The 53,064-nt window shown below is 41.2% G+C and overlaps 1 protein-coding gene and 1 pseudogene across 2 annotated transcripts; one reads left to right on the top strand and one right to left on the bottom strand.

Moving 5' to 3' along the window:
• The first annotated feature begins 312 nt into the window (after window positions 1-312).
• On the top strand, window positions 313-49,468 carry dqx1 (DEAQ box RNA-dependent ATPase 1). 2 transcript variants are annotated; one of them, XM_084686681.1, is made up of 12 exons: window positions 313-642; window positions 9,682-10,040; window positions 19,438-19,631; window positions 20,761-21,199; window positions 25,129-25,434; window positions 25,612-25,711; window positions 39,079-39,237; window positions 39,421-39,612; window positions 45,533-45,658; window positions 47,649-47,839; window positions 47,964-48,154; window positions 48,360-49,468. In XM_084686681.1, the coding sequence occupies exons 2-12, from the start codon at window positions 9,723-9,725 to the stop codon at window positions 48,574-48,576; spliced, it is 2,433 nt and encodes an 810-aa protein (XP_084542807.1). In that variant the 5' UTR covers window positions 313-642; window positions 9,682-9,722; the 3' UTR covers window positions 48,577-49,468. The 2 variants fall into 2 exon arrangements, with proteins under 2 accessions (XP_084542807.1, XP_084542808.1); XM_084686682.1 differs by lacking the exon at window positions 9,682-10,040 and having other exon boundaries at window positions 314-642.
• Window positions 44,436-45,421, bottom strand: LOC146235934 (uncharacterized; annotated as a pseudogene).
• Window positions 49,469-53,064: the final 3,596 nt, after the last annotated feature.

Below are 53,064 nucleotides of genomic sequence, written 5' to 3'. Positions count from 1 at the left end.
TCACCTGGCCCATTTTTAAATTTTAATTATTTGTGTTGTAATACAATCGCTAGGCTACACCGTATGATAATGTAGGCTATTTGCTATTTAGAGCTATGGAAGATGGGCATACACTTCAGGTGCATTACGTTAGTTATTTAGTACATTTACTTTAAGTTGCTATAGTCGGTTTATTGCTACAAACACGCTAGTAGCTAGTTTTTTCTTTCTCCTGTCCTCAGCATTTTTTTTGTCAGCCGTCACTGATACGCATAGGCCTAGACTATATTACTTTTTTTTGTCAGCCAGCAGATTACAACTCCGCCCCTTTGACTAGACTCCACCTGCGCACGGTGAGACTGTCAAACATGGCGGCGAATTAACAGATCAACGACTAGCTTTTTCTATCCGTGTCATCAGTCACAGATAGCCTATAAGCCAGGGACCTGGTAAACCTAAGGAATGAGCATTTATGATTTAGCAAATTGAAATAACCCTCTCGATTGTTCTTTCGGTGTCCGTTCTGAGACATTTAAGTGGACTCTAGCGTGCAACAGTAAACAGTGGACTATAGCCTTGTGCATTCCACTGACATCGGAGAATATTTATCGAAATCCGGGAGTCCTGCTTTCGCTTTGGCGAAATAGCAGTGATGTATTAGAGGTAAGATGTACGTTTTTCATAATTATATTTAAATGCTAATGGTTATTGCTTTTGAGTGTGTGACTGTCAGCTGACACCTCGCCCCTGGCAGGTCGATTCTATCTTGACACGAGAAACCAAAGAGAGAGAGAGTAATAAGGAGGGAGAGAACAAGAAAGCAGGAAGAGTTGCGTAGCCTACAGGTGGCGTCATCCTTGGTCTTTCGTCAACAGGAGCCAAGTTTCAATATCATCCTTTTGTCCTCTTAACAGTTTCTCACATCCCCTCTCACAGTATCGCATGGTGGTTAATGAGCATCATAAGATAATAATGGACCTTCCTTCCATTCGCTAGTAATAGAGTTGTCAAAAATAGATCAATGTAGGCCTATATCCCTAAAACAAACGTTCTAACAATTTAGTATACATATCACCATGCATAATTGTAGGCCTAGTGCCCTTTGTTGATGTTTATGCTATAATCCTCCAAATTAATGTTAGACTTCTCCCATGGGAGGGGGAGGGGGAGGGGGGTTCTGATTGGCTAGTAGGTGGCATGAAACTGTATAACTCAGACAGCTATATCAACTTGAGCACCTTTCAAAATAAAAGTGCACCATCGGAAGCTAGGTTACTAATAAAAACTAGTGCACAGTGCCTGTGATGCAGTCGATGTTTAAGATGTCAATGAAACACACAAATACAGATTACTTGAACTATTGATAGTAGTGCTCACGATGATGTCGGTGACACACAGATTTCTGGAATTATAGATATAGTGCAGTGCCCATGATGCAGCTAGTGATGACAGTTCTTCTCAGTGGTTTTGGTACCTATATTTCTCAGATCAAAATGGAAATTCTCTGTCATCTCTGAAGTACTTGTTCAACCTCCACATCATCTATTGTAGTCAAATTGCAAATGCTGTGGTAGGCTACATTCATGCAAATGATTATGTAGCCTTCATTTGTCTGCTGTTTCCTATGTCATCAATGACTTATGTTATGTTGATCAACATTTATTATATTGGTTCTCTGTTAAATTGTCTTACCACCACAAACATCTAGACATTTAGTTCATAACATCAGTCATTACATGCACAATGGTTGAGCCAGTTGTCATAATTCACCATGCAGTGCTTTGCATGTACATTTGCAATCTGCAGGCAGTTTTGACATCAGTAAACACATTACCGTAATTTTCGGACTATGAGGTGCATCTGAATATAAGCCGCAGCAGCTAAATTGAATGATGTACATATTTAAGCCGCACTGGACTATAAGCCGCCGTGTTTTAATGTTTAATTACCATATGTAAGGGTTCGAGATGGCTGCTTGAGGAAGCTCCTAGGGCTGCACGATTAATCGAATTTTAATCACGGTCTAGATTTTGGCTTCCCACGATCAAATTTGTGTGATCGAGCGATATTTAAAATGCGTCATTCCGTTCATAGAACGCTCCTTATCAATTTTTTTTTTTTGCAAAGCCAATCTAGCGTTCCGTAAACCAATAGGTGCGTTCGACATCAGCTGTGGCTGCATGAAAGGACCAGCGAGAGTTGCCGCTTGCTGTCGGGGAGGAGTTATAAACGTCTCCTTAAGTCGGAAAATTTGTCATTTTATGTATTGGGCTATATGGTAAACTTTTTCTCCAATCTGCAGGCTGCAGCCGGCTGCGGCGCTGCATGGAGTCGAATACACCTAAAGTCTGATCACGTGCCTCCATGAGCCAGTCAGAGTTGTTCCGTGCACCATGCAGCTCAGTTTCTAGATGTAGACGGTTACAGAGAAGAGTAACCTGATAGCAGTCGTTCATAAGGCTGCTATCTTAACAAAGAAAACAAAAAAAACTACTTGTGACCTGCCTTCGCTAATCCCTAAAGCCTTATTTTAGATACAGTGTGAGTTTAGATAGCTTGCAAATACAGAGGATAGATTGAAGTTGAGTTAGCCAATGTCATTAGCGATGCTAGCTAACGTTAGTTTGCTAGCTGTATCCACCTGTTTCTCCAGCAACCAATGGGTACTGAACTACTTCCGCTTTCCGGTTTTGTGTTTCCTGTTCAGCGTCTAACCTCTACTAGCGTACCATGATATCGACAGAGAAGGCAACATTAGCCTACATTGATTAGAATAAGTTGTGTTTAATTAAATGTTGTTAACATGAGTTCAGGTTACACTTGTGCCCTTGTCGGTTGCCATATCAATTCAAGAAAATTGAAGATTTTCGTCGGAAACGTCTTGCTTCGAACATCAACAACTTCAAGGAAATTGTCAGTGTCCATCGCCCGCTTGCACTCCATGCCAGGGAATAAGGAATGCAAAACAGCGTGGTTTGCAGCTTTGAAACTAAAACACCCTCCAAAGAAAGTGTATGTTTGCTCTGTGTGTATGTTCCATTTCTTAAAAAAAAAGCCAACCGAACTGTATCCTGATCCGGAGCTTCATCTAGGCTACGCAATAATGCAATAATGGCATCACTATCAATATTGTAGGTGGATAAATAAATACAATAAGCATGAACATATTAAATTACAAGTGTAAAAGTACATTTTGTCAAGTGCTGGGCATATTTAGTATTATATTTTTACTTTACACAGAATAGCTGCTGCATGGCTACATGACTTCCCTAACCCGGCTGCCGTCTCAATGTATTGTAGCTAATGTATTGTAACTTGCTGAACTACATACTCTTATGGTTCTTCCCTTTGGCACTTATTTTGGTTGTTCACAATGTGCTTCATGTTTTGGCTACCCGCAATGTTGTTGGGGCTTGTTGTTATTATCAGTGACCAATGCACTTTGCAAAGCTGTCTCAATGGAAGTCGCTTTGGATGAAAGCGTCTGCTAAATTAGTAAATGTCATTGACTCCACTTTCCCTCAGCGTTAGCGTAAGGGGTCCCATTATCGTCCACCTAGCTCTCGACGCTCGTTAGAAATGTTACCAAAATGTTGTTATATTACAAATTAAAAACGTTATGTCACAGCTTTGTACTTTAATATATAGATACACACCTATATTATAACATTCCGGTTTTGAAATCCAATCAGGATATGCCTAGAAATGTTACTCTCCTGTTAGGGTTAGGCTATTTCCTATTTACATACTCAAATCTCAAAGTAAGAAGCTGTAATTTGGTGTGCAGCAATATAAGATGTGTACATATCGATGAGTTACTTTCTTTCGTTGGTGCTGCATATCTTCTTTAAGAAATTAACGGAAGAAACGGTTGTGGACGATAATGGGGCCCCGAACGTTTTAGATTTAGAGTGGACGATAATGGGGCCGCTCACTCTTGACTTTGAGATTTGAGTATGTAAATACGCTCTCAAACCGTATGTGTAGCATCTGCCTTCCGCAGCGTCAAACTGACATTTCTCCATTGAAAGTGGATGGGTGGACAATAATGGGACCCCCTGGCTAACTGCTAAAATCAGGAGAGTAACATTTCTAGGCATATCCTGATTGGATTTCAAAACCGTAATGTTATAATATAGGTGTGTATCTATATATTAAAGTACAAAGCTGTGACATAACGTTTTTAATTTGTAATATAACGACATTTTGGTAACATTTCCAACGAGCGTCGAGAGCTATGTGGACGATAATGGGACCCCTTACGCTACCCATGCTGTATGTTTAGCTTTATTGACACTGACTGGGCTCTACTGCTGCCTTCAAAAATATAAAGCTGCTGTCTTTCTTCAACAATACTGTAGGCTACCTATTTTGTTACTATGCAAGTATAGTAAGTATATGCTACTGTGCTTGTGTAATTACGCAACTCTTCGCCATCAACACCTTCAGAAAATAAAAGGTAATTAACAACGTCGATGTAGGCTAGCTAACATTGGGTCATTGCTTCATGTCATCTAGCCACTCCGTCAGACGGGATGGATGAGAGACTGTACGGTACTGTCGTCACGACTTGTTAAAACATCCATGGTGTGTATCCACCTCCGTTTTTTGTCCATTTGTGCTTCATCCATGGAGAAACACCGTCTTTCACAGCAAACAAGATAGCAGTCTACGGTCTAACAAACGTACACAAGCTTCGAACCGGAAAACGAAAACCGGCTTCCGGTTGAAACCCGCTATGAATCATGGGTAAATTTGCTAACCAGGAAAAAGGTGGATAACATTTAACTGGGTCTTGCAGCGCTGCTTGATTTACTGAAATTATTCTGAAATGTTATGTTCTACTAGTCATTAGCCTACTTGAGCTAGGCACAGTTTTCCAATTCCTCTTTCAAGTAATAAGCCCCCGTTCAATTGTTGAGCATTAAATTAGCTGCAAGGTCTGTAGAGATCTTGGGACTAAGCCACTCGAGCAAACACAGATCTGTGTTTTGCTAATGCAGAATTCGGTCAAATAAAATCGGTAGAATAAACATAACATAAAGTAACGTGGCATTTTATTTTGTGTGAGTTTTAAATTGTCCAGTGGGACAAGTGAATTTCTCTTCCACTTTCCCTACAAAAAAATCCACTTGTCCCGGACAAGCGAACAAGCCTTAATGTCGAGCCCTATGTATTTGTTTTTTATTGATGGTATATTTTGAGTTTTATTCACATCCATTATGCAGGTACAATGCATTGTGACAATAACATTTGATTAGGTTAAAATCAACAAATAATCGTGATAATTAATCGTGATCTCAATATTGATCAAAATAATCGTGATTATCATTTTGGCCATAATCGTGCAGCCCTAGAAACTCCCATTTATTAATATTTCAACAAACAAGTTGCATATTTGCATAACGTATTCAAGTGTTACCATTTAGTGCAATAGTAGCTACAGAACATATACTGTGCTGTGTAAACTGTACTGTATCACAAAGCGTTTCAGACACACAAACCTTTCAACTTTCAAACTTAAACGGTGCGCTCCCAGCGCACATAGTGTAAGAGGCCCCATTATTGTCCACTCTAAATCTCCAACGTTCGGGGCCCCATTATCGTCCATAACCGTTTCTTCCGTTAATTTCTTGAAGATATGCAGCAGCAACGAAAGAAAGTAACTTATCGATATGTACAGATCTTATATTGCTTCACACCAAATTACAGCTTCTTACTTAAAGATTTGAGTATCTAAATATGCTCTCAAACCGTATGTGTAGCATCTGCCTTCTTCAGCGTCAATCTTGACGTTCCTCCATTAAAAGTGGTTGGGTGTACGATAATGGGACCCCCTGGCTAACTGCTAAAATCAGGGAAGTAACATTTCTAGGCATATCCTGATTGGATTTCAAAACCGGAATGTTATAATACAGGTGTGTATCTATATAATAAAGTACAATGCAATGACATAACATTTTTAATTTGTACTATAAAGACATTTTGGTAACATTTCTAACAAGTGTTGAGAGCTAGGTGGACGATAATGGGACCTCTTACGCTACCGGCAGTGGTCTACAGCAGTGGTTTTCAACAAGTGGAGGGAGTGCTAGGGGTTCCCCTGCAAAATTAGTTAATAGCGTCACAATTATTTAACCACTTAACTTTGGCTACTTTTGAAAAACCTTGAAAATGTGTGCACATCTTTTAATATTTATTTATTTTTAAGCGATAATGTACTGATATCTTAGCTGCAAAGATCCATAGATCTTTACACCGTTATATAAGGGAGTCAGATGGCTGAGGGAGTCGGGCTAGTAATCTGAAGGTTGCCAGTTTGATTCACAGCCATGCCAAATGATCTTGTGTCCTTGGGCAAGGCACTTCACCCTACTTGCTTCGGGGGGAATGTCCCTGTACTTCCTGTAAGTCGCTCTGGATAAGAGCTAAATGACTAAATGTGAACTAAAATGGGAGAAAAGGCGCGGCTTATAGTCCGAAAGTTACGGTAATTTATCTCTCTATGAATTCCAGAATTTATTTGTGTGTGTCCCATTTTAGTTTCTCACGATTATCTGGAGAACCGGGCACTTTGCAAAGTTCAAAATGTCGCAGGTGTCCTCCTGGAAAACACTGGCTGCGAAGCGCCACGATCATCTACGTATGGCCGAAGGCTGTTCACACTAGACATGCATTTCTCTGCGCCGGTCACCAAGCCTTTCACCAAGCCTTTCACCTCCTCAGAGCTTTCCTATTTCACACAGCCAACAGCCAACTGGACAGCCAACACCATCATCAATCAGGTTGTTTTTTTTTGTGTTATGATTTTTAAAATTGATCAGAGTTTTTATCGGGGTAAACGCATGGTTTGCCGTTTGTTACCAACGTAGTGAAGTTGGGTGTTAAGTGATAGGTTATAGCCTACAACCAACATAATAAAATGTAAATAACATGTTTGTTTATCCAAATATACACTGCCTGGCCCCCAAAAAAGTCATACACTCTAATATTTTGTTGGACCACCTTTAGCTTTGATTACGGCACGCATTCGCTGTTGCATCGTTTTGATAAGCTTCTGCTATGTCACAATATTTATTTTTGTCCAGAGCTGCATTCATTTTTTGCCAGGATGTTGTATTGATGATGGGAGAGTGGGACCACTGCCAAGTCTTCTCCAGCACATCCCAAAGATTCTCAATGGGGCTAAGGTCTGGATTATGTGGTGGCCAATCCATGTGTGAAAATGTCTCATGGTCCCTGAGACACTCTTTCACAATTTGAACCCAATGAATTCTGGCATTGTCATCTTGGAATATGGCTGTGCCATCAGGGAAGAAAAAATCCATTGATGGAATAACCTGGTCATTCAGTATATTCAGGTAGTCAGCAGACCTCATTCTTTGGGTGCATAACGTTTCTGAACCTAGACCTGACCAACTACAGCAACCCCAGATCATTGCAATGCCCCCACAGTCTTGTATGGTAGGCACAAGGCATGATGGGTGCATCACTTCAGCCGCCTCTCTTCTTACCCTGATGCGCCCATCACCCTGGAACAGGGTAAATCTGGACTCATCAGACCACATGACCTTCTTCCATTGCTCCAGAGTCCAATCCGTTGGACAGTTCTTATCCCAATTTTAGTAGTTTCAGCAATCTACTTAGATGTTTTCTTTGCTTGATGCATGCCAATAATTTGACCCTTCTGAAAGAGGTTAACATCCAGGGTTTCCCGCAGCACTTTGCAGTTAAGGCAGCCACCTTAACAACACACGCCTGTCACCTTGACTACGTTGTCCAAAAATAAAATAAAAATTAGCGATATTGCAGTGTTTCTGCCAGTTTTCTCCCTTTCATTCAAATGGCAGTCTCCCTTCTGTAGAGAACGTTTTTTGCTAGGCAATAGGAAAGTGTAATCTGTCCTTGTTGATGAATACTACAAAGCCTACCCTGATGCTTTTAAAATCAATCTGATATTCTACCTTATGTAATGTTTTGACATCAGTTACCCTACTGACCCTACCTTACCCTACACAGACTACCACTGGGCTATTTGGGTCCTGCCATTAATGTGTATTTAAATCAATTTTGTACAATTTGCCTATCGAGTTAAGTAATTTTTGACTGTATCCATGAATCTCTAGCTTCAGTCATTTATTGACAAAGGCAGTTAGGCAAACTGGTGTTCTATGTATTGCATTATTGAGTTGTCTCTTTGCCCTTACTCCATTTACGTTTTTTAGGCGTGTCAGTAAGGATAGTACTCAGGTGTTAGTGTGTGATAAATATAAGTGACCATGTTTCATTTGTTCCAGTGTAGTAATTGTCATGTGTTTACCTTGGGTGCGGTACTGTTTTTATATGTTGTATGTGTCAGTGAATTAATGTCTGTGAGTGATTGGTTGGGTACATCAAACTGTGTTTGTTGTGGTCTAGTGTACATGCCTACAAGGCAAATGCAGACATTCCAGGGAAAGATGGAATAGCACAGGCTTTTAGCTGCTGAAGAGAGAAACCACTCACTCTTCACTAAGCTGTCTGATTGCACAGGCCTTATAACAAGACAAACCTGTGTGTACATGCACAACTACTGTATCACTGCTGTTTAAAACTCCATAACATAGAATTATGGAGTTAGATTAGTTTCATAATTCACAAACGTAATTCATGATTCAAAAATAAATGTAACACGATTCACAAATGTATTTCATGATTCACAAATAAATGTGATGCGATTCACAAATGTATTTTGTGATTCACAAATGTAACGCAATTCACAAATAAATTACCCTATTACATTTGTTTGCAACCTGACGAACACGAGTTACAAATCTTAAAGCACAAGTAAAAAATCTGAGAACACGAGTTACAAATAGGACAAACGAGTTAAAAATCCCTGAATTTGTGTGTGGATTTTTGGAACTTTCCTGACGTGCTTAGATTCACTTTTTTCATTTTTTCTAAAATATATTTTCTGTAGCAGAAAGATTGTCTCTTCCAATTTAACCGATCACATTAACGTGTCTATGTGGACTTCAACAACCTGCATAATATATAAACCTGCCATAACAGACACTGTCTCCTTCAGATCACGAGCAATGTTGCCTGGTAGCATGCAGGTGAAATATTGCTTGTTAATCTTATGAAGCTGATTATCATACGTGATTGAATATTCTTGAGAATGGCAGAATCCATGTTTAGTAATTTTAAGTGTTTCCTAGGCTAACGTTTAAAGCTAGCTAAGCAAGTGTGAGCTGTGAAATTGGAAGAGACATCTGATAGGCTGCAGAGGATATATTTTATAAAAAATGCATTTGTGAATCTAAGCACGTCAGGAAAGTTCCAAAAATCCACACACAAATGCAGGGATTTGTAACTCGTGTTCTCCGATTTGTAACTTGTGTTCGTCAGGTTGCAAACAAATGTAATGGGGTCATTTATTTGTGAATCACATTACATTTGTGTATCGCGTTACATTTATTTGTGAATCATGAAATACGTTTGTGAATCGTATTACGTTTGTTTGTGAATTATGAAACTAATGTAACTCCCTATAGAATTGCTCCTTCACTATGTATTCACATGGGTTTTTAGGAGTATCATTGTGCATTAGGGTATATCAGTGAGGTGGGGCTATAGACTTAAATAGCCTGTTAATCAAAAAAAAATAAAATCTCACTCCATTTTTTTTTTCATCCCTTCTCTTCTGTCCACGAATAGGCAAATACCCCCCCGCCCCACAAACACACACACTCCCTGCAATGTCAGTACCCAACGCCACCTTCTCGACGTCCCCCACTTCAACCTTGCGCCCCCCTTCAGCCCTAGACTCCCTCTCTGTCTCCTCTCTCCTGTCTGGGGACCTTGATGATGACGTAGGAAGCACAGAAGATGTGGGGCTAGGGGATCTGGAGGTGAACCCATATGACGGACTGCCCTTCTCCTCTCGGTACTACTCTCTGCTGGAGGAGAGGAGGAGCCTGCCCATGTGGAGGATGAAGTACAGCCTGCTGGAACACCTAGAGAGCCACAGCATGGTGGTAGTCAGTGCCCGGAGTGGGACAGGCAAGAGCACACAGGTGAGGGGGAAGGCAAATGACAAAACTTAATGAATGGGGCATTCACACACACAGCAGCGCTGCAACAAATTGCAATACATTTTCAATGAAAATCGGGATTGGCAAGGCGTGTCTAGCTAGAACAAACGCTATATTAGATTACATTTGCAAAACTAGATTTTAAAATGGTTACTATTTACTAGGATGATTAGGCCGACTTCTAATATTATCTTAATAGTAGCTAGCTGTTACCATCACCAACAAATTTAACTAACCGCTGCGCTTTAAATTAAGCTAGATAGAACTAGAAGTACCGTAACGTAAAGTTGTCAACTGTATATGATGCTCTATCTAGCCACTACTTCTAGATAATATTAGCAGTAATCATTAATTAGTAAGAAATCATCATCAAGAGGTAGACGCGAATAGTGCAAATTTGCGTGTTTGCATTGACTTTACATGTAATCTTGACGCGCAGATAATTTGCTTTGCGTTTGGTGTGAACACAGCATTAAGGTTGACGCAATATATAACCATGCAATATCGCAACTTTTTGCGAGATTTCATAGTCATTAGCGACTTTTGGTGAGTTTTTTTCTATATTGTAGAGCACTGCCCCATAGGGGGGTTCTGCTCAAAGTGGTTTACTATGGTGGCCCTGAAGTGCAAAACACACCCACTAATACGAGTACATCAGCCAAATGAAAACACTCCATCCAAATACGAGTCAACTCCCCCCAAATAGGATGTCTTGCTCACCTTCCCCAGAATACAAAGACACGCTCCCCCAAATGGAAACAAAATTACATTAACTCAAAATGGAAAGGGTAGGTACAACACTTTTGTCGCTGATTAGATGCACACTAACAGGAAATAAGAAATTGATCGACAGAAGTACGAAAGATGGACCAGGATCGTTGTTTGGTTATCGATGTTTATGATTAACACGCAATTTATACTTTTGCATAAGTAATTGCTACATGCTTCGATAGCCCAACAACTGTCCTGGTGCACATAACTCTCATTATTGCATTTTGTTCTTCTGTCAATCAATGTTGTTAGTTACTGTTAGTTACTGTGCATCCAATCAGTGATCTGTTTTGAGTTACTGTAATTTATTTTCCCATTTGGGGGAGCGTGTCTTTGTATTGGGGGGGAGGTGAGCAAGTCACAAACAAAGTGAGAGAGATGGAGAGAGATAGACATTCATAGTGAGTGGACATACTTCATATCAGTAGCAAACTGTGACTCTTAAACCATGGCCCTCTGACCCCAATCACTCGTTGAAAAAAACCACGATACAGTGTGCACACAGCATTGCTACATTTCAACTGCTGGAGTTGAAATGCCTCTCAAAAGCTTTGGTTTTCTGCAGAAAATTAACTTCTGGTGTAGATCTTCCTTTGATGATTAACTCCAACAAAATGGCGCATATAACAAATGTGAAACAAATTCCTCCTCACCAGGGCGATTCTAGGATCAGACCTTTAGGGGGGCTCACCCCCTAATGAGAATGTAATTTGTGTTCTTAATCTGCATCATGAAGTTAACTACCTACTTATTCTCCTTTGGTTTTACTAGCAGACTACCAATGTTAAAGGACCATGGTGACACTGGATATTAAACATGTTTAAAGCCCTTTGAACCTGTAATTGTTTGTCATCACAACCATCAACAACCAACAAGAGCAACAAGACTCAATAAGAGTCTTTGTGATCCTGAAACATTGAGTCCAGCCAATCATTCCTAAGTGCCGTTGTACTCCCGGAACAGTGCTTCTTGAGCCTATTCTTGAAGGTGGGGAGACAGTCAGTGTCTCTGATGGAGGTGGGGAGTTGAATCCACCATTGGGGGGCTAGGCAGGAGAAGAGCTTGTGTTGGGACCGGGCGCTCTTGAGCAGTGGGACCACCAGACTGTTGTAGAAGAAAAAGACCGCAAGTGGCGGGTAAGGCTGGAGGAGAGACTTGATGTAGTCGGGTGCAGTCCCGTTCACTGCTTGGAAGGTCAGTACCAGGGTCTTGAATCTGATACAGGGCCGTGATGGGAAGCCAGTGGAGGGAGATGAGGAGCGGGGTAACATGGGAGTGTCTGGGTAGATTGAAGACCAGACGGGCTGCCGTGTTCTGAATCCTCTGGAGAGGGTGGGTGCGCATGCTGGGAGACCGACGAGCAGCGAGTTGTAGTAGTCCGATTTTGAGAGGACAAGTGCATGGACTAGCAGCTGGGTGGAATGCTCATACTGGTGTCTCCTGATCTTCCGGATGTTGTAGAGGGTGAATCTACACGACCGGGAGACCGCAGCAATGTGGGCTGTGAGGGTTCCATGGTCACCCCGAGGTTCCTGGCAGAGGATGAAGGGGTCACCGTCGCAGATCCCAGGGTAATTGAGAGATTGTGGGAGATGGACGGTTTGGACGGGATGATGAGGAGTTCTGTTTTGGCGAGGTTCAGCTGGAGGTGGTGCTCGGTCATCCAGGTGGAGATGTCTGTGAGGCAGACCTCAATCCTAGCTGAGATCCCCGGATCAGTCAGGGGGAACGACAACTACAGCTGCGTGTTGTCAGCGTAGCAGTGGTAGGAGAAGCCACGGGAGGTGATGATTGGTCCAAGCGGGGTGGTGTACAGGGAGAAGAGGAGGGGTCCAAGGACGGAGCCCTGTGGGACACTAGTGGAGAGCTGGCGGGGGCCCGACACTTTGCCTTCCCAGGAGACCTGGTAGGATCTTCCCGACAGGTAGGATGAGATCCACCGGAATGCAGTGCCAGTGATGCCCATCTCAGAAAATCTGGCGTGCAGGATCTAATGGTTAACCGTATCAAATGCTGCAGAAAGGTCCAGCAGAATGATGACGGATGACCTCGAAGCTGCTCTGGCAGACTGGAGGGCAGTGGTGACTGACAGGAGGGCAGTTTCTGTGGAGTGGCCAGTCTTGAAGCCCGATTGGTTGGGGTCAAGCAGGTTGTTCTGAGAGAGAAAGTTTGACAGTTGGTTAGATACAGCGCGTTCAGTTGTTTTAGAAAAGAAGGGTAGCAGTGATACCGGTCTGTAGTTCTGGAGGACGGCTGGGTTAAGGGAGGGTTTTTGAGTAGAGGGCTAACTCTGGCCTGTTTGAAGGCAGAGGGGAAAGTGCCGGAAGTAAAAGAAGAGTTAAGGACATGGAGAAGAAAAGTTATGATGGAGGGAGAGAAGATCAAGGGGACAGGAGGTGGGGCGATGAGAGAGAATTAGGTCAGATATCTCTGCCTCGGACAGGGGAGAGAAAGAGTTTAGCCATTTAGAGTTTAGCCACCCTCATAGAGGGTGAGTGAATAGGAAAGGCGAACGGTTCTGGGAACCGACTGCTAATGTCATCTACTTTTCTCAAAGGAGGAGAAGTCGTCTGCTGACAGGGTGGAGGGGGGGGGTTTGGGAGGTGGGTTAAGAAGGGTGGAGAAGGTAGAGAAAAGTTTGTGAGGGTTTGAGGCAGAGTTCATTTTGTTCAGGAAGTAGTGGGTTTTAGCATTAGTTTTGCGGGCAGAGAAGGATTTGAGGGAGTGATACTTATCAAGGTCCAGACCACCTTTGGACTTGCGCCATCTCCTCTCAGCTGCCTGAAGGATGGAACGTTCTCCACGAACATCATCCGTGAGCCATGGGCAGGAGGGAGAAGCTCGCGCAGGGGACAGACAGTGTCGATTGATGCAGTTAATGTGGATAACAGGGTGTTGGTGGCAGTGTCAGTGGGGTGGGACATGAACTCATTAATGGGAAGGAGGAAGGATGTTACAATGGAGGAGAAATGGGAGGTTGATAGGTAGCGGAGGTTGCGGCGGAAAGTTACGAGGGGAGGGGAGGTAGGAGGAGTTGGAGGGAGAGATACAGATAATTGGATAAAGGAGTGATCAGAGATGTGTAGTGAGGTTACAGAGGTTAAGTCAGTGATAGTTACGTGTCAGGATGAGGTCGAGCTGTTTTCCTTCCTTGTGGGTCGCCAGTGTGTTCAGCAGTGTCAGGTTGAAGGAAGTCAGAAGAGACTAGGAAGTCAATTTAATATGTGGGAAAGAAGCAAACCTGTGTCCACCACCTTTCCCCGGTTGAGCAGGGTGAGTGAGAGAACGAGTGGTTGACGGAGAGAGCAGCTGGAGTTGCAGTGTTCTCTGGGCGGATCCATGTCTTTGTCAGCGCAAGGGCGTGAAGAGAAGCCTGGGATGCAAATGCCGGGATGAAGTCTGCCTTGTTCACAGCAGATTGGCAGTTCCAGAGCCCTATAGAAAGAGAGAGGGCAGGTGGAGAAGATCTGGATAGGTAGCTAACATTAGAAGTGGACCGTATATACTTTGTGACATATCTACGTCTTCGTCTGCGAGTGGTGTAATGAACGGGAATGCTGAAGAAACACATGCTAGCTATGAGTATGTTCGAGATGGATTAGACTACAAATAGGTTGATACTTATCAAAAGAGGTGATCCGCCTCATTGGCCATCCTCGGTGGAGTCCTGCAGGTAGACTCCCTGTCTTTGTTCAACCGAGTCTTCGTGCGCCGAGACTGCCAGATGAGGCTGCCTCTGCAGTGCTAGTCGCCTTACATATGCTAAGGCACAGCTGACGATGGCCCTAGCTAATTATAATGAAAACGTTTTAATGAAGCGTGGCTGCAACTACCCTGAAACACGATCTCTAGCTAGTTACCATAGACCAATCTAGCTGCTAAACTTTAAAGCTCTGCCTGTGGGACTAGTCTAACGTTAGCTAGTTTTTTAGCTTGTGATCGCGTTCCGCACAGCGAGCGGAACTTGTCATAAAGTTAGCGATAACAAAGCCCACCCATTTAGAGGGAATATACAATTGGTCAATTTTACCATCAATGGAAATTTGTCTTTCATTGAATTACTATTATTTGGCCCTAAATTCATAGCTGGACCACCAATCACAGAGCTGCATAGCATTTTCCTCCCAACAACAGAGGCAGCAAAATTCTGATAGGGTGACAAAAGGGTACTTTTTCCCTCAACTCGTCACATTTCAACACAAACTTAATAGGCAGGATTGAAGGGTTTGACCCTCCCGTGAATGCATATGCATGACACGCAAAAGTGCAATTTGCCATTTTCAGTTCCCGCGACAGGCAGTCTGCGCTTTTACCTCAGTGCGGCATGTTTTTACATACCTCGCCATGTTTTTATGCGCACATTGCGCGCACTTCCCTCAGTGTAGAGAAAGGCATGCAGAATTTCCTTCAGCAAGTCTTTAGCAGTGTTGGGAGATTATAGTAATGAATTGCTTTTTGCTGTAACTCAGTAACGCGCGTTACAACGTATTTTACTACTATATTAGGTGTTGTTTTATTTTTTAAGAATACACCAACACCACAAAAATTTCGGCACCAGAGAAAAAGATAATCTGTAAGCAAAAGAGTAATACTATTTCCTTTTGAAATAGAGACTGAAGAGACTGATTCTATATTTGCGAGATGGACTCCCATAATTTTCAGTTAATCAGAGACAAGGATAAGAACATTATAGTCCAATTGATGTGCGACACCAAGGGAACGCTCTACTGGATGTATAATGATCTGCAATAAACTCAATTTAGCATTTTGGAATACTTTTGCAGTTATTTTGGTGAAAGTAACGCAACAGTAGTGTAAAGCAGTGGTTCTCAACCAGGGGTACGCATACCCCTGGGCAGTGGCGCCTTAATGCACGGGCTTACCTGGGCTTAAGCCCGGGGCCTCAACAAATCAGGGGCCTCGTAATAATAATACAAAACAATAATGATGATAAATGTCATTACTCTGCTCTACAGCGCATCTGGTGGTCGATGTGGAGGGAGGCCCCCCCCTACCCCTTATCTAAACAAAATGTAACAAAAACAAGAGACGGTACAATTTTGGGGTGCTTGCTTGCGTTGGTTGCAGATGGGTCCATTTAATATGAAACAAGCTGAACCCCCTTTGAGACAAGCTATTCTAACGTTGTCACCGGCAGTATAGTTTTCAGATGTAATCGCGATTCAAACAGTAGCTACCATCTGCTAACTGAAAATATGCCCAAAACTTTTTGGTCTCAATCAAGAGCCCTGCGTGGAGAAGCCAGCCTAGTTGCTGTTGCTAGCTAAATTACACGGAAGGGATTGTTTGAATGCGCAATAAATGAAAAACGTTTCTTTTGACATACATTTTAGGCTGTGGCATTGAAGATAGCGACGCACCACACAAGCTTGAGTTTAAATACATTATTTAATGTGACATTACTTACTGTACAAGCAAGTCTTGAATTGCTTAAATGTATAGCGTTAATGATGTTAGTACACCATGGCACAATACGATACTTGCTCTGCAGCAATGTCCGTTGTATCCATGCAACGTTGCTAACACCAGCTGACGGTGTGATGTTTGGCACACAAAGTTCCTTTCGTTGACACAAGGCACTTTTTGCCACAAAAAACTGAATTTCAGCCTAAACCGTGCTACGGAACATAAATAAAAATACAAGCAACTCAATTGCTACCAAGACAAAACTTTTGACATTTGCGATTAGCAGGAGGGGGGCCTCAAAAAATGAACAAAAAGTCCATAGCCCAGGGGCCTCAAGTGATATTAAGACGCCCCTGCCCCTGGGGGTACGTGAAGGCAGTCCAGGGGGTACGTGAGATTTTTTAAGATTAGCATCCATTAGCATCCATTCAAAAATCCTTTAAAAATATTATACAGCTCTTCAGAATGTTCCAAAAAGTTCTGTTGATTTGTATGGGCCATATGTAGATTAAATGTCTGCATTCGCAGGTCTGTAATTTCTTGATATTCATCGCTTCGAAAAGTTTATGACCGCTGTCATTGGCAACGGGTTTTGTGCTTCTAATTCACATCTTTCATATCATTCTGCAAGTAGTCCGGTCATTTAACGTAACGGAAAGTCATTGAAACTTTAAGTCAGAAGGTGGGTTGCTACGCACAAAGTTTTACCAATTGAAAAACGGCTTCGTTTATTTCACACAAAGCTCAAAAAATATGTTGCGCTCAAATAAAGGCCAAAAAAATGGGATTACGTGCTTCGCGTGCTCGCATTAACTATTGATCTTCCAAACTAGCATCACATTTAACTCAGAGTGTGCATGCATTAGCAGGGCAGGGCAGCTGTGGTGGCGTATACGGGGGCCGGTTCTGGTGGGCGGGTCTGGTTCAAAGTCCAGGGCCTATTTTTACTCGCATATATATGTAAACCAACTCTGTGGATGCGGGGGTCGCGAGTCACTGGCACCATTATTTTAGGGGTCGTGATGTTAACATTAATTTACTAAAGGTTTTCTGGTCAAATTTGAATAGCTCTTGGCTAGTAGTGTGCATTGAATATGTGATGTAATGTTGAATGAACACTACATTTTGTATTGCTTTAGGGAAGCTGAGGTGCAAAGAGAGAGAAAATAAGATGGCAATTTGTTGTTTCATTGTCTTCTGCAGGAGCAAATAAATCTAAAAACCCACCCATGAGTTGTGCCTGTTTATGCCCTGAACACATCAGTTACAATGGCATAGTGCTGGGTATTACATCTTTTTGTCAATCAAAAATGCTCTGCGCTGGTTAGGGGGTACTTGGCTGAGAAAAAAAAATCACAAGGGGTACATCACTGAAAAAAAGTTGAGAACCACTAGTGTAAAGCATTACAATTCAGAAACAGTAATATTGTAATATAACTAACTAGAGAGGGTACAATTTCTGGGGAAATTGTAGGGTGTGCTTGCTTACTTGCGTTGGTTGCAGGGGTCCGTATTTAAATTACATTTCTGTATATTTTATATTAAAATGCATAGCTTACTTACTATTTATAAAGATTACATAGATTTAAAAGCATATTTTTTTTCTGCTCATTTACAACTCAAAATACTAAGAGTGAAGAGTAGAATAAAATAGTTGTCTTCTCATTTCCCCTGCCAGAGGGAATGGTGATCAGAAACCTCATAGTTGAATCAAAACGAATACATTTGGCAGACCGGTGTTCAAATAGTATCATCTGCTAACTGAAAATATGCCCCCAAAAACGTAAATAAGCTTGACATTTATTTAGGGGAAAATCACTCATTCATAAGAATGTCAGTGGTAGCGATCATTGTCAGTAACAAGGCAAAATGCGATATAGCCCTGCTGTGTGGAGAAGCTGCCCCGGTAAATTGTAGGCTACAACTACTACTACTAGACTGTCTTGGTAGTGATTGCGTTGGTTGAATTCGATTTAACGTTACTTCCGTTGTACGGTCTAGGCTGAAATGAATTATTTTCATGAACAGATTGAAGTTTAGGCAGTGGCAATGGAGTTCAGGTTTGTAGTCACTAACATGTGCCGCCGTTTGACTTCCTCCGTAGGCTACTGTAAACAGTTGTGATGTTTTTTTTAGCTACTAGACTACTGTAGGCTACAGTACAGCGTTGCAGTGAGCTACACTGGTTTGAAACCACAGGTAATTTTAATTTCACCAACAAATCGTTTACTTGTAATCTAATGTCAAAATAAATCCTACAACAAAAATGTATTTGTGAGGAATGTTTATTTTAACGATTGAAAACAAATGCATCATAGACCGTAGTATGTGTTGCCCGAGCAACAGAGGCTAATGTCATGATGCTAATGCTTCAGTGAAATAGTAGACTACTGTTTTGGAGAGTAGATTTGTAACTACTTCCTTATATCAGCTTATATTGTACATTACACTTCACAATTGTGTTTCATATCACAAAGTAAAATGGGTAAATAGTTACCACCCTGGCCTCTTTGCTTGTGGCGTTTCTGCAGCTCCCTTGCAGTAAAGCAGTTAGCCGAGCTATCTCCCAGAAGAACGAGCTGCTAAACAAATGTTCTGCTAGAGGTAGTCACGCGATATTTCGTGACGTTAGTGACGTCAGTAGCGTCAGTGACTGTGGCTAGCAAGTTAGCCACCGTTAGCTTCACTTTTGCCACAAAAACGTAATAAAAACCTAAACCGTGCAACGGAACATAAATCCCAATAAATCCGACGCAATCGCGACTAAGACGAACCTTTTGACATCGACATTGTCTATGTAGTCCAAATATTGACTGAGCCTTAGGGTCGCGAAAATAAACAATAAATAATAATAAATATATATGTGAGATAACAATGGTTTGTGCTCGCCGAAGTCAAGCACACCCCAATTACTCTGAAATGACAGTAACTAGTAATCATTTTGAAAGTAACTTTCCCAACACAGTTCTTTAGCACATGAGAAGAGGGGGCAGAGCATCATCCAGTCTACAAACAGATGCATACAGTATATATGCTCTCTTACACTACTCATGGTCAGCACAGGACAGAAAGACAACAAATATAATCCTTAACATCCTTCCTCTTTATTGCACTTACATTCCTTCAGTAACCCCTCTCCTTTCCGTCCCTCTGTCTCCCTCACCTATCCCTCTTTCCCCAGGTACCCCAGTGGTGTGTGGAATACGCCCTCTCACATGGATTTTCCCAAGGTTTGGTGTGCTGTTCCCAGCCACATTCCGTAGCAGCTGCGAGCTTGGCTCTTAGGGTGGCTGACGAGATGGACCTGAGTCTAGGCCTGGAGGTGGGCTACAGGGTCCCCCACGACAATGGTTGCACACCAGATACGCTGCTCAGGTAAGGAGGGGAAGATAATCACACGCACACAAATGTACATGTAGAGAATACGTGTCAAACTCAAGGCCCGCGGGACACATCCGGCCTGACGTACATTTATATTAGGTCCGCAAGATCATTTTATACATCTTTTTTTTTTGGCACGGCGATATGAAGCACCAATAACACACAAACTTCAAATCCCGCAATGCAGCACAACTGCCTTATGATGCGCGCTGGGCACGCTCACATCAACTGTGGAAGTCACTATCACATCAAACCCAGGATACGTCCTAAATTTGGGCTATTCCCCGAATGTTTACAATGTCTGGCTCTGTGCCTGATTAACACATTGGATTGATAAGCAGTCTTGAAAATTGTATCAATATAACAAACAATACGATCCCTTTCCGTAATCATGATACCCCCCCCCAAAAAAACACTTCTCCCCCATTCAAAGCAGGCTGCAAATGGCCCTGGATGGAAAGCAGTTTCAAGAAAGTTGGGAAAGCGAATACATGTTTTCAAGGAGAACATTTTTAATGTATTTTGTGTTATGAGGCAATGTCGGTCGTTAAAGAGTACAATCTACATCTGCATTTTGACACCAAACACGGAGATAAATATGCCAAATTTGTGCCTGCAAGAAAAACAGCAGATTGTCCAAGAACTAAAAAGGCGGACTGCATCGCAGCAGAATGTTTACAACAGGTACAGCTAAAAACAATGTTTTTACATCGTAAACATCGTTACATCGTAGGTACAACTGGCCCTTTGAGGGCAACCATAATACTGATGTGGCCCTCGGTGAAAATGAGTTTGTCACCCCTGATCTAGAGGAACATACTGTAAACACACACACACACACACAGGCATGCACATACAGTACAGCAGCACATCCTATAAAGACATGTCCCCATCCCCCCACACATATTACAAGTAATCTCAACTCCCATTTGACAGGGATTTCCACCTTTACCCCTCAAGCATGAAATAAAATACTGATTTTTATATGTCCTTGTGTGTATCAGTACAATGGTGCTTTGTGTACGGTGTGTTGGGGAAAAGAGTCTAAATGAAAAGAAAAACATACAGCGATGTATTTTTCTATATCCTTCTTTATCTATCCATCCCTCGGTTTCTCCTTTAGATTTGTCAGTGACTCCCTACTGTTAGAAGAAATTATGTCGGACCCGCTACTGCACCACTATGGTATCCTGATCCTTGATGAGCTCCAGGAGCGTACCGTGCCCACTGACGTCCTCCTTGGCCTCCTCCTCGACCTTTGCCGCCAGCGCCACAACCTCCGCGTGGTCCTACTCACTGTCCCATCTCTTGCCCCGCGCCTAGTCACCTTCCTTGGCCCCAAGGTTCCACTCCTCACTCTGGACACACTTCTCACACATCAACCTGCCAGGGGTCAGGAGGAAAGTATGGTTGAGGATACCCTGCCATTGGCTGCTGTGGAAACGGTGTACCGGGAGCTCCCCATGGGGCGCGAGCCCGCTGTAGCAGCATGTCACATGGTATTGGACCTACATCGCCGAGGGGAGGACGGAAATGTGATGGTGTTCCTGTCTAGTGGCCAGGTAAAAATACATACTTAAGTAAACGGCATAGAGATTTACATTTATATTCATTCAGCAGACACTTTTATCTAAAGCAACATATAAATTCATATTGTAAATGCACCAGATTGTCAAGGGCTAGAGGTAAAGCACAGTATTACAGTGATTATTGTCAATGAGTAGTCTGTGTTGCAATACATAGAACAACAACATAGTGTCTCAAATACATCACAGAAAGGTGAATTTCGCAGACACCACAAGTACATGAGTAATGTACAGATAAGTGCTGCATACAGTACTCTGATAAAGTAATCAGTCCAGGTAGAATCTAAAGAGATGTGCTTTCAGACCTTGTGGAAAGGAGGGCAGTGACAGAGGTGCTTTGCCGAACGAGGAGTTCATTCCACCACTGGGGAGTAAGGATGGTGATGCTAAATGACAAGATATTACATGATCAGAATCGGGGGCGAATGTAGGTTCCCATTTTTGGAGGGGCTAAGCCCCTAGATAAAACCTATTATTTTTCCTGTGACCCAGCAAAACTAGGAAATTTTTGAAAATATCCTTTGAAATAGTTTCCTCTAGTGGGTTTAGGAAGATAAATTAACAAATTTAGATTTAAAATATGAATGTATATAATTTTTTTGGGGGGGAGCTAATGAAACTTTTGGGGGGCCCCCCCAAAATAGGGCTAGATACGCCCATGATCAGAATTAACTATAGACGCGATATTGTAAGTTGGAGCAGGCTAGGCTGCACCATTCTCTGAGTTGAGATAAACTAATCTCTGAATAACAATCTATAGTCTACTAAATGTCTGCAGCTGTTAATTAAAATGCATTTCAACAGCCTTCTCTCAGGTGACAATGTAGCAAATATGAACAACCAGCTCTGTTTTAATGTGATAATTTAGAAATCTACCTGTGTGTCTATATCCTGAATGCATGCAGTGAATTGTCATGCAGTGAATTCTCAAATCCCCTAATATTATCCCCCTAGTATTTTTTGGTGTAATTTAAAATGCCTTTGTTGTTGTGGTTTATTGTCATCTGTGCTCTGGGGACAGAGAAACAGGTCAGTAACCTGACACAGACTTGCAGCAGTGTGTCAGGTGTCTGGGGTAGCAGATTGAGAGAACACATGCACATACACCCATAGATGTTAACGTGTGCACATGCAAATACACCATGCTCCAAGTCAATTTATCTCCTTATGTTTAAACCTTTCTCTGCTGTATGCACCAAGTACCCCTCATTGCAATGTACAATGACAGGCTCAATGTGGGTGAGGCTCAATGTTTTGATTGACCAATGACACTTGACTTTAGGCAGAAGTAACGTTCTCAAACGTCAATACGGCATGACTTTTCACGAGCCTACCGTCATCCATCTCAGTAACTTTGTTGTTTCATGACTTTATGATCCTGGTTTTTAAGATTCATAAGTTTTCATGTGTTTTAAGGAGCAACAGTTAGCTATAATTAGCTTTTAGTATATTCCGAGTTTCGTTGCTATAGGTGACGAGTTGCCACATGTTATAGTCATGTTGAATGCAGTAATCAATACAGCAATAACTAGCCTATGACTAGGCTACTGTGTGGTTAGGAAATCTAATATGTCCAGAAAGAAAAGAATCAGAAAGGATGTAAAAATAGCCAGCAAGTTCGGCCAATAGACTTATTGGCATTGTCTTGCAACTATGCAACAGAATACTTATTTCTTATATATATATATATATATATTTATTTATTTATTTTTTCTTTTCTTATTATATATTATTTACTAAAATTCATATTCCACACACCCACCATTAGCCTACATTTAAAATGTCATTGAATATAGTTCAGTATTCCATAACTGAGCCAGAGCAAAGTAGGCTAGTTTTTATGCATGTTTGTAATGTAATGTTTGGAGCGGAATGTCTTCTTCTTTTAATGGCAGATTGCAATGGAGCACACTGTCTCATTTGAGAATGTTACTTCTGCCTCAAGTCATGTGTCATTAGTCAATCAAAACTTTGAGCCTCGCCAACATTGAGGCAGCTCATTGGTCAATCAAAACGTTGAGCCTCGCCCACATTGAGGCCTCGGCCTGAATTGCACATTGCAATGAGGGGCTTCTTGTATGCACCTATAACATAACACACAAACATTCCCACTGTGTCAGTAGTACTGCCACACCCTACCTCCTTGTCTCCGTCCAGACTTCTGTGTTGTCCTCTAGATCAGTGGTTCTCAAGCCTGTCCTCAGGGACCCCCTGTCCTGCATGTTTTAGATTTTTCCCTCCTCCAACACACCTGATTCAAATAAAAAGGTCGTTATCTAGCTCTGTAGAAGCCTGGTAATGAACATGCATTTGAATCAGGTGTGTTGGAGCAGGGAAACATCTAAAACAAGCAGGACAGGGGGGTCCCTGAGGACAGGGTTGAGAACCACTGCTCTAGATTATACTCCAGCCAACACTAGGCCTGACTCAAGGAGAGGTGACTGTGCTGCATGGCCTCAGGGAAACATGGTAAAAAAAAAAAACAACATAACATCTCCAACAGCAAACAAGCACACAGAGTGTACCCACTGTCATGGGTTGCCATTCTTGGACTCATAATGGAGGAGATGGAAAATGAAAGAGAAAAGAGTTGTGAGAGGAAGGGTGGATAGTACCCTGGCTCTGCCCTCCTATGTACTTCCGCTCAATTTGGATTCTGCTGCTGTACTAGGTCTGGCCATTTGGTACGTAAATCAGATTTTTCAGATTGTACAGATTCTACCGGCGAATCAGCGAACAGAGGGAAAGGCTGATAACGATGACGTTGATGTTGTGCTGTAGTTTGTGTTGTAGTTCCGTAATGGCGGTAGAGAAAGATGCAAGCGAAGCCATTCGGTCCGTTGTAGCAACTCTGCTGGATATCTATAAACTAAAGCCGGAGCAAGAACAAGTTTTGCTGAGTTTTGTTGGTGGCCCCAGGGTTCGGGAACAGTTTGATTTTACAGCTACGGCAGCTAGCTCTGTTACAGTAGTGGTGAAGGAATTGACTAAGACAAACACTAGTGATTGGTTATGGCAGATCAGAGTGGCTCTGGGCAGATCCAATAGTTTTAAACTTCCAACAGAGTACCCGCCTACAAGGAAGTCAACGCTTGTCAATGGAGTGAGGCCAGACTGTACAAATGAAATGTACGAGAGTCTGGGTAGGACCAGGCTAGGTGGATAGTAATTCAGGGAGCAATTAAAGAGCAGGAAGAAGGAATGTGTTCAAATATGAGAGATGCCCAGGCAAAGGAAGAGTCAGAGAAGGGTTATTAAAAATATTGTAAAAGGTTTGTAATAGAGACAGTGAAGAGGAGAGTGGTGTAAATATTTCAGCTAGAGAAGGTAATAGATAGCAGAAAACATCTAAATATTGGTTGTTAAACTGACACAGATGTCTCTTTCTTAAGGTAAAGGCATAGTGTTGGGCAGCGTGGGTCAAAGATGAAAGCCTCAGTGCTATCTCTTTAGATTCCAATCCCTTTAACTTATCGCCATAACCACTACCCCTCAGCTCCCTGAGAGAAGATAATAACATTTACATTTAGTAATTTTACATTTACATTTAGTCATTTTTACAATTATAGAGTGCTGTGAAGAAAACCAGTGAAATAAAGGTAGTGTTTACGTGATTGTAATTCCGCTTATTATTTGCTCTTATTTATTTTAGGACAACTCTTGCTAAATCATATTTTAGGTGTGCAATAAAAGAGGCAAGCTCCTGTAGCTATAACATCTCATGAAATAATGCCCCCCTGTCTCCTCAAACCTTCTTTGGCCATTCAGCATTATGAAATAAGAAGTTTAAGATTATTGGAAATCCTGTTGCCACAACAGACATGTACTGGATATACATCAGTAAAGTTTCCACTTTTGACATACACTTTCTTTCTTGCCCCATATCCCCACTGTCTTTCTTCCAGGAGATTGAGGAATGTGTCTTTCTACTAGAGAAAGAGTCTGTGGCTTTCAGTCCTCAGCTGGGTCCTCTTCGAGTCCTCCCCCTTCATGTTGGCCTAGGCCGGGCCACCCAGCGCATCTACGAGCCCGAACCTGAAGCCTCTGTGCTGGGGAAGACGGAAAGCTCAGAAAACCAGGAGGATCTGGAAGCACCAGGGTCAGAGCCACTGGTTAAACGCAAAGTCATACTCACAGACACATTAGGGGAAGCTTCCTTCTCTCAGCCTGGAATACGATACGTCATTGACACAGGCCTTCAACTGAAAACAGTGAGTAACTCAGTAAGATTGAATGACATGTAGCTTCATGAAATCATTTCATGTTTTTATTTGCGTACTAAAAGCAATATGGTGGTTAATATGGTATGTAGTTTTGACATTGGTAGAGATAAAGAAGTCAATTGACGAACCATTCTTTGATGATGTCATCCCATTCTTGTCTCATAGGTTTATAAACCACAAATCAGAGCAGACTCCCAGGTCTTACGGCCAATCAGCAAGCACCAGGCAGACATGCGCACTCAGAGGATCAACAGTCACTTACCAGGTAGATTCAGTTCAAAGTCCTAATAGGATGCTTGTTTTCCCTGCTTAAGGTATGGAACATACACTGATGAGCCAAAACATTATAACCACTCACAGATTAAGCGAATAAGGTTGATAATCTACAAACAAGGTCTGGGTAGATGTGATGGTAAGTAAGGAATCAGTTCTCTTAGTTAACTTGTTGCACATAGGAGAAATGGGCTGGAAAAAAGACATGAGCGACTTTGAAAAGGGCCAAATTGTTATGGCCAGAAGACTGGGGCAGAGAATCTCTGAAACGGCAAGGCTTGTGGTGTGCTCTTGGTCAGCAGTGGTGAGTGCCTATTAGGGCTTGGCGATATATATGTATATAAAAATATATATATATCTCGATGTCCAAAAAATTACAATATTCGATATATATCTCGGCGTGTTTGCATTTGCATTCAAATAATAAATAAAAACATAATTTTATTTTGCCTCCATTAGAAAACAACAAAAACAATTTAGTTAGAACAGCTATTGTTACAAAGTACAAAATGTGTAGTGCACATTTTTAGCACTTGCCATAACATGGTACAAGATGGACCTCACATGGAACAATTCCTGGAGAAGTCCTTATGTGACAGGACAAAAAGTGAGCAAAAGAGAGTGTGTGTGCAAAATGTTCAGTTTGTGAGTGTTTGTTTGTGTCTGTGTGTGTATGTGAACACAGAGTAGCCAGACGGTGATCTTAAAACAGAAGCAACACAAGGACCAAAAAATAATAATAATCTTTTTTTATATTCGATATTCACAATATTTTCACATTATACATCGTTGTCAAAATTATTGCAATATTATCTCTAATATTCAATATATCGCCCAGCCCTAGTACCTATTGACATTGGTCCGAGGAGGGACAAACCGGCGACAGAGTGTTGAGTGCCCAAGGCTCATCAATACATGAAGGCAACAAAGGCTATACCATCTGAACCAACATAAGGTCTACTTTGGCTCAATTCACATAAAATGTTAATGATAGTTGATATAACAATGATAATGGTGAAACGGGAAGAATTTGTCACACACATTGCATTGCACCCTGCTTTTTAAGGGGCTGCTTAGCTGCAGCCCGGTCAGAGTGCCCTTGATGAATAAGGTGATGCGTCCTGTTCTCTTTTACATCACTTGGATGGATGTACAGTACTAGTGCACTGTTTACCTGGGGAAGTGATGGCACCAGGATGCATTGTGGAATGATGACAAGCCGGTGGAGGGAGTATGATGCCATCTTGGATATGACGCTGTAGGGGTCAATATATATGCCAAACACCCAAAACAAATTCCCCTATGGTTTAAAGGACGAGGGTAAACTGAGCAGTATATTAACATTAACCAAATAATGGCAATACCAATAGCCGTTATTTGACTATGGGTTAAATTAGAGCAAGAATGGTCAAAGTAAGGATAAAATTACGTATATTTAATAACTTTGCAAATGAATGAAATCAATTACAAGGCAAACATGCAAACAAAGTAAGGGTTTTAAATCTGACCGACTCTACCTTGATTATTGTAAATCAGAGAGAGAGAGAAACAGGTGAGCAAGGAGAATGAGACGGACAAGCCAGAACTGAGGAGAAACCCTCAGGAGATGAAGAATCCAAAGAACAATGCTTCACAATTCTCTTCATACACAAGAACAACCAATCAGACCACATCTTGACCCTTACTTATCAACATATGGCAGCAGATCACAGCCTCGGACAGTCGTGCGCACTATTTTGTCTTGTTTTGTTCGTAAATAGACCCTTAAATTGACCCTTACTTATCAACATATGACTAGCAATGTGACAGTAAGTTATACAATGAGGTGTGAGACCCATCAAGCAGAGACTCTGTCCAGCAACTCCAGATTTTAACATATAATGTTGGTTGATACCAGACCCAGTGTTTTCTTATCCCCATGGGGGGGAGAAGGGCCAAACAAATGTCCCACGTTCCTCAACATCTCCTTACTCCAGAGAAACTCTGGATCAAACAAAATGATCTATCCAAAACTGAACTTTATAGATGTATAAAACATTTCTCAAAGACCACTGTTCACGAACACTTCAGGGACTAAATAGAATGAAAAGGCTAATCTGGGACATTGCATTGTGATGAATTTGTCTTTGTTTGACTTGGTAAACCGTGAATAAATCTTTCAGGCTGTTTTCGGAAGATGCGATCTGCACCAACAAGTGAACACAACTTGAACCATAATTGGGCCAGGTACAGTGTAATGTAGTCAGTACAAAAATACTGGGTGATGAAACACACAGTCAAGAAACCAGGATCCTGGAATTTGATGGAGTGCGAAAATTGTTTTATTTTAATTTCTTCACTGCGGTGAAATAACCTGTGCGCGCCACTTATTATGATTAACACAAAACACACCTCTCCTAAAGCATGAAAATGTCTACAATCTTTGAAACTGAATATATGGGCTAAAGCAGCGGTTCCCAAACTCAAGAATGCCGCGGACCGATATGAAATCTGAAAATCTTCTGCGGCCCACCCAAACCTTTAATCACAACTCTGATCAACACATAAAATAGGGATGATTAAGTTATCTTAAGAATGTAACCGATTAAAAATATATTAACCGACAATGTATGTTTTGTATAGCATTTTCTCCGGAGCTCATATTAACTTTTATACTACAAGAGGGCGCCCCATTTTCAGTTTTTTGTTTGGCGGCGCCTTTTGTTGAATAAGGGTAGGCAAACAAGAGCAGCCGTTTTGAGCAAGAGCCTTATTGTTTTATTAATCTGTTCGTTTAAATTGTTTGCTTCACCAATTAATGTTTCACATAACTAATGTGCCGCTAGATTTGTTCAAATAATACTTAGACTGAAAAAGACGTGCGTTTTGTATCTTATTAATCATCAATCGATAATTGATTGCTAGTGTGCTCGGTTATGGAAAACGGAATTGGTTCAAAGTTAAGTACACAAAATTTGCAACCCTAATGTTACAACCAGGTCTAGGGTCTAGCCTCTACAGGAAAAAGCGAGACCACTACCCAACTTTGCGCTTGGTTTTTGTATTTATTTGGGTCTGGGAGAACAGTTTCAGGAGCCGACAAGGCCAAAAAAAAAAAAACACCTCTACCTTCTAAGGAACCTAAATAACCTAAGCAAACACAAAATAAAATCGAACTCCCTACTTCCCTGCACAATATATACAAGTGTTACAAATAGTTTTAATGTACAACTATATACACAGCAATCAAATCCAAAAGGGTAAGGAACGAATCAAGACCGGAATAGCAAAATTGTCAAACACACAACCGTACACACAAGTAACACGAGACAAAGCGAGAGCAATGGTCTGCCGAGTTGAGTGTCGGCAACGGCTAAATAGGTTGTGGAGTGTGGTCTTGATCCAATGGTGTGTGGAAAGCAGGGCATCTAATTATTTTCCATGGAAATGGAGGTTCAGGGAGACGAGAGTGACACACCTACACACACACACACACACACACACACACACACAGCAGATAAGAAACAAACACAGAAAACACAATTACGTCCAGGGTCGTAACACCTAATATAAACAGAACAATTCAACGTGAACGTGGGTCCACAGCAATGCAGTGCAAATTAATAATCCACATAACAATTTATAAAGAAACAAACAAAGAAATGAAGTGCCAATAGTGAATTGCGTCACCTACAACTTAACTAATGAGAAGGGTGATGTTGCTGCATAGCAGCTGTCAAAGTCTTGATGTCTGGCTGAATGGACGTCAGTGGAGATCAGGCTCAATATTTAGTTAATTCCTGCAGTTTATCTTTAAAGCCACAAGTGTTGAAAATCCATTTTCACACTGATAAGTGGTAGCAAAAGGCATCAGAAACATCATTGCCTTGTTAGACAGATCAGTGTATTCTGAGTAAACATGCATCCAGAAATGTGCTAAGTGCTTCTGTTTGAAGATCAGTTTCAAAGCGGTATCACAAGATATCTCTACAAGGCTGTCCTGGGGCCTGTACTACGAATCAAGATCAACATGCTCTGGATTACTTTCAGTTACCCGGCTACGCGAAGCCTAACAATTGCAGTCACGATAAGCGGTACTACGACGGCGGTTATCAACTCTCTAACTCAACCCAGATCTTTCCAATCTAGAGACGTGCGCGTTCACATAAAGGGGCGGTGTTTGAACCGTATGTCCAATCGCAAACATGGACGAAACAAGAGCCGCATATTTCACGGAGGAGGAGCAGACAATCTTACAAACTTTGTCTACTCCTCCTGCGTAAAATATTGTAATACAAGCATATCAGGAATACAGACATAATACAGGCAAATTTCAACAAAGTCGCTGCTGCCAAGCTGGAAAAAAAATAGCATAGCTGTAAATGCGTAAGCTACATGACTTATTGAAGATGTGACCATAATTACAGGGGTGCATTCCACAACGTTAAACTTTTGTTGCTGTATTATTTTAGTTGCAACCCTGCAGTGGCAAACGATCGTGGGAGCAAATGCTAAATAAATATAAAACCATAATTCAAAACGGTAAGTAGCAGTAGGCAACACTTGCACATATTTTAAGGCCAACAAGTACAAGGCTGAATTGCCTGAATTAGTCCCTTTTGTAGGATATTGTATAGATACAAAAGGCCTATAGAACAATGAAATTGCCTGCAGCCAACAGGAAGAAAAATTAGGCAACTGGTGGCAGCAGGTTGGAAGCCCAGGCATATGTATGTTTCAAGTAATCTATGTGACCATGTTCATTCAACAATTATTTATGAATATTGTAGGAGTGAAATGTATTACTGTTCTCTGCAGTGACAGGAAATACAGTGGTGTTGCTGCCACCACCCACTGTCGTCCCACTGTGCCATACAGAGGTAACAGTGAAACTAATAGTCATACGCCAGTATGTATGCCATATGTGGTTGCTGAATATGGATGAAATATACCATTTACTTTTTCAAGTGGAGGTCCTAGATGATCAGGAAACTGTGTCTGCCTGCTCATTTTGGGGGTACACCTTTGAGTTTTATTTACCACTTGCAACACAGATGGTGAGAGTGTGTGAACGTGTGACTGTGATTGAAGTGTCTGTAATGACTTACTAATTGTGGTGATCTCAACATAAGACACAAGTCCTTAAAGTGCTCATTTCAAATATGACTCAATTGATTACATTTCTGTGGTGTTGAACTCAGCAGGAAGAGGAACTTCTTCCTCCCCCTGAGCCTAGGGCCTCCACTTCAAGACAAAGACACAAGGTATAAGCAAAAAACCACAGTAGTCAAATGGACACCTTCAACTTTCTCCAAGTGTGCCTTGCAAAGGGACAATGTTCTTCATTTGTTTCAGGTTGGAGCAGACAGTGTGAGGGCCCTGTATAAAAGAACCCTGGAGCTCTATTATAAGGTTTTTAATTAAAAAAACAAGGCTGGAGACAGAAAAACTGGAATATGAGAAGAGATCGTACATGACTGAACGACACTAAACTTAGTTACACTGACATATTTTTCCTGTTCCTAGGGGAGGGAGAACACATGAGGATGTATTTGTTAAACTTTTGTCTACGTTTTGATATTTTTTATACCTTTTTGTGGCTTTTTTGTTGTGCCTTTTGAATCTTTTGTGGGGGTTTTCACCACTTCTCTCTTTCAATGTCCTATTTATTATTTTTGAAAAATGCTATAAAAGTGAATGAAACATCAAAAATCAATGAAAGTAGTGAAATGATCATTTATGTATCACTTGTGAAGAGCTTTGTACAGATACCCATTGTTCTTTTTGGTTTGAAAGGTTTTGGTTGAAAGAAACCCCAATTTCTGATATGGAAATGATTAGAAAATGGGTCAAAGCAATCCTAGGACAAAAGGGTTAAGGGGAGACACAGTGAATAGGGATAACATACAACATGAAACCTCCCAAGTTGATAACTAATAGTATGTCAAATAATGTTTTCATTACTAGTTTCCTGTAAATGTAGGCCTATGTTTAAATGAGCAAATGATGACGTAAAATATGATATTATTTGCATACATTTCCAGAACAGAAATCAGAACATTGAGTGAAAAACCTCCTTTCATTTTGTCAACATATTAGGAGTCCAAAGTTTTTACAAAGGGCACTTTGGATATATATTTTTCATCATAAAATCCGTTCAAAATTGCGCGGCAGACCGTGTTCTTGCTCAGGTTCTCCGGATCACCCACACTATAAAACTAGCTACCCATAGCGAAATAACGAAACTCTATGCATTCAGTCGCATTGGCAACATACGGCTCAAGAAGCTGGCAATATACGTAATTCCCTCTGCTAAGAATCTATATCTTTCAGAAAGATACTCATGAGGGAATGCAAAAGGGTTTTGTCGGTCTCTAAATGTTCTGGCTCTTCTGAACGCACCTCTCACTACAGTATCAGCGCACCAAGCTGCACAGGTCGCTTCCCATCTGCGCATAATATGGCAATATGGTCGTCCACTGCAACTTTTGATGAAGTTAAATGTTCTCACCGCCTTTAATTCCGCAGGCATCGTCTTTGTTGCCAGTGCCTCTCTGTGTTTGTTTGTTTTACATAAAGCTCAAAAAACGATGTTTCGCTCAATTCAGCCCAAAAAATTCGCTTGCGCACTATGCACGCTCGCATTAAGCGTGGAAGCCCCTAACTAGCATCACATCCGGCACGGAAGTTGCATGCCGGAGGAATTAAATGTCTTATCAGCAAGCCGCATCAACAATTCCCACGCCTGCTGCAAAGTGTGTCACACCGATTTTAGTATCGCACACGGTGGGAAAAATTATGTTCGGCAGCACATTAAATCACAACGGCACAGTCACGCTGCAGAGGCCCACAAGGGCACACAGGCGATTTAGAGCTTTGTAACTATGGGACGGACGGAGGCAGACACCGCGTTACAAAGTGAACTGAAAATGGCACAATGTTGCAATAAAAAGAAAAAAAAAAGAAAACATGAAGTCCCATAATTAATACCATACAATAATTTGTATTACTAATTGTGTATTTAGCCTGCCTTTGGCTCTGTCTTTGACCCCCCCTCCCCCCCCCCAAAAAAAACTCCCGGATTTTGGTAGTCCAATGTTGACAGGTATGATCCGAAATGGGTAAACTAGCACCCCATTTATTTTCTTACGTCAAGAAAAGTTGCCTGTAACGTGCTTGCGAATACGAATGGGGACGAGCACAAAACGGAACATCAGCAAATCGCTCATTTACCTGAGCGGAATGAGAACAAGGAGAAAGTGCTTGATAATCTAGTTGCCTGCCTTTATAACAAGTTTTTCAAATGGTTGCACACATACATGATGATTGTTTGTAGAGTTTATTTACGTTATTTTAAAGCAGATTTAACCATTTTGTAATGAACGCTATTATGCTGATGGCATGACAAAGGTAATTGTAGCCTAATATAATTATTTATAATATCATGGCATGTTACGTTGTCATTATATATTGTTGACATGTTATTCTGGAGCAAATACAAGATGTATAAATTATGTCTGATAACCACAATATTGTTATGGTCGTTATATTCTTTGAACTTTGTCAGTTAACAGCACAACGATGGCATTAACAATAAGCTAGTTATAGTAAGCAACACTCATCATCATTATAATAGTAACATAGGTATAGGCTGAATCCCAATACTCCCCCTTACCTACCCCTTACCCCTGGCCCTTACTTTTGCACGTTCACGTGAGAGCTAGTGGTGTCCCAATACTCTTTGAGCTAGGGGTAGGGCTAAGACGAAGGGGTATACACCCCTTAAAACCAAGTAAGATTGGGAGCTTACTTGAAACCTAGGGCTATGTAAATACTGCGCGACCGGCAACAATTGCCCCCAGATCATCCAGTGAGTCCGATACTAAAAATCGATAGTTTGCTATGCTAATGTTACTGTGCTGATTTGCACAACAGTCCCGCATTTCTCTGACTAACATGTCTACAGTATTAAGTAAACTACATTAGCACCAAATGTTGTTTGATATCAGTGCATAACACTACTTGCTTTGGAGATATCGATACGTGCTAGGTGACGTACCCGTAACCAAGTGGCTTCCCATTTGGATATGTAGCCCTTACCCCTCAGTTTGAGGGCTAGGGGTAAACTAAGGGGTAGGGGTAAGGGGTAGTATTGGGATTGGGCCTTAATTTAGCTTGCTTTGCCGAGCTAGAACAACGACGGAGCCAGATATTCAAGTTTACAGTTTCTTTTATCCGACACAAAGCAAAAAGAACAACGTATAGGCCCTGCACGTATAGGTAATACTACAGTACTAACAGTATTGATTTCCGTACAGTTCACATGTATCTGCTTCTTGATTGGACATTCTGACAGTTTTCTGCAGTGCCTTAGCTTCAGCTCACAAGCTCGCGACTGGTTGTCGCAAAGTATGACGTGTACAGCTAGTTGCAAGCATGCACAAGTTTTGGAGCTAGGAACAAGCTTCTGCACAAGACCGGACGAGTCAGTCTGGAAAAATGGCACAGCCCATTTTGTGCTCTCACTTGCCTCTGTGCCACTGAGCACTTTTCATAGAAATGAATGGGGAAGCCATCTTGGATGAAAGATCTAGCTGTGTCTATTAATATATAAGTCTATGATCAGCACTGAGTGGTAGGCTGACAACCTGGTGACCCGGTGCAGCCAGAACATCTTGTAGCTAAACACTTTCAAGACTGGAAGTGGGTTGTGGACTTCAGGAAAAACAGCCCCACTCAGCCCCATCACCCTGTGCGACTCCCCAGTCAGCACTGTGGAGTCCTTCCTCTACCTAGGCATTATCCTCTCCCAGGACCTCAAGTGAGAACTGAACATCAGCTCCCTCGCCAAGAAAGCACAACAGATGTCCTTTCTGTGGCAGCTGAAGATGTTCAACCTGCCAAAGACAATGATTGTGCACTTTTACACAGCCATCATTGAGGGCATCTTCACCTCCTCCATCACCATCTGGTACACTGCTGCCAAGGACAAGAGCAGACTGCGGCGGATCATCCGCACTGCTGAGACGGTGATCGGCTGCAATTTGCCATCTCACGAGGACCTGCACACCTCAAGGTCCTTGAGATGAGAAAGAAAGATTGTGGCCGATTCCTCATAGCCTTGACACACACTGTTCCAGCCACTCCCCTCCGGCAGGAGGCTGCGGTCCATCAAGACCAAAACCTCACGCCACAATAGCAGTTTCTTTCCGTCGGCAGCTGGCCTCATCAACAAGGCCCAGAACTCCCAACTGCCACTAACACTGGGCCTCATTCACCAAATGTTCTTAAGAACAAATTTGTTCTTAAACCCCACTTACACAGTTTTCACGAAGATTCTTGCATTTACCAATGTTTTCTTATTTGGGATTTGTTCTTGGGTAAGAACAGAATTTACACCCAAGAGAGCACTCTTACACACAATTGAGCACTGACATGTTTGTGCAAAACAAGTAGTTATGCCGTTTTCGTCCGTTCTAATTTAAAATTGAATATTTTTCTCGTTTATAATTTTGCTACTAATCATTTTCATTATTTTACACATAATTATATGTTTGTTTGTTTTAATAAATACACACAACACTTACACTTCTGCTCATTTGTAAAGAACTCTGAATTGCCATTGTGTATGAATTGTGCTAGGCCTATGTATAAATAAACTAGCCTTGCTTTGCCTTCAATTCACATCAATTATGTTAACGGGGAACCTTGCCATCCAATAATAGGCTAAATGACTTATCACGGTATTTATAGGCCCAAAGTAGGCCTATTCCGCACACTAGGACTACACCACACAAAGGCGTATTTATTGCTGCAGCAAAATGTTGAAGATTGTGCCCTGAGGAGGGAACGCATCTTCTGTGACCATACCGATTGATTTGCAGAGATGGTGTTTTAAAATGTTTTTTTTGCCACAGATTTCATATCAAACCATTTATTTTTAACTTCATCAAGTATGCACCCTTCTCCAGATACACCGTTCACAACATGAGTAATTGCATTCCATGCATCGGTTTTATTTACTGCTTTGAATCCACCGCTGATGCACTAAATGTGTTGTTTGTCGCAAACTTCTTGCAGTACCTCCACTTCAGAATTACTTAAGTTTGTCTTTCTCTTGGAGTCGAGGCCTCCAACGTCTTTGTCTTTTCAACATTTCTCTGAGTGTGCACACGGCCCTGCCATCTCATGCCCTTTCATGGGAATTAACAGGGAGTTTACCTTTACTAAAGAGGAGTAATGGGGCACAAGATTTCAATTGACGACATATTGGGATTCATCATTCTAAGATCACACCTAAAAACAATTCTGCTGTTTAGGAACATGTCATAAATCACACGTAGACTTTTCTTAGGAACTTTCTTAAGAACAAATGTAAGAAAAGTACTGTAAAAGGACGCCGTGTTTGTTTCCGTGGTGTTACCAGGCTCTTACCATTATCCCTTGTAAGCGAATACCAGGTAACAGGTAGCCTGGTAACACCACGGAAACAAACAAAGCTTCCTTTTACAGTCCAGTTTCAGATTACTTACTGAGTACATAGCCATGTTTTACCTGGTATCGCCTTGGAACGTATAGTACAAGGTCATACTAAGGGTAACGTTGACAAAGTGGGATTCGCTTACAAAGGATAATGGTAAGAGCCTGGTAACACCATGGAAACAAACACGGCTTCCTTTTACAGTCCAGTTTCAGATTACTTACCGAGTACATAGCCATGTTTTACCTGGTATCACCTTGGAACGTATAGTACAAGTTCATACTAAGGGTAACGTTGACAAAGTGGTATTCGCTTACAAAGGATAATGGTAAGAGCTTAGTAACACCATGGAAACAAACACGGCTTCCTTTTACAGTCAAGTTTCAGATTACTTACTGAGTAAATAGTCCAAACATGCGCAAGAACAAACCCCGTATCCAAGAAGATTTACCATGATAGTAGAGGAAAGGTATAGGTAGGTATACCAGCCAAGTAAATGAGGCCATCATCGATAAATGTATCTGAAAAGGTATTTTATTGGAAAGTACTATCTTATATTCTCATTAGACCTGGACTGTTACCGACATAAACCTTAGGTAACTGCAGGGTAATAGTTGCTGGTAATGTGCTGGAGCTTGGCCTTCTTTACCTTCTTGGTAGCAGTGGTATTTACCCAATAACACATTATAATTTAGTATATATATCTCCCGTAGTTACCAACTTACTGTCAGCGGTATTTAAATAGTAATATTTATACGTTTACAGGTAAATACTAAGTTTTGTCTTGTGTCTTTACCTAATTAGGAACAGTGAAAATTACCCAGTAATGACCAGCACATTAGTATTTAGTTAACGGGTAAACACTTTATCTCTGTATTTACCACCTTGGTACCAATTAGTAATACCCAATAAAACACAAAACATACCCTTTATTTTCTATGTAAATACCTAGTACTTAAGGGACTGTAAAAGGAAGGGTTACCGAATTATTTAGATATTGTTGTACATTTTCTACATTTTATATTTAAAACTCTTATGTTTATCGTATGTCCCTTTCTGCCATAGCAAATTCCTTGTTTGTGTAAACTTACTTGGTGAGTAAAGCTGATACAGAAGCTCTGGGAAATGTTTTGATGGGAAACCCTGGGTCCGGCCATTCATGTGGATGTCAGTTTGACACGTGCCACCTACCTAAACATCATCGCAGACAAGGTACTCCTCTGCATGGCAATGGTTTTCCCTGACAGTGGCCTTTTTCATCTGGAAAATGCTCCCTGCCACACTGCACACATTTTTTGGGAACGGTTTAAGGGACATGATGAAGTGTTCATGGTGTTCCCATGACCTCAGAGCGTCTGTGGGATGTGGTTGCAAATCTGATCCACAGGATCTCCTTACAGGACAAATGTTCTGGTACCAGACACCACTGGGCACCTTCAGGAGTCCATTCCTCAGCGGGTCAGCGCTGAGCATAACAGCATATTAGGCAGCAGTGGTGGCTGGTGACTCAAATAATTTGGCAGGACAGGAGAAAAAATAAAATACAATATGTTGTTTGTAGTAATAATCCAACTAGCAACCTATTGTAAATGTACTATAACTAATGTAACGTAATGCATGTGGAGTTTATCCCCATCTTCCATAGCTCTACCAAATATAATATAATTATACTGTATAGCCTATCAATCGTAACACAAAGGATGAAAATAAAAATGGGCCAGGTGACAAGAGGGAGAGACACATCTGATCACTGCGGCCATGGGAACATTTTACTCAACAAGACCCTCTCTTTATTAAAAGGAAAACAAGATACAGATAATAACTCTTTATTAATCAGAAGGTAGGCACATTTGGTCCATGCGCTTTTTACCCCAGAGGCTTGAAATTTATGTCGGCATTTATATGTACCCTGCTTTTGTGTTGCCGATATTCCTAGGGTCGCAGTACAGTCCCCCTCGAACTTTCGTGCTTATAACACTTATAGTCTAACGTTCTCACCTATTCCGTGTATCCCAGTAACTAAAGGGGTTCTTCATTTAAACATCCACAACATTTTCAGTACATTTAGTCATGGGGGAGGAGAAAAGTTCTTGCTCTTGCACACGCTGCAAGCTACTAGTAGCTAGCTAGTACTAGCTACTAGCTGCTTTGATACAGTAACTGAACACAAATAAACATTTCTAAAACCAAGAAAACCATCTATATACTTTCAGTCTCCTGTAATACGAAATACCTCATTTGAACAGAATAATATCTCTATTAAACAAACGTCACAAATTTTCACTGAAGTCTCGCCCCCAATAATCCTCTTTGGATTGGTTGAACAGCATGTCAGTTCATGCTGCAAAAGCTTTGACTGGTGGGAAGAAGTCATCTGGAAATAGTATTATTTACTAGGGGTGGGAATCTTTTGGTACCTCACGATTAGAATCGATTCTTGGGGTCACGATGCGATTAAAAGTTGATTCTCTATTAAATTTTTTTTTTTTTTTTTAAATCAATGTGAATCGCTAGAAGACTGAATCAAATTTTTCTCCCACCCGACCCCTATTATTTACCATGCTTGTCTATGGACGGGTGGTTCGGCCCACCAGCCGCTAGGTTTTGTATTGAAATAAATGCAGCCAGAGGAGGACTGGGGCTACCTGTCCTCCGGATGTACCGTAGTTTTATCACAGACAGTGCTGTTGAGTTACTGTAGACCTTCAGTTCAATATTGTGTATTTTAATAAATGTATCAGACATATAAATATATTCGTTATAGTTCAGTAGATCTAATATGTGTTACTTTTTACTTTTGACTCATCAATGTATGATGGACCAGCTTTGTCCTTTCCCAATTTATATTTTTTCATAAAGTTTCTTTCTCCCCTTTCTTCACCCACCACCCACATTCCCAGGTCTATGTTTCCGTCTGTACCCCCAGTCTTTGTATGAGGAAGGCATGGTGCAGGCCTGTAGTCCAGGGGTGGTGGAGGAGAACCTCAGCCACCTAGTGCTGCTGCTCAAGAGGCTGGACATTGCTGACATGGGCCAGTGCAAGTTCCTAGATAGACCAGGTAATAGAAAACAGTCCCACTGTTTTGTGTCCTATAACTCCTATATTGTTTAAGTTAGGCTTCAGGACAGACAGTTACCATCTATGACTATGGGGTCAATGTACTTTGTTTTTATACTCTTATCTTAATATTATCTTATATTCTCCTTTCTTCCAACTGTTTTTTTATGTTATATCCTCCCAGCTCCAGAGTCTCTGATGCAGGCACTGGAGGACCTGGACTATTTGGCAGCGCTGGATGACGATGGCAATCTGTCTGAGGTGGGCATCATCATGTCCGAGCTTCCTCTAGAGCCCTCACTGGCCAAGGCTCTGATAGCAGCCTGCGAGTATGACTGTGTCAATGAGTTGCTCACCATTGCTGCCATGCTAACAGGTAAACATACAAAATTCTTGGTTACATATGTACACATGCACTGACACCCTCTACTTATCTCTCACTTACTTTAAAACACAACCACAACCTCCCAAAAATATTTGCGCTTCAATTTTTCCACATTTTGTTATGTTACAGCCTTATTCCAAAATTGATTCAATAAATTATACACACAATACCCCATAATGACAAACTGAAGAGTCAATCTTCAATCAACTACCAGCCTTTAAGTTACTAGATCATGGGTAGCCCTACTCTGAAATACGTATTTCAAACAGTCATATACAATAGCAAACAGGGTAGCTATCTGACTGCAGTGTTAATCTTTTGTAACATTAATAGATTGATAAGGCATCTCATCAAGGAATCTTAGCAGTTAAAGTACAAAAATAGTGTAGCGAGTAGCGACCCACACAGAAAGACGTGTGTAAGTTAAATATTAGGCTGTTGGTTGTTTACCAGTAGTGTTTGCGGGGTCCGACATGCCAATCCACCTGCTCTCTGCGGCCCAGCAACTCAACTTTCATAACATTTTGTTCAGGAAGCCTCAACCCCAATGCTAAACCTTAAAACGATAACTGTAATATGACGCTCTAGTCTTCCGTAGCTGGCGCTGTATCAGACGCTGGCGTAGTGATTTGTGACTGACTGGTGAACTGTGGAAATATCCTCGATTGAAAAAATGCGCCGCCAGATGTCAAAAGAAACGCTTCTTTTTACAAGATAAATTAAATGTCAATCAGCATCCAAATGCCAGGGATAGTGAATGACATTTTGGGGTGGCCACCCCAAATGCCTATGCCTGGAGTTGAACCTACAACCCTTTGTTTACTAGAAGAACCTCTCATCCAATCGAGCCACTCCTAGATCATGACCTAGGCATGTTCAGTAAATGAATAATAAAATAAGACGTTTCTCCGATGTAGGGCTGCAACAACGAATCGATTAAATCGATTAAAATCGATTATTAAAAGCGTTGGCAACGAATTTAGTTATCAATTCGTTGTGTCGCGCGATTATTACTCCACTCAATAAGTTGCAGAGATGTTTGAGTATTTTTTTTAAAGTTTAGTTGAGCGCGGAGGTAGAGGAAAGGCCATCGGAGAGACGTTGTTGAGTAACGTTGTTCTGAAACACATGGCGGAGAAATCAGTACGACCTAAGTCATCCAAGGTGTGGGAGCATTTCACACTAAATACGTCGAAAAGGTGTGTTAATTGACCAGGGTGAAGTTAGTTTCATATTCGACATTCATCTCACATTCGGAAGATGTTACTTTGCAGCGTCGCGCTAGGGACCGGGTGAAAACTACCCATACCATTTTGAAAAATGCAGACTTTTACAATATTTTTATGAATATAAAACCTCAGACAGACACCAGAGTATCTTAATGTCTGGTATACTTCCACAGCCTTTACTTTTTCAATTAAGTTTCAAATAAAATGGTAGAAAATCACTGATCTTTGAAAATAGCTTAATCCTTGCAAATCTTAAAGGTCACATGACATGAAAACTTCAATTTAGGAGGTTATTTAACATTAATATGAGTTCCCCTAGCCTGCCTTTGGTCCCCCAGTGGCTAGAATTTTCAATAGGTGTAAACTAATCCCAGGGTGTTCTTCTCCGCCTTGGATAAAATGATGGCTCAAACGCTCCGTTTGAAAATCTGCTCCTTTTGACGTCACAAGGAGCCTCTGCACATATTTTCGCTGGAAATGCGCAGACACAACCTCTCAAAGTTTTGCATGTCTGCGCCAAACATTTCAGACACCACTGTTTCCTTAACTTGAGCCAATACAAAGTTAGCCTTGCTGACCGTCTGAAATTAAATTCTGGATCAGTAGCCTACTCCTTGGTCCAGCTACAAACCTCGGACAAGTAAGTCAACTAACGCTATATAATTGTGTTGCTTGCGACATGGTTACCTAGCTTGTTACCCTTAGAATCTGGCTGTAACATTAGCTCTGCAGCCATCAGCTGAGGTACTGTCGCTAATGTAGAGGTAGATAGCATCAAGTATGTGTGTGAATACACATTCTGTAACGCAGTGTTGTACGCTTCGTTGTTATGTGGATAACGTTCTGCTGTTGGTGTTATGGCGCATGCGATATCCGCCCGAGTGTGCAGCTCTGCAAACCCAGGTTATCAGATGAGAATGGGCAAATTCGAGGCATCTTACAGCAACGGGTCTACGAGCCATTGCGATACATCCACTGTAAACATTACCGCATGGTGCTGCCTCTCCTCCTCATTTAGCATTTAAAGCTACAGACACAGAAACAGCGCGTTCTGAGGAAAGCTCATTGTGGGACTATTCGTGGTGGCTATAATTCTGCACCAAGGCTGAATTTCGGGAAAGAGACTTCAGATACAGTATTAGGGAACCACTAATTCCTATATAAAAGCATCCAAAAACAGCATGTCATGTGACCTTTAACTTTTTTCTAAATTGTGTCAAAAAAATCATACATATACACCAGATTATTTTAATAAAGTCTGGCCTACTTCCACAACCTTTCAATTTCCAAAAATGTTTTAAACAAAACTCAAATAAATTGCTCATCTCTGAAAATAGCATTAAATCCATGCTAATATTAATAACTTTTTCAAAATTGTGTGCCTGTTTGTGCACATTCTGAAGATGTTTTGCACTGTGAATTTGCACTGTCAGTTCTGTTTTTGAATAAAGGGTTGGAAATTAATGCTTTTTTGTGTTTTTTTTTCTTATCCGATTCATCGATTAATCAAAAAAAGAATCGACAGATTAATCGATTACTATAATAATCGTTAGTTGCAGCCCTACTCCGATGGCAAGCATAGTCAGATTTGGTCAAAGCTCAAACAGCTCTAATTTAGTCATATTTTCATATATCAAGGTGAAACTTTGCAGTACTTCAGGAGGGTGTCACCTTAAAGCCTATCCCTGACGGGGAAATCCTAATTATTTGGAAAGATATACATGAAATATATGTACAGATATGTGGTCAATATATTCTGGAATATATTTTGAATATAGGTCAAATTATATGGAAAAATATTGGAAATATATACTGACAATGATCGCTTCCAGCAAACTTCTTTTGAAATAGCCAATTCCCCCTAAATAAATGTCAATCTTATTTACGTTTTTGGGGGCACATTTTCAGTTAGTAGATTGTACTGTTTGAATCGGGATTCCATTTGAAATACTGCCGTTGACAACATTATTAGAATACCTTCTAGATGGCTGAGCGGTTAGGGAATCAGGCTATTAATCAGAAGGTTGCTGGTTTGATTTCTGCCAGTGATAAAATGAAGTTGTGTCCTTGGGCAAGGCAATTCACCCTACTTGCCTCGGGGTATGTCCCTGTAAGTATATGGAGCTAGAAATCTGACGAAAGTATCTGAATTTGAATATGAAAGATCTGACATTTGTGTGTCGAATTTCATAAAACTGAAATATTTTACTGTTGAATATATAATATCTGAATTATTTGTATGCCAAATTTAATAAAACGGAATTATTTTTATCCCAAAACACACATTTCTAAAATTCAGATTGCAGGAATTCAGATTCTTGAAATTCAGATTCAGATTTTGTCTGAACTAGGACAAAGGTGAAACAGCTTGTTTTCACAGGAAAAAGTAGACAATTTCAGAACAACCAAACTTTACCTCAGAACAAACTGAGTTGCTAGTTGGAGGAATACCCAGATCACACATACGTATCTGGGATAGCACACATACGTCCCGATGTGTAGAAGATATGTCGGCAAGATCTAGTATGGAGATCGTTGGCATTTGATCAAAACTGACTTCCAGACGACGTGTGGACAATGAATCCAATCACACCCGGCCGCACTACAGATATATCCTGTTAACCATAGATAACTCCATATATCTATGCTGTCAAATGTCCGATCTCTCAGACAGCAAATATCTCACTATCCATAACCGATCTGAAATGTCACTTAGAAAATGAACATTGACTTTGATAGGAATAAGGAGACAATGAAAAATATGCTTGACCATCCAAAATTGGGTATTAGCAATACAGTAGCTAGCTAGCGTGACTTGATTCAACCTGGATTTTCTGTGTGGGTATTATAATTAAGAGACACAATTGAAGTTCATGATTTTATATCAGGTTGGATGTTGATGCCATCAAGCTCTTAAAAGAACTCCAACACAGAAAAGAGAACAACGGAACATAAATATATAGGCTTTGCCAGTTGTTCTGCGTCTTCCATCGGTCTCCGCCGCCCTCCAACTCTGTCTCGACTCACTTGGTAACAGTAACTGCCTATTTTGGCAGAGGAGAAGACACAAGTTTTTACAAGTTTCATAAGCACTTGCTCCATACTCTTCCTCCAACGAGCAACTCTTAGCTTTTGTTCTGAGGTTAAATTTGGTCAGAGAATGTCGAGATTCGGTCGTTCTGAAATCGTCTACTTTTCCCTGTGAAGGCAAGCTGTTTCACCTTTGGCCTAGTTCAGACAAAATCTGAATCTGAATTCCTGCAATCTGAATTTTATAAATGTGTATTTCTGGATCAAAATAATTCAGTTTTGTTAAATTCGGCATACAAATAATTCAGATATTATATATTCAACAGTAAAATATTTCAGGTTTATGAAATTCGACATACAAATAATTCAATCTTTCACATTCAAATTCAGATACTTTTGTCAGCTTTCTAGTTCCATATAAGTACAGGGTTAGGGTTAGGGTTAGTAAGTACTGTACTAAAGTCCCTCTGGATAAGATCGTCTGCTAAATGACTAAATGTAAATATCACCATACGTATATTGTATGGGCATGTTCTCATATGTACACATGCTTTGTACAATATATATTTAATGTATATCTTTCCATATAATTTTACATATATTTAAAATATATTCTACCATATATCATTGTCCTGTTGGAAAATGAACCTTCACCCCATTCTGAGGTCCAGAGTGCCCTGGAGCAGGTTTTCCTTAAGGATGTCTCTGTACATTGCTGCATTCATCTTTTCCTCGATCCGTACTAGTCTCCCAGTTCCTGCCACTGAAAAACATCCCCACAGCATGATACTGCCATTATCATGCTTCACTGTAGGGATGGTATTGGCCAGGTGATGAGCGGTGTGTGGTTTTCTCCAGACATGATGCTTGACATTCAGGCCAAAGAGTTCAATCTTTGTTTCATCAGACCAGAGAATTTTGTTTCTCATGGTCTGACAGTCCTTCAGGTACCTTTTGGGAAAACTCCAGACAGCTGTCTTGTACTGAGGAGTGGCTTCCGTGTGGCCACTCTACCATGCAAGTCTGATTTGTGAAGTGCTGCAGAGATGCCCTTCTGGAAGGTTCTCCTCTCTTCACAGAGCAATTCCGGAGCTCTGTCAGAGTGACCATCAGGTTCTTGGTCATCTCCCTGACTAAGGCCCTTCTCCAACAATCACTCAGTTTGGCCAGGCGGCCAAGTCTAGGAAGAGTCCTGGTGGTTCCAAACTTCTTCCATTTATGGATAATGTAGGCCATTGTGCTCATTGGGACCTTCAATGCTGCAGAAATGTTTCTGTACCCTTCCCCAGATCTGACTCTCAATACAATCCTGTCTCAGAAGTCTACAGGATTCCTGGGAATTCCTGGGACTTCATGGCTTGGTTTATGCTCTGACATGCACTGTCAACTGTAGGACCTTATATAGACAGGTGTGTGCCTTTCCAAATCATGTCCAATCAACTGAATTAACCACAGGTGGACTCCAATCAAGTCACAAGGATGAACATCACAAGGATGAACAGTGTAAACATGATGCACTTAAGCTCAATTTTGAGTGTCATGGCAAAGGCTGTGAATACGTGAAAAACGTGGATTGATAAACACCGATGTCTTTGCAGGGACATAAGACCCTTAATACTTTACTAAACAGTCCCCCTGCCCTCTGTTTCCAGCTCCGCCATGCTTTGTGACTCCACCATCTAACAGAGAGGAGGCTGCAGCTACTCACAGACTCCCCCTACTGCACACAGAGGGAGACCACTTCACCCTCATTAACATCTACAATGCCTACATACAACGTGAGTCTCTTGGATTCGCTATTTTTTAAACACTTACATAGTTACACTTTCTCGAAAGTGATTATTATTTTTATATCACAATGTAGAAGAAGTAGTAGCCATTCCACAGACTCGGATGAAAGCAAAAGGTGATTGTGCCTTTTCAGTGGCCCCTACTCTGTGGAATAAACTGCCAATTTTTATCAGGTCATCCCCCACCACCGAGACATTTAAGTCTCGTCTTAAAACATATTTTTATTCTTTGGCGTTCGGGTCAGTTTAGGGTCACTCGTGCTTATTGTACAACCCAAATTCCGGAAAAGTTGGAACGTTTTTTAAATTTGAATAAAATGAAAACTAAAAGACTTCACATGAGCCAATATTTTATTCACAATATAACATAGATAACATAACAAATGTTTAAACTGAGAAATGTTACACTTTTATCCACTAAATGAGCTCATTTCAAATTTGATGCCTGCTACAGGTTTTAAAAAAGTTGGCACGGGGGCAACAAATGGCTGAAAAAGCAAGACATTTTGAAAGAATTCAGCTTTGAGACCATCTAGCAACTAATTAAGTTAATTGATATCAGGTATGTAACATGATAAACTATATAAGGGATGTCTTAGAGAGGCAGTCTCTCAGAAGTAAAGATGGGCAGAGGCTCTCTAATCTGTGAAAGAGTGCATAAAAATATTGTGGAATACTTTAAAAACAATGTTCGTCAACGTAAAATTGCAAAGGCTTTGCAAATCTCATCATCTACAGTGCATAACATCATCAAAAGATTCAGAGAAACTGGAGAAATCACTGTGCGTAAGGGACAAGGCCGGAGACCTTTATTGGATGCCCGTGGTCTTCGAGCCCTCAGACGACACTGCATCACTCATTGGCATGATTGTGTCAATGACATTACTAAATGGGCCGGGAATACTTCCAGAAACCACTGTTGGTAAACACAATCTGCCGTGCCATCTGCAGATGCCAACTAAACCTCTATCATGCAAAAAGGAAGCCATATGTGAACATGGTCCAGAAGCACCGTCGTGTCCAGTGGGCCAAGGGTCATTTAAAATGTACTATTTCAAAGTGGAACAGTATTCTATGGTCTGAGTCCAAATTTGACATTCTTCTTGGAAATGTCCTCCGGGCAAAAGAGGAGGGAGACCCTCCATCGTGTTATCAGCGTTTAGTTCAAAAGCCAGCATCTCTGATGGTATGGAGGTGCATAAGTGCAGACGGTATGGGCAGCTTGCATGTTTGGAAGGCACTATGAATGCTGAAAGGTATATAAAGGTTTTAGAGCAACATATGCTCCCCTCCAGAAGACGTTTATTTCAGGAGGCCTTGTGTATTTCAGCAGGCCAATGCAAAACCACATACTGCAGCTATTACAACAGAATGGCTTTGTCATAGAAGAGTCCGGGTGCTGAATTGGCCTGCCTGCAGTCCAGACCTTTCACCTATAGAGAACATTTGGCGCATCATTGAACAAAAAATATGTCAAAGACGACCACAAACACTTCAGCAGCTGGAAACCTAGGCACGAATGGGACCAAACTCCAACACCAAAATTCCAGACACTCATAACCTCAATGCCCAGTTTTCAAACTGTTTTGAAAAGAAGAGGAGATGTTACACCATGGTAAACATGCCCCCATCTCAACTATTTTGAGACCTGTAGCAGGAATGAAATTTGAAATTAGCTCATTTTGTGCATAAAATTGTAAACTTTCTCTGTTTAAACATGTGTTATGTTATCTATGTTCTATTGTGAATAAAATATTGGCTCATGTGATTTGAAGTAATTTAGTTTTAATTTTATTCTAATTTTAAAAATGTCCCAACTTTTCCAGAATTCGGGTTGTAATTGTGTTGTTTGTCGGCTGTTCCTACTTATTGTTATTTTGCCTTTATCTGATGACTTTGTACAGCACTTTGGTCGGCATTGGCTGTTTGTAAATATGCTCTATAAATTACCTGACTTGACTAGAAATTTATTTTACAGACAACGAAGATGAAGCATGGTGTACCACCAACTTCTTGAACCCAGTTGCGTTACGTTTAGCTGTGTTGATCAGGGGGGAGCTCCTGGAAGTGATGAAGCGAATAGAGTTGCCTGTCTCACCTCCAGCCTTTGGTTGCCAAGATAACTGCACCAACATCAAGCGTGCGCTTATCTCAGGATTTTTCCTCAAGGTAGAGAAAACCAATTTATTTTGTGTGAATCTTATGGGTAAAAGATCATTGTGATGCCTACTAACCTTTCCAGCTTTTCCTCTTGCAATTCCTCTTATACTCTCCCAAACTCCTTGTCCTTCAGGTGGCGCATGATGTAGATGGCTCTGGTAACTACCTCCTGTTGACTCATCGCCATGTGGCTCACCTCCATCCCTTCTCTTCCTACCTGTGCCGTCGTCCACGCCCCAGCCCACCCACCTGGGTCCTCTACCATGATTTCACCATCTCCCATGACAACTGCATCCGCATTGCCTCCGAAGTTCATCCCCACATGTGAGTATACTGGCTAAATATTTTTGATTAATACAATAATATTTATAAACATAATATTTTTTTTACTACTTTGTTGGAGTATCTGAATTGTTTTGTCTTTGCAGCAGGCTCAACAGTTGTCTCACTCAGTTCATCAGGTCTCCTTCTGAGTGTCTAAACATAATAAAAACTTAACCTCTTTCCTCGCCTCTTCTCAATGTGATAGGCTAGTGGAGCTGGCCCCTCAATATTACCTGGGTAACCTGCCAGCAAGTGAGGGGAAGGAGCTGCTGATGGAGTTGAGACAGAGTCAGGCTTCCCCAGACGAAGACCAGGAGGAGGGCTCAGATGGAGCCTATGGCAGGACGCACAAAGAGAGAAATCCCAACAACGTGGGAGAAACTCACAGCCAGTACAGCACCGAACTCTGTATAGTCCAATAAAAGGAACCAGTGAAAACCTTAAATAGATAACCAAGAGTTGTGGATACGTTGTGCAAGATGCACTCAAATTCTGTCACTGATGTCTTCCAAGATTACTCTTCTGAACGACACTAATGATCCTCTCACAAGAGTAAATAAACACTAACCAACAAGACACTTTTTTATTGAAGCTGTTTACATATGAGGGAACAGGAGTTAATGTACAGGTGTCTGGAAACATCACCTAATTTAAGAATATAATTGTTAGATATGGGAAAAAGCTTCAACACAAAGCAAACATACAGATTTATTGTACACATTTTAATGCAAAGTAGTATTTTAAAATACTTTGTTTTATTGTAATTACTGTGCTTATTATGCTTGCTTATTCTATGTGAAACTCAGTTGTATGTGTCTTATTGCTATGTTGTATCTTGGCCGGGTCGCAATTGTAAATGAGAACTTGTTCTCAACTAGCCTACCTGGCTAAATAAAGGTGAAATAAAATAAACACAAATATATAAAACGCAATATATTGGGGAAGATTTTATATATAACTGTGGTTTGTACACTTTTCATTTAATCAATAAATGCTCCCAGGCAGTCACTGAATGATATTTAATTCCCAAGAAGCACCAAGAAAGTGAACCTGTCAGTGTGAATCTGTGTTAATCTCAGGGCTGAGTGGTTTACAATGGACTTTCCGATATTGTACAGAGCTTCAATTTCAATGGTATCTGAAACTTTTGTGATACGATTAATCTTTTTACCCTTAGTGTTTAGTGTTTGTACTCTGATAATTTCTTCCCCACTCCAATTGTTTGAATAATGTGTGTGTAAGTTCAGGGCATCTTCCCCATATCTATCAAAATTATATTTTGAACACACATTAATAAAATGTTTATTTCCTGAACACCTGGCCTTTATTTACTTCACTACCTTAAAGGGGTGATTGACTGGGTTTTTGGGGTATTTCACATTGTTCCTTAAAGCTTCCAAATAGGGTATGTAACTTTGGTTGGGATGAAAATGGCCCGGGTGCTGTTCTATGCCCCCTGATACATCCAGTGCAATTTTCCCGGGAAAAAAAGCTAGGTTTTCTCCTTTTATGGCATGCTCATGAATATATAGATGAGCTGCGCGCTGATTGGTTGTTTTACAATGAGTGAAGCTGCAGAGCAAAGACGCAACACGGTCATCAGCACTCACTGAAACAACGAAGGTGGAGACTTGAAATAAAAACGTACAAATAAATCTATTTTGTCTACACAACACTGTTTTCAACAGACTGACTAGACACGTTAGTTGTTTCCACTTCTGTTGTTGAAGCAAACAAGATTGCTTTAGGTGGATAGCTCTAGCTATCTTGCTGAAAAATAGACAAACATGCATCTTGAGTTGTAGATTTACAAGACAACAGAGGTTATTTATTTGAATGAAACAGTCAGGAACATGAAATAAAGTTAGCCCCATTGCCAACAAACTAGGATAAATCGTTACACATTCTACCTATGCTCTTGCGTTAGCAAGCAAAACTAGTTCACATGCCTACAGTCTAGGTGCTTTTGCTATCTAGCAGTTCTTGCATTCCTTGCAAATCAGCGTTAAAGGGGCAATTGATTGCAAAACCGATTTTACCTTGTCATAGTTGAAAAATGAACCATTTTCGGGAACCATTTCACAACCAATAATGGTTTTGAAAACCTGGGACAATGTAAAGCAGGATTTGTTATGAAGCTGTTGCTGAAAAGAGGTGCGTTCTGACCTTATGTTCATCACAACCGCAAGCTGTAGCATTATTTTGTTGGTAACAGTTATTAGCAATGCTAACGTATCCTGTATCTAGCACCTGTGTTTCTCCAGTTCTTTCAAATAGATAATCTAGACAGGCGTTAGCAATAGGCTAGACTGCTATTCGTTTTCTGGCAAATGTATTTTGTGACGTCCCAATGGGGTATTTTTCCAAACCGACTGTTTTACAGCTACATTTTTCTAATTGTGAGATTTACATAGGAAAGAGGTGTCAATGGACTTTGAGGTTCACTGTATGTCCATTTTACCCACTGAACTGTTGTTATTCAACTGTGACAAGGTAAATTTGGTTCTGCAATCAATGACCCATGTAATCTCATGTTGTGAAGGGGATTGACGATGGAGAGGGGTAGGATACAAGGGCAGAGGGATTTTAAACAACAGACAAAAGGTCACAAAGCAGACAACACACGGGACTATAACATGCTTGGAATGAACTTGATAAGATTATAAAGACTGCACAGGACATTATACAAACAGGGACCAATAAAGGCACAGGTGAAAATAATCAAATTAAGCATCAAGGATGCAGGTGATGAGTTGGCCGTGACATTGAAGAACACAGCCACTGTGGCCACCTGTGCATGACAGTACCCGCCCCCCCCCCCCCCCTCTCCACAGGTGGGTTCCAAATCCCACCAGGAACACAGAGCAGGGTAGGCAGAGCGGGTCCAGAGGGTGACCCGGAGGCAACTCAAAAGGATGAAGCCGGTCTGGAGGGCTAATGGAAGTCTACTGGAGGGCGCCCAGGTGGCCGGAGTTGCCCAGGAGGTTGACAACAATGGCTGGAGGCATAGAACTGGGCCCCTGGGAATGCTGATGGCAGATGAGGCTCCACAAGGATACTGACAATGGCTGCGTTTCCCGAAAGCATCGTAAGCCTAAATTGATGGTAGAATCCATCATACAATGAATCTTAGTTTTACAGGCCGTTCCCAAAGACATCGTAGCTAAAGTGTCTCTTGAAAATTCGTAGCTCTTGAAACCGCATATTAGCCTACTCCCATACGAGCATGTTTGGGAAACGCACGTCAGAAATATCGATGGTTTTGTTTTTTGCTCGATCGTTCCTACGATCCATTGTTATTGGGAAACGCAGCCAATGGCTGAGGCACATATGGAAAATCTCACCTGCACACTGGTGAGCAGGGCCTCTTTTAGGGGCAAAGGTGATGACAATTCTCGGGGTCCCCAGCCCAGGGGGACCCCACAAAATCCCAGTAGCCTGTTATGTAGGCTTCCCTTTCTATGACCAAATTATTATGCGTATGCCTAACTAATACTCATACCAATGCATCAGAGTTTAAACAAAGCCACAATATCAAGCAAAATTTGAATAAAAGCTTCTATTATCCGAGCAATAACATCCTTCTTTAAAAAAAAAATTTGGTCCATGGTTCGCTCCTCTTTTGAAAATGTGCACGAAACGTTATAGCTCACAAACTGCAGCAGCAGCTGTTAAGTTGCATGTTATCTACTGCGCGTGCGCGGCAAGCGGGTTGCTGTTCTCTGACTGTGAATAATGGCGACGGCCATGGTTGTGCATGTGATATGCTAACGTTCAGTAAAAGTCTAAACTCGAACAACTGTCGTTGTGGTTAATGGTTTAACATTGGTAGCAGAGGATGGCCGCTGCTGGGAATTACAAAGTTCCGCCACCGTTTGACGAGAAGACGTCATACGAAAGCTGGAAAAATGAGATCGAAATATGGAGACTCGTCACATTCTACATTTTATCATAAAAATCCCCTGGTTCTCCTCTTCAATATGGTATTAACAGTTAAGGTGTATGATTTAACATGAAAATTCATAAAATATTAATATTAGTGCTGTCAAACGATTAAAATATTTAATCGCGATTAATCGCATTAATGTCATAGTTAACTCGCGATTAATCACAATTAATCGCACATTTTTATCTATTCTAAATGTCGCTGATTTTTTTTTGTCCCAATCTTTTTTCAAATTTTAATGCTCTTATCAACATAGAAAAGTGGTTCGGATTGCTTAGTGCAAATATTTTTTTTATTGAAAACAACATTGCAATCGCCTGGCTTTGACGAGGGGGCAGAGAATTCGCATCAGCTGTGTGCTTGGCCATCAAGTGGTATTTCAGACTGGACGTGCTGCGATGATAGCTCAGTTTACAACGACAAAACACACAGATCCCTGGTCTTGTCAATAGAACCATTAGGCAACTTTTTAAAAGCAAACTTTCCATTCAGAATCTTATTGGCATCCATTTCGGCATCTCGCACTCGTCATCCACTCAAAACGTAACGTTAGCCTACTACCAGAGAATGTCTAATATCCGTAAACGGGCTCTGCTACTACTCTTTAGCCAGCTCGCAAGCCAAACGAGTGTTTGGCGTGCCTGTTGTTTTGTTTCCGGTCTAGCTAGATCCGGTGTGGTGTTGTAGTTTTTCTAACGTCGGTAGTTGTTGCAACAGCATGTGAAAAAAACTACAAAGTTTGCTAGGCCAAAAAGAGCGTTAATCGCGCGATAAAATAATTGACGCCGTTAATTTGGGTTTGCGTTAACGCCGTTAATAACGCGTTAAACTGACAGCACTAATTAATATGAATATCATATTTCAACAGCATATGGAATGTTCAGAATTTTGGCTCAGGCAGTAAAGGGTTAAGTCATAGGGATTAGGTCAATTTTTACACCATCTGTCTGGCATATGTATTAGT

Source organism: Hypomesus nipponensis, chromosome 22 (genome assembly GCF_054491055.1).
Source record: "Hypomesus nipponensis isolate SF chromosome 22, ASM5449105v1, whole genome shotgun sequence".
In the NCBI taxonomy this organism is placed as follows: Eukaryota; Metazoa; Chordata; class Actinopteri; order Osmeriformes; family Osmeridae; genus Hypomesus; species Hypomesus nipponensis.
The sequence above is the reverse complement of the archived record's forward strand: the minus strand, read 5'-3'. Positions and strand labels throughout refer to the sequence as shown.

What these genes read in the sequence shown, in the direction of transcription:
- dqx1 (XM_084686681.1), top strand. Translation starts at nt 9,723, where the DNA reads ATGTCAGTACCCAACGCCACCTTCTCGACGTCCCCCACTTCAACCTTG. An exon ending in CATTGCTGCCATGCTAACAG is followed by an intron (nt 39,613 to 45,532) that starts GTAAACATACAA and finishes CTCTGTTTCCAG; the next exon opens with CTCCGCCATGCTTTGTGACT. An exon ending in CTACAATGCCTACATACAAC is followed by an intron (nt 45,659 to 47,648) that starts GTGAGTCTCTTG and finishes TTTATTTTACAG; the next exon opens with ACAACGAAGATGAAGCATGG.